Source organism: Carya illinoinensis, chromosome 10, assembly GCF_018687715.1.
Source record: "Carya illinoinensis cultivar Pawnee chromosome 10, C.illinoinensisPawnee_v1, whole genome shotgun sequence".
Classification (NCBI taxonomy): Eukaryota; Viridiplantae; Streptophyta; class Magnoliopsida; order Fagales; family Juglandaceae; genus Carya; species Carya illinoinensis.
The window spans coordinates 27,594,074-27,666,162 of NC_056761.1; the positions used below are offsets into that span (position 1 = coordinate 27,594,074).

The 72,089-nt window shown below is 36.7% G+C and overlaps 2 protein-coding genes and 2 non-coding genes across 5 annotated transcripts in view; all 4 read left to right on the forward strand.

Moving 5' to 3' along the window:
• The first annotated feature begins 3,384 nt into the window (after positions 1 to 3,384).
• Positions 3,385 to 7,954, forward strand: LOC122278879 (beta-glucosidase BoGH3B-like). The gene is made up of 10 exons (XM_043089090.1): positions 3,385 to 3,449; positions 4,280 to 4,559; positions 4,678 to 4,882; positions 5,051 to 5,141; positions 5,231 to 5,376; positions 6,243 to 6,486; positions 6,589 to 6,693; positions 6,797 to 6,979; positions 7,063 to 7,267; positions 7,370 to 7,954. Exons 2-10 carry the CDS (start codon positions 4,316 to 4,318, stop codon positions 7,855 to 7,857), a joined length of 1,911 nt encoding a protein of 636 aa, XP_042945024.1. The 5' UTR covers positions 3,385 to 3,449; positions 4,280 to 4,315; the 3' UTR covers positions 7,858 to 7,954.
• Positions 7,955 to 27,255: 19,301 nt separating this feature from the next.
• LOC122280200 lies at positions 27,256 to 27,362 on the forward strand. The gene has a single exon (XR_006229786.1). It is a non-coding gene; the product is annotated as a small nucleolar RNA R71 (small nucleolar RNA).
• A 24,778-nt stretch (positions 27,363 to 52,140) lies between these two features.
• On the forward strand, positions 52,141 to 52,247 carry LOC122280174. Its single transcript, XR_006229761.1, has one exon. It is a non-coding gene; the product is annotated as a small nucleolar RNA R71 (small nucleolar RNA).
• A 17,848-nt stretch (positions 52,248 to 70,095) lies between these two features.
• Positions 70,096 to 72,089, forward strand: part of LOC122279631 (beta-glucosidase BoGH3B-like) — a 7,715-nt gene continuing 5,721 nt past the window's right edge. For both annotated transcript variants that reach the window (XM_043090378.1, XM_043090379.1), the window contains exon 1: positions 70,096 to 70,224. The gene's annotated coding sequence lies outside the window, so the exon portion shown is untranslated. The remainder of the gene's footprint in view (positions 70,225 to 72,089) is intronic.

The window sequence follows — 72,089 nt, forward strand, 5'->3', positions numbered from 1 at the left end:
TATGTTGTAGTTAGTTAACTTTTTAGTTACCACTGAGGTACTATTCACACCTGGGACAACTTTCCTCCATGCCTCCTTTATGATAGTAGCACAACTCTCCTTTAGTGACCAGGCTGCCTCAAATTTGAAGGGTTTGGAATGGATTCTGTTTTGGTACCTCTAGTCACCTAAGGAGATGTGCAAAGGTGAGTGGTATGATTTCACAGCAAGGGTGACTGAGCAAGAGGCTTCCTTGAATAACTGCAACCAAAGAGGATTGGCTAGAGCTCAATCTAGAAGTTCTTTTGTAAAATTTTGGCCATGTCTATTACTTTCCCAAGTGTATTTAGGTCCAACAGTCATCACTTGGTTTAGAGAGCACCAGTCAAGCGTATTCCTAAAGATCTCCATTTGCTTATAAGGCCTAGGGGGACCGCCCATCTTCTCATCCTGGCATCTTATTTCATTGAAGTCACCACAACAAAGCAATGGGGATGAGTTAACAAGCTTGAGAGATTTTAAAAATTCCCACCTGCTACTCCTCTTAGAAGTCTCAGGGTGCCCATATAATCTATGATTTGAATCTTATATATTCATTGTGTCTTGAAAATCAATTAAAGCATTTATATATAATAAGTTTGTTTATTTTCTATGACAAATATTTATTTAGTTGGCATATCATGTATTTTGTTATCACATATACCTTTGTTGAGATTATAAATTATATGTAGTCTGTAAAGTCATTTAATAACATTATGGTTTAGGCGTGCGACTGCAAGTCGGTCCATCCACTCACTGAGGCCTAGCATTTCATGCTTGGTCGACTAGCTAGTTGCATAATTCGAATAAACACTAAAACAATAAATATTCAAAGAAAATGTCCAAGGAGTAAGTCATCATGTGTTGGAGGGCTATTTTCAAACCAGATTCTTTTGCTGCACAGGTGTTAAAGGAAAAATATTTTCACAGCAGTTCTTTTCTTTCGGCTAAAGTAGACCAAAATAGTTCCTTCCTGTGGCAGAGTTTCATTGCTGCTAAACCTCACTTACATGAGGGTTTGATTTGGAGAGTGGGGGATGGGGAGTCAGCAGAAATATGGAATGATAGGTGGCTACTAATGCAATTGACTTTCAAACCTCAAAGCTCCATTAGATTCATGCATGCTGATACAGAACTCTCATTCCTTATTGATAAAACTGCTAAGAAGTGGTATCTAGACCTGATTGATGCCATTTTTATCAAGGACGAAGCTGTTATAATAAAGGAAATCCCTCTCAGCCCCTACACTAAACTAGACAGGTTGATATGGAGATGTACAACCTTAGGTGAATTAAGTGTCAATAGTGCTTATCACTTGATCACTGAGTTAGACAACCAAAAGTTGGGTCAATCCTTTAAACAACCCAAAATAAAAGACTCCTGGACTCAAATCTGGCAACTGGGGATCCCTAATGCCTCTAAAACTTTCCTCTTTAGAGCATGCCTCAATGCACTACCAACTAGAGCTAATCTTGTGAAAAGAAAGATTGTCGAGGACTGTACTTGTCTAATTTGTAAGCAACAACCAGAAACAACTAAGCAAATTCTTTGGACCTGTCCATCAACTAGGGACATGTGGGGATAGAGCACAAGAAAGCTGCAAAAGGCAAGCCCTCACTTTCACATTTTCAAAGACTTAGCAGAAGGTTTCTTTGAGCTACTGGGACAAGACGACATGCTATCATTTGCAATCACTTCTTGGTTAATTTGGAACAGGAGAAATGACATGGTCTTCAAGGAGTCCTTTCTGCACACTAATGCTATTGCTCAGCACTCAAAACAACTTTTGGAGGAACTACAACATATTCAACAGCAAGGAAAGAGATCTACATACAATGTGTAGCAACATATTGCCTAGGAAGCCCCTCTCGAGGTAGACTAAAACTGAAGACTAAAACTGAATTGGGATGCGGCACTTGACAAAACCAAATGTAAAGTGGGCATTGGTGTGGTTGTTAGGGACTATGAGGGCAAGTTGCTAGCTATTCCAAGGATGCAACACGACCTATTCCCAAATCCCCTCTTCGTAGAAGCTTATGCTACACTACAAGCCTCCATATTTTGCAAGTCTCGTGGCTATGAAGAGGTCATAATGGAGGGGGACTCTCTACAGGTTGTCAAGGGCCTAAATTCAACATCAGATTCCCATACCTATGCGGGTCAACTGATCTCAAACACTAAAACCACTCTCAACTCCTTTACTACATGGTCAGCTAGATACATTGTAAGAGCAAATAACTATGTTGCTCATGCCTTAAGTAAGGATGCTCTTGACATCAGTGGTTATACCACAACTTTTGATATTGTTCCTCTTTGTATCCAAGCTTGATTTTCAAGCAATGATTAATGAAGGTTACGTTTTCTTATAATAATAATAAAAAAAAAAAAAAAAAAAGTCATCATGTATATTTTATAAAGCCACAACCTTTACTTTTTATCTTACTCAAAAGATGAATGAAAGTGTCTCACTTGACTAAAAGTTCATTATATATCCATTAAATAATGTGATCGAGTGTTTGGATAGATGAATTTAGTGGGAGGATTTGGATTTGAGCCTTTAAAATTGAAATCTCTGTTTGGATCCTATATTAGAATTTGGGTTTTGATTTGCACCAATGGCGATCAAGCTTTTAAGCTTTTCAAGATTTTAGATCTGAAATCATGAATAATATGAAATCCAAGTTCAAATGTAAATCTACATTCAGATTATTCTATTCAAATGCAACCTAAGTAAGTCTTAGATTTTAAATCCGGAATCTTATCCTCTGTTTCATTTTCATGATGAAAAACAAATTGATTCCACTTGCTTGAAATACTTTTAACTCAACAACTGGGCTACACAATCACAAATACCATGTAAAATCACCACTTACAAACTCCAAAATCTTAAATTGATAAAAATTAGTAGATTTTATTATTCATATTATCTTAACAAATACAACATGCTACACCCATAATTCATGTCAAGATTGCAGCTAATTTATTTAAAAGAAATAATAGTTGCAGCCGTAAGTGCGCAAATGTCATGCAATCAATTTGAAAAAAATGAATAAATGTTATCTTCTCTGCTCTTTTTACTCTTCCAAAGAGTTGACCGTTCCAAATATTGAATCCATTTGAGAGGACATGAAGCCAGCCTTATTCGCAGAATCGCAATCCAACCAGATATATACATCCGCGATTAGATCATGATTATCTCTAATTTATGTTGTGTAAGATGTTTTCATTCTTTTATTCAATCTGGATTCATTTATTAAAAAGTTGTAATCTCAGATAATTGTTTACTTTTGTCTGGATTCATTTATGACATAAATCCTTTCTATTTTTTGTTTTATAAATACCACATCTATCCTACTCTATGCTTCAAACTACAGCTTCCGGGGCCATCAATTACTAGATCTCTTCCCACTTGAGTTTTCTCTCATTCTTCTGTAAGTTGAAACTCTTGTCTTTCTCTTCCTTCTCCCTCTCTAACATGACCACGATTATGCATGGCTTTAATTCTTTTGTGTGCAAAATGTTTGTGGCTATGTTATTATATATTTTTCTATTTTATTTCTGTTAAATTAATTGAATTTTTATATTCATGGTCCCTACACTACATACTTACTAAGGAAACAAATAAAAATAAAATGAGGTGTGTGGTGTAGTGGTGATGAGTAAAATTTGTCATAATTGAGAGCATGATGGTTCTTACGTTTCATACTTAAGTGTTGGTTTTTACACCTTCCCAACGTTGGGTTTTCATTTCGTATATTTTTTTCCTTTTTTAATGTATTTTGTTGGAACTAGAAACGGAAAGTGCAAGAACACCATATGGGGGAAACTGCTACTGCTATGTGAAGTATGCCTTTTATGGGATTTTCTATTGGACGAAGTACTTTGATTCCTCTCTTCGAAGTAAATCTCAACTGTTTCATTACCGATTGGATACATGCGAATCCTTTTCATTATGGATATTTGTTCTTTCCTTCAACTTTGTTTTTGGACTTTTAAACCAAAACCAAATGTGCATTTAAGTTTTAAGTTTGTAGGAATCTTTTTAGATGTCATCCCCATTTTCTTATCTTGTATATCATACTTTTGTTTTAACTTAGTTTGTGCCTGTTTTTCTTAGCACAATTAAATTCATTAATAACATCGAAATACAGAGATAGTACAAGATATATAGATATCATTTCTCTAATTCTCTCAGGGTTTTTTATTTGATGATTACATCCTCGTGCTTTCGCGATTTATCAAATTGATCCTTCCTTCACAGAGAAGCTCCGCGACGTGTCACTTTCCTTGTTACAATATGAAGGCATTTAGCAAACGAGAAATGGCGGGATCTCCCATTTCCTTTATGGGGCTTCTGCTCTTATGTTTTTGGGCAGCCTTCACAGAAGCAGAATTCATGAAATATAAAGACCCAAAGCAGCCATTGAGTGTTCGAATCAAGGATTTAATGAGCAGGATGACTTTGGAGGAAAAGATTGGCCAAATGGTGCAGATTGACCGCAGTGTTGCATCAGCTGAGGTGACGAAGAAGTACTTCATTGGTAATAATCACGTATCATTTTTATTTTCTGTGTGTGACTTCAAGGGAAGAAAAAGAAAGTTAAAAGTGTCGCAGTTGTAAGTAATGCGCATTTAACAAAAAAATACTTTCTTTGGCAGGGAGTGTCATAAGTGGGGGAGGGAGTTTTCCAGCTAAGGATGCTTCTGCAGAGACTTGGATTAACATGGTGAATGAATTCCAAAAGGGTTGTTTATCGACACGACTTGGAATTCCAATGATTTATGGGACTGATGCTGTTCATGGCAACGGCCTTGTGTACAAGGCAACAATTTTTCCCCACAATGTTGGACTTGGCGCTACCAGGCAAGAACATCCTCAGTACAGTAATATTTTAACTACTGCCTTTTAGTGTGCCTGAGGAATAAAATATCAGAAATCCAAGAAGCTTGAGGATGTATTGATGTTTATCTAATCATTAATCTTATAATTAAAATGTATCACCTGTAACCAAGCTTCTTTCTGATCGACCAGAGACCCTGAACTTGTTAAGAGGATTGGGGCTGCAACTGCACTTGAAAATAGAGCTACAGGCTTCACACATGTTTTTGCACCTTCTGTAGCGGTATATATCAAAGTTTTCTGCCCGCTTGCTATCAGGATGACAGAATCTTCAACCAAAGTTCTGAATCCCTAATACTTCTGCCTATGCAGGTTTGCAGAGATCCTAGATGGGGTCGTTGCTATGAAAGCTTCAGTGAAGATCCCAAGATTGTTCAATCAATGACGGAGATTGTATCGGGGTTACAAGGGGACATACCCACTAAATCTCCCAAGGGTGTTCCATTTGTTGCTGGAAAGTAAGAATCTTGGCAAGAAAGTACCCTTTCACCAGCATCAACTTGTTTAGTTTATTTAATGCAATAGATAATGATGATATTGGATCTCAAATAAGTAGATTTCAACTGCTTTTGTTAAATCCTACACTAGCAAGTAGTATTCCCACGTCATATGCATGAGAATATGTTACTTGTCCATAATCATGCTTTGTTCAATCTTACATCATATAACAATACGAAATCCTTCTCACGTTTTGTCTGCAATAGCATCCACCCTTAGCTCTGTAAGTGCCGATCCACCTAGAGTAGAATCCTCTAATCATGTTCATTAAGAATAGCTAGAACGAAGAAAGATGAGCATTGAAAAATAAATGAAACAAGAAAAAGTTTGAAATAGGACCACTACTGATCTTTCTGTAGTTTGAAATTTGACTCAATAATTTAATATAGTCTGTTTGGTCTTTCAAATTCATAATATAGTTGGTGTTTCAGGATTTGTTTCTTGTCCGGGGGAAAGGGGAAACGGGTTGTGTTGGGTTATTGGGAAGGGGAATACACGAGGAGGATAACCGAGTATTTTTTGGCTTTCGCGAAAAATGGTTTATCATTGATGATGCCTTGTGATTTGAGCCATTTGATTGAATCTGTGTCTTTTTATAGAAAAGGAAGATAATTTCCTTGAAGTAAACCCATATTTCACCTCCTCTCACTTTTGTTAGGGACAAACACACTCAGCGCCCTCCAACTATGACATGTTGTAAATTGTGAACCCCCAAAGTACCAATTAGATTTACTTGCAAGATCATCTCGGATTCCCAGAAAGTCTCTAAACAATTTTTACCTGATTAAGCTGTTACTTCCCCTTGCTCTTGTCTTCTTTTGCACAGATACAAGGTTGCAGCTTGTGCTAAGCACTATGTGGGTGATGGTGGTACAAAAGATGGCGTGAATGGAAATAACACAGAGATAGACAGACATGGATTGCTCAGCATACACATGCCGGGCTATTACAGTTCCATCATCAAGGGTGTTGCGACAATTATGGTCTCATACTCCAGCTGGAATGGGATTAAGATGCATGCTAACAACGATCTTATCGCTGGCTTCCTAAAGAACACTCTCCGTTTCCGGGTAAAAATGAAATTAGTGAATTTACCTTAACTTTGTCAATCGTTTTCGGATTGAAAAGAGCATCTGGGAGCAACGTATAAATATTGTGACGGCCTGTTTCAGGGTTTCGTCCTCTCAGATTGGCAAGCTATCGACAGAATCCCCTCTGAATTTCATGCTAACTACTCACATTCTATCCAAACAGGAATTCAGGCTGGCATTGACATGGTTAGTCATTGAACTATTATGCTTACTGCTTATTCAAACTCGCATAGTCACATTAATGTCTCGTCAGTTCGGTGTTCTAATATTTGTCATGGACATATTGCAGGTCATGGTTCCCTACAACTATACAGAATTCATTGACGGTCTAACCTACCAGGTTAAAAATAAATTAATTCCTATGAGTAGAATTGATGACGCAGTAAAGAGAATTTTGCGTGTCAAGTTTGTGATGGGCCTATTTGAGAACCCATTGGCGGATTTCAGCCTCGTCAACCAGCTTGGAAGTCAGGTTAGTAGCTCATTTATGTTTAATTTGACCCCTCACAAACAACAGAAAGATCCTTACACCATTTATGCCACTGCACTTTAAAGGAGCATAGAGAATTGGCTAGGGAAGCTGTTAGGAGATCACTGGTGTTGTTGAAGAATGGTGAGTCTGCAGACAAGCCATTGCTACCCCTTCCCAAGAAAGCATCAAAAATACTCGTTGCTGGCAGCCATGCTGACAATTTAGGTTACCAATGTGGTGGGTGGACAATAGAGTGGCAAGGACTAAGTGGCAACAACCTTACTAGCGGTACATTGAAACTCAAACTCATCCCTTTTAGATGATCTATAACTAACATGCACCTGGTACATAAAAAGAAAAAAATAAAAAATAACCCTTTTGCATGAGCAGGTACCACAATCCTCAAAGCTATTGAAAATACCATTGATCCAATGACCAAAGTAGTCTACAAGGAGAACCCGGATGTTGAATATGTCAAGTCAAACCAATTCTCCTATGCCATTGTTGTAGTAGGAGAACACCCATATGCGGAGAGTCTTGGCGACAGCTTGGACTTGACAATCCCTGACCCTGGCCCAAGCACCATCACGAACGTCTGCGAGGCTGTGAAGTGTGTTGTTGTCATTATCTCCGGCCGCCCTGTTGTGATCCAGCCATATATTTCCTCAATCGACGCGCTGGTTGCTGCATGGCTTCCAGGATCTGAAGGCCAAGGAGTTGCCGATGTTTTGTTTGGTGACTATGGTTTCACAGGCAAGCTTCCGCGGACATGGTTCAAGACTGTTCATCAGCTTCCAATGAATGTTGGGGATCCACATTATGACCCTCTCTTCCCATTTGGATTTGGTCTCACTACAAAACCTGCTCAAACCAATTAAGATACGATTCCAGGGACTTTCCTGTAATTCCAGGACAGAAATGCAAGTTTTATAGTGACAAGAAAATAAGACGTTTCATTCCATGGAATTTTGATTATCGATTAATCTTACAAAGAGAAACTACTTATAAAATGAGGCTTAAAGACACAAATTTAAAACGACATCTTTTTATTTTAATATAATAAAAATAATAATAATAAATTATTATATACATAAATAATATTCGAGGTTTATTCATAAGTTATTCTTCTAATATGCAAAAGGAGACAATAAAATATTTTCAAACTATTGATAAATTATTTACTACTATTTATAAATTATTATTAATTTTTCGTTATTATTTATAAATTATTTCACTCATTTTAATAAATATTTTAAAATATTTATAATATCCAAACTGGACGTTAACAACTCACTTTAATAACCATGAAGTGTTTTATTGGGAGTGGGATAATAGCCCAATCGGCATATAGAGCCTTAGCATGCTGTTGTGAGGTTTTATTATCTCGTACTTGAATTATTGATGTTCCCAATGGACGTGTTATAGGGTAAATTAGTGAAGGAAATTAACGATATTATGGTATAGGGCCTCGGCTGTTCTTTGAGGGAAACTCGTCTCAATCCCATGCTAATACATTGAAGCAGAAGGTCAGGTACTTGGCATGAATATGCGTCTCGGAATTTGACCCTTTTTAATTTGCTTTATTCTACACGTTTTGTTTAAGCCTGCCGATTAGAAAAAGTTTAATTGATATGACCATTAGAATCGTATTGGTCTGAACCCCCAGGAGTGGCATAGTAGTCATAAAGCAAGTCTTATAAACCAGACATCATAGGTTTGAAGCTCAGTACCATTCCTATTTCCTATTAATCTTGGGGTAATTGGACTGGAAACATTTTTCTTAAATAACAACCCGTGTACTTGCGTGAAATTCCTTGACATAAACCTGTGCACCTTCAAAATTAGTTGGGGAAAAAATATCATTACCAGCATGGAAAGAATGATCAAAGCAATGTCATCTTATACGGTACTGCTTCAAGACCGTTGCAAGCGTAATTGCTTTCATTAAAAAATATCCATGAAGTGTTATAGGAAGTAACCATTGCACAATGATGTATGAATTGTGGCACTTTTGGGTTTTCTGCAAGGTAACAACGCGCATGTTTTTTTTTTTTTTTTTTTTTGATGTAAGATGAATTTCATTCACCATAAACAGGACATTACAACTTTGACAAGACATATAAAGTACAAGCCAACTGCAATCGAAAAAAGCTCACCAATACACAAATTTTTTTGTGACTGATATGGTCTTGTCCATACACTCTTATAGACCAAAAGTCTGAGAGATAGTATCATTTTGTCCAAGGCAGAATGCACATAACATCATACTCTATCTAAGATGGCGTAGAGGACACACTCTATGGATATAATCCAAGAGACAAGTGTTTTTTTTGTTTTCTTTATCATCCTAAACAAACCAAAACAGAAATTATAAACACATGGGGAAAGTTACGAGTTACAACTTAAAAAGCTGTAGATCCACACTTTCAACTAAACAAAGCTGCGAAAGTGGCGCGTGAGGGAGATGCGCCACCCAAGGAGCATGGTAGACAATCAGATTTGAAGAAGATGAAGTCACTGGCCCAAGCTGCCACTCATGGTGTCAGCAAAACCACCATTACAATGGCACGTGGCTATCACACGCTAGCAATGACCCAAGTGTGTGGCACACACGCCGCTCCTTTTGACTCGAACCTTCAACCGTCTGATATATCGGCGCCTTGGGAAGCCTGTTGAGGGGTGCGTGTTTACTACTGGACTACATAATGCAACAGATCAGCTTCTTCCATGCTTGAACCAAAAAACACATAGAGCAAAGCCATGCTTTGATCGGCTTACTCTCCGCAACTGGTACCACCAACAGCAAGAGACCGTCGTAAGCTACATTTGTCGTAGCTCCTCTCGACCAAAGGCACTCTCAACTCAAGCATTAAGGTCAGCAGCACTGCCATCACAGCAGAACGATGGGCTCTCCATCTGCAAATCTCCATGCTTTGACAATACACACAAAAACACAAACACAAGGATAAAGACGAGAAAAAAGAAGAACAATGCAAGAAATAGAGAGGTAGGAGGAAGGGAGGGAGGAGCCGAAGCTCCCACCTCCCTCTAGGGAGGGTTTCTGGCTTAGGTTCCAAGAGAGAGGTGAGAACTTCTCTCTCTAAGAAGAAAAAAATGAGCCGATTGGATTTATAAGTAGACTACCGTAACAATGCACATGTTGAATTAGTTTGGAGGTATCTTTTTTCTATATACATTGTTCCATACATACTTTTCACATAACTCAAGGTTTGAAATACTTGTCTGGCATTTGGTCGTCATATGAGAATACTTTTCTGAAAGTGCCTTTTGTTGTTTGGTGATAGATGTAATATTAATGTGTCAAGTTTTACTTCTACAATAAAATCTTCTATATTAAATAGGGCTAATTACAAATATTAGTCATGTGTATATATAACAACCGCGTCCACTTCCTAGTTAACTTTCTGATTAATCATGACTTTCAAACCCCAAAATACATTGCTTAACAAAAGAAGTATCATATGCAAGAAGCGTCCACAAATATCTACATTGTATCAAAGTCTTTTATATTTACAAAAAGAAAAATTAGAAAAAAAAAATGCAAATGACGTTTACACAAATCAACCCAATTCCCTTCGATTCTAAGCATTTGTCTCTTCCCGCTCTGCGAGCTCATCACTTGCACTACATGGGATACGTAAAATATTTAACACAAAAATGAGTCTAATACTTAATAAATAGTTATATCATACAGTTAAAAATAATAGTTCACATAGTTCTTTTCTCTTTAAAGGCCATGCAATCCTAAAACACACAATTGAACTATACTTATCTAGTTTTCACTTTCATTGACCGATATACACTGTTACGTTCTATGTGATAGACTTAATGGTCTTTTGGAGCTAACTCTACCCATGAACGCAAGATGGGAACCCATTTCTTAGGATGCTGTCATTGGATGCATTATCAATGGTACCGCTCCGACATTGCAATCGTCTCAATCATTTGTACCATATCATTTCATGCAGTCTTTGGTCGTTGCAAACATTCAAATCCATTTTGAGGGCACGTGTGTATAAGATGAGAGTCTTGAGGCACTCACCTCTATGGCTACATGTTTCTTTTAGGTGCTAGCCAATGGTTAGATGGTGGGACATAGACCCCACAGGTTGGGTGTACATTGGAACAACTCACTTGCCAACACCCACCCACATTTGATGGTAGATCTGGAGCAATGGATGTAGAGAATTTGATAGAAAGCTGGAGAAGATTTTTAGTGCAGTTTTCTGCACTAATGAAGAGAAGATGGAGTATGCCACCTACAATCTAAATTATCTAATGGACATAGTTGAACAAATAGAGGAGAGCGACTAGGAGACTACTCTAGCATGCAAGAGTAGGGAGAAGGGGTTCCAACTTCTTGGGAATGTTTCAAGAAAGCCTTCTTGGAGTGCTTCTTCCTTCGAACCCATGAGAGACAAGAGCAAGACAGTTTGCTAACCTTACTCAAGGCACCATGACTATTGATAATTAAGTACATAACAAAATTTCTAAATCTATCCTGTTTTTTCGAATATCTTATTCCCAATGAGGAAAAGAAAGCAGAAACATTTGAGTGAGGACTCAACTCGAGGATGCATAACTATCTTATACCAATTAAGATCCTTAGTTTTTATGGCCTAGTCACAAGAGCTACTGTCGTCGAGGAAGACATTGTAGAGGTTATGAAATGGAGTGAACAAAGGAGGAGTTTCTTGAAGTCTACCAAACAAGGGCAGGTTAAGTGGTTGTTTCAAGTTAGTGAATAGAGGCCACAACATGGTGAGATGAGATGGCATCCTGTTGTGAGAAGTGTGGTAAGGGGCATGGAGGGAAATGTTTGATGGTAATAAATATTTTGATCATTATGTTTATGCCTATATTTATGCACTGATTTCCAGTGTTTTGAATATTTGAATATATTAAATGTTTTCAATACATTACTCTGAATCCCAATATCTCTATGTGAAAATGTCTCTCTCCATATCATAAATCAGTAGTGTGAACCTAGAATCATGGGAACGGATGGAGAATCCCCCGAACCATTCCTATAAGACGTTGCCACATGCTTCACACGAGAAGGAGAAGGCCTTGTGGGGATTAGGGTGGAATGATGTTGTATTTGCCCTTATATGGTATGTCGGAGGATCCTACCTGATAGTCAGGATATAGGATCCTCCAACATATCACGTGTCAGTGCCCTCAAATTGTTTGGCTGGGTAAATGCATCTCTGGTGCAATAAGTATCTCTATATAAGAAGTCTATGTGATGAACATATGTCTGTATGACGAATATCTATGTGATAAGCAGTTGTGTGATGGTTGTATGTTCTCTAGCCCAAACAGGTTGAATATGGGATTTTACAGGTTTTATATATTGGTGATGAATTATTCCTCGCCATGCCTATGTATATGCATGTGTTATCTGAGAGGGTGATTCCTAACCACAATTAAGGATGGGCGTAGCTATAAGGGTGAGGGTGATTCCTCGCCACACAAATAGGAGTTTGTCCAATCTTTTCATGTGTGGTGCCCCCAGCCCCCTCTTGAAATTTGACAGTGACTGAACATGCCGGGATGGATTACACCCTTGTACATGATAATTAAGATACAATGTACCTAATGACCTAGCAGTATGCAATAAAAATTGCAGTGGAAAAAAATTCTTTTTTGACAACTTAAGCATAGTGGCAAAATAATAAACGCATGGTACCAACATAGTGAAAATATCCCAAAAGCGTTTACAAGCAATTGCACTTCCAAGAAGCTAAGTTTTCAAAAGACTCTCAAAATACGAAACCAATTCAAAATATAGTTTTCACAAAAGAACCCATAAGGCACTTCCTTGGTCCAACTTTTTCCTCTTTTCCAAAAAACAGTCCATGTCCCTATTCTTCATTCTCTTCATCTCCTCTACAAGACGTAGGGCCTTGAAAATGAGCCGATCAATGCTCTCTATCATATCCAAAAGTGAGGGCTCAGACGAGCTCTCGCGAGTCGTGGGCACCTCCTCACTGGTTAGGGGTACCTTGGTCCTCTTGCACTTCATCATCTATTCTTATCACGACTTCTACTATTCCAGGAGCAGAATGATAGTAAAAATTAAAACAATGAGATTTCAAGAAATATTAGTAAGTAAATAGTCAACATACCACATATATCACAAGTATATAAAAGCAAACCACAAATGCACGCATGGACATGTACTTTGAGGCAAAACTTTGACATGTGCAACAATGACTCTTTCATTTAATGACTTTTCATCTTTTAAACTCTTAACACATGTTAATATCATAAGAACTCAAGTTCTTGTTCATATCATGCCATCTTTTTATCGTTTCATAACATTTCATATTGAGACCAAGTCTCACCATATCATATCAGATATTCATATCACGGTGCATCACATCACATCATGGCATGTCATAAATATCATGGAGCTCAAATAACTTGCTCATATCACATGATTCACATGTTAAGAAGATATCTCACGGCTCAAATAAGCATCATATGTTCTCCGCTAGTTATTGCATCAACCAACGATCCACTTGATCTAGATGATTACATCATATCATACACATATTCATGTATGGTAGTTTGCATATTTCACCTTCACCGTAATATGCACCCACTAGCTTTAGGTGCGACCTTGCTCTGGTATTCTTTCATTAAAACCTTTCAAGACCCGTCGACTATACTTTGTCAACCAAAGAGTCTCCACTCGACTTTAACCACTCCAGAGTGGACATGGAATTCTACTAGGGCATTTCCCCATCCTAGTAATTGGAGTCATGATAAAACATATATTGACTCTTTCTTTTGAAAACATGGACTCGAATACATGAAATATGAACATATGACATAACACTTCACCATACTCGTGCAACCATGTGCAACCTGAAACATATATGATCCAATTCACAATGTACATCTCGTAATATCGCTTGAAAACATTAGAACATGCATTCATATGATGAATACACATGTAAACACACTTGAATTACACTCATCCAAACCCAAAAGAGATTTGGATTTCCATAATGTGGCCTTGGCTGAAACATCCAAGTCCTCCAAACTTGGATTTTCATCATCACAACTCCTGGACTCATGTTTCTACTCAATCTTACATTCAAACAAACATGCATAGCACATATATAAGGCAAAATTGAAACCCTTATTTAACCTATTCGAATTCCTTTTCCACCAAAGCATCGTAAAACTTGGCATTTCATCATATTTAATCAAAAGCCGATTATATCGTCATGGAATAACAAGATTTAAACAACAAAGTATATGCAAAGGCTTACACATCATATAAATTGAATACATTTCGTGAAATAAGATAGCAATATTTAAGCAAAATAACCAAACAAGAGTTCACACAATATATACAAGTGTTATCAAAAGTAGGTTGGAAGTTTACTTAAAAAAATCCAACATTCAAGTAAAACAAGCAAAATCTGGAAAATATATATATATATATATTTTCCAGATTTTATATATAGTAACGAGGCAATGAGAATCCATTCTTTTAAAACCCTAAGCCATGTGTGAAAGAGTGAGTGCTCTAGGTTATTCTCAAAACAAGAGAAACAAAGATCCTTAAAGCTCTTTCTCCCTTAGGTCCGAAACTCCTAAAAACAAAAGCCCTAGGTTTTCTTTGTAGAATGGACATGACTCTCGTTCTCTCCAAAGTTTCATGTTCATGTGCTTAAAACAAGAAAATACTACGGGTTCCTTCTTCCCCTTGAAGAAAAACCCTAGTTTCCCCAAGTGAGAGTGAGTGCTCATGTGAGAAACCCTAAAACAGAAACTTGGAGGGTGTTGTTTCCTCTCTTGGCTGTGCGTGTAAAGGCAGGGAATAGTGAGGTAGTTCTTACTCTCGTGTGCTTCCTTTCTTTTCGAATGCTATAGGAGAAATCCTTGGTGACTTCGAAATAGGACTTGAGAGGTAATGGTGGTGTTCAGTTGGTGAGAAAATGAAAACTAGAGAGAGAAATGGTAATGGTCGAATGGTGTTAAGAAAAAATTCTGGAAATTAGTCTCAAAAAGGCTCCTCATTTTTTGGCTCCCCCTTCATATTGGTGTCTCCCTCCCTTCTAAAAATACGAAGAGTCGTGCGCATGGATGCCACTTGGCTTCTTGGCCAAATGAGTCCCTTTCTCTTCCCTATAATGAGATTGCATTGGAAAACCAAAGGGTACTTCTTACGAGTGGCATGTAACTTTCCCCAACTGAATCGATCTTTCCTTCTTTACCCTTCTTCTAGTGTCTAGGTTCATTGTATCTTGTGGTGAAAGAGTAATTTTCAAAACCCTAAATCTTCTACCCGTGTGCATGAGTGCCATATGGCAAATGGAGTGTGTGGGTGTCTTATGTTTGCTAAAAACCCTAGATCTTCCCAATGATTTTGGTCTTCCCTAGGTGTAGGTGGAGTGTGTCCCTTGGGTTTCCTTGTCTAAGCCGTTTCCCAACTCTCTTCTTCCCTTACCAAAATCTTCTAGAATCATGACTCTTCCCATTCCCAAGCAAAGATCCCTCTTGGAACTCAAAAAGTCCTTCCCATGCATGACAATTGTTGACCAAGGTGGTTGACTTTTGCATGTGGGGCGTGCAACCCTATGGCTGAATCCTCTCTCTTTGTCTCATCCACTCACCTGCTTCTAGAACCTCTATGCATGTTGGACAAGTGTCATGTATTACTATTTTCCTAGGTTTCAAATGATGAGTTGTTAGGAAAAACAAAATATCCTCTCATGCCATATGGTGCCTCCACCACCTTTTGGGCTCAAATTTGGGCTTCCAAAACCCTAATTCCTCCAAGGCCGAAATCCATGAACATGCTCCTCCTATTTCCCTCTTGTGGGCTAGAGAACCATACACCAAAAGATTCAATTTCTACCAAAAATTAGAAAAGGCCTAGTAAGCTCTTCCAACACTTAGCAAAATTCAAAAGCAAAAATCACCATCCGCACAAAATGCATACAAGGTCCCTTATGAAAAATTAGGGATGTCACATCATGAAAGTGTTCATAGCATCTTTGGTAGCATTCTCTTATTAACAATCTTGTCATAGCCACCTAACCTAACTATGGTTTCATTATGAGGACCATAGATTTTGATGCAGATTCAGATCCTAGCATTACGCCCCAGGAAGAAGAGTCAAACTCACCTGAGTCCTAAGTGTGGAGATGTGATGACCGCTTTTGAGCGTATTTTCGCTGAAATAATTGTTTTTATTTTAATTAATATATCAGTTATTTATTTTAATTTATTTGCATTTTAAAATTGGTTTTTAATTTATTTGATGTTGTGTTTTATTTCTTTAAGTTGTTTTGTGGTTTTTAATCTTTTTGGCGGTTTAGTTTTGTTTTCCCGGAGTGAGGATTGGACCTCATCCTTTCCCTACAGCTCTTTTCCTTTTTCTCTTCTTTTTCCTTTTTCTTTTTCTTTTTCTTTTTCCTTCTTTCTTTTTTTCCTTCCTCTTTCTTTTTTCTTTCTTTTCTTTTTTTTTTTCTCTTCTCTCTCTTCCCGCTCGAGCCCCCCCGGTCTCTCTCTCTCTTCTCTCTCCTCACCCACGCCGGAAACGGTTCCACCCTCGACCCTCCGCCGTCCGGCCGCCGTGGTTGACACCACCCCCACCATCCTCTTCGTCTCCCTCCAGCACACCACCCCTCCGAACCTCAGGCCCATCCGGCCGGCTGTTTGGCCGGAAAACGCCCAACAAAGCCGCACTGTTTTTCCTCCGTTCCGCCGCCGTCGCTCCACCTCCGGCCACCATTTCTTCACCACTTCATCACCGGTCCCTTGCCGTCCTAACCCACCCATTTTCGGCCTCCAACGACCACCGGAACAGCTCCTACGAGCTAGCTTTCCTTTTTGGGAAATCCGGCCTATTTTCGGCGATTTCGCCGCCACCCACAGCCGTTCATCACTTCCAATAGCTTCACAACCATCCCTAGACCATTCCCTATCAATTTCGTGTCCTAGTTTATCCCCGTTCAAAAGTGAGTTTTTTCAAACCCACGGCCACAGTGAATTTTCACTGTGACGTTGCTCTTCTGCCGCCGTTTGCAACGCCGCTTGTTTTCTAAAATTACCGTATAGCGCTGTAAGTATTTTTCAAACCCTACTTTTAGATTTAAATATATATTGCTCATTCAATTTATTTATTGTTGTTGGTTGTTGATTCCGGACTGAGTCCGAGGAGTTTCGGGGGTCGGATGGATGGAGGACGGAGATAGTTGTTTTATTGATTTATGTTGGTTGGTTATCTTATTATGCATTGATATGGCATTACATGGTGCATGCACGTGTGTGTTTGTTTAAGTGTGAAAAGCCTATGTATTGGCGTAAGTGGTCTTACGGGTGCGTGTGTATCACGACCCCAAGCCGGGATGGGGTATTATCCCGGTGGAGCTCCTCTGGTCACTCGGGAACGGAATAAACTGAGTGATGTCCCCTGAGTTGTCACTCGGGAACGGAATAAACTGAGTGATGTCCCCTGAGTTGTCACTCGGGAACGGAATAAACTGAGTGATGTCCCCTGAGTTGTCGCTAGACGACGAGAGCGGGGGCTAGGGGTTGCTCGGCTACGAACGCGCCGGGCGCGGAATCGAGCATCGCTCTATGCACCGACTCCGTGGCCCTTCGCTGGTGAGGGCTAGAGGATGCTTGGCTACGAACGTGCGGGGCACGGAACTGGGCATCGCTCGTTAGGTGTCACATGCGTGGTGGTACTCTGCGGTGTGGCACTGGAGCCAGGGTGTGCGGATGACCCCTAGGGGAGGTCATGGTGCATACGGATAAAAAATGTGATTTTGGCGTGTGTGGAAAACTGTGTCTTTGGGTTTTGTGCATTGGGCATGGTTCATGCATATTGTTTGAGTTCTATATGTGTTTTTATCTGGTAGTGTTTGGGTTTTACTTACCTGCGGTACCATTTTTGGTTCCGTAGCTTTTGGTGCAGAGTTCGAGGAGGAGGAGGAGGAGGCTGAGCCCGAGGATGCGGCTCCGCCGGGTTGCTGATGTCATGCCTTGTATTTGATATTTTATTATATGCGTGTTTTGTAATATTTTATTTATGTATGTTTTAAACAGCTTGTATTACGCTAAGAAAATTCTGGTACTTAGTTATGACTTTCGTTATCTGCTGCGTGTTCTTCCGTGCACATTTGTTGCTTTTGCACCCACTCGGCACCCATCGATAGGATGGTGACCGGGTTGTCACCATCCGGACGTCTCGATTTCCCCGTGTTCGGGCGTGGGGATTTAGGGGCTTCACAGGAGACCAATAGTTGCAGTAGTTAACTTGTACCCACCATTACAATATACAAAGTTTTAAGTCGAGTGACTAGTTGTAATCAATCCACCACCTTATGGAGAATAGCTTTATATACATTTTGGATGATGTAATATCTTGGGATTTAATGAAGGGCAAGAGGCCCCATTTTGTCGTGTAGTTTAGTATTCTAGTACTTAATAGTTAACATTGTCACCGTAATGTATTTTATATCAACTCTCGCCTCAATTTCATAGATAAATATCTTAAACTTGTACTTCCCCTTGGATAATTACATGCATATTTCAATCCCCTCTTTGGACAATGAATCCTAATCCAAGACCTTCAAATAAAATGAGGCACCACAAATTGGTATCAAAGTGTGTGTTTATACGTGACTCTAGGTAGGGGTGTAAAAAAAAACCGAAAAACCGGCCCGGACTGGACCAGTTGTGCCGGTTTTGGACCGGTTCGGTCAGGAACCGGTTTTCATAAATGAAAAACCGGCCGGAACCGGTCCGGTTTCGATTTCGGTTAGTTTTGGACCGGACCGGACCGGTACTATTTATATATTAATATTATATATAATATATTTTATATTATATATAATTTTTAATCACATAAAAAATAATCACATATATACTAATACTAATATTGTAATATAGATTATAGTTATGCTCTTACTAATATAGTTATACTAAATCATCAAAACTAACACTAACATATAGCTATACTAATAGTCTAATATTAATACTATTATATTGTCTAATATATTATATAGCTATAACTAATACTAATATATATATACTAATACTAATCGTTTAATATAGGATTATAGCAGATTTTTTTTTTTATAAACCAGATTTTTGATAGCAGATTTTTTTTTTTATAAACCAGATTTTTGATAGCAGAATTTTTTTACATAGTAGATTTTTTTTTTTTGCAAAGCAGATTTTTGTAAATGGTAAACAGAATTTTTTTTATCAGTTTTTTCTTTTAAACATAATTTTTATAAAAAATTTGTATTTTATTAGAACCGGAAAACCGGACCAAACCGGACCGGAAAACCGATTTAGGAGGAAAATCGATGCGTAATCGGTTTTGAAAAATGCAAAACCGGTGCCTACCGGTTCGGTCCTAGATTTTGTATAAAATCTGACCGAACCGGACCGGTTACATCCCTAACTCTAGGCAACTCTTCAAATAATATGATAGTGCCAAAAAATATGAGTTGATATAGTGCCGTAAGCTGAAATTTAGTATTAGTATTGAGTTGTGCTTATGACTGAGAGATGGGATAGCATATAATAGGCTTGAGTTATGTTGCTAGATTTGAGGATGGTGTGACTAAGAGCCCCGAGAGGAGAGCAAACGCTGAGTTGTCATGAGGAAGGATTTGTAACATCCCGCTCCTTCTTTTTCTTATAGTTACGAAACCTCGTTCTGCATGCCGAGCCTCGATTGCGTGTTTCTAAAGATATCAAATGATTTTTAAAGAAAGCCTAGTGTTTTAAAAATATTTTTAAATGTCCTTAAAATATTTATATGTGATATTTTGAATGTCATTGGACTAAGTTTGTTTTTAAATAAAACAATTATAATATTTTTTAAGAACTCTAAAAATATTATAATTGTAAAAAATCATTTAATTTAAATGATTTCAGTCATTTAAAAATATTATGAGATTTAAATTATGTTGAAAACTCTAATTTATTTAAATAGTTTTATTCTCTTAAAAATAATTAGCAACACTTCAGTTTAATAAACCAAAATTCTCTAAACTAAAATTAAAATTTAGTTTTAAGTTTAGTTTATAAACTAAAATTTAGTTTAATAATATTCTATCTTAGTTCCTCTAAGTGTTTTAAGTTAAATTAATGTTTATAAATTTTTAAATCAGTATTTAAAACTCACCGTTAGATCATTTTGAAGATTCCAAGATGAATGGCCTAGATTAAATATCCAAGCTCCTACCATTTTCCCCTCACTTTTCCTTTCCCTTCTCTCTCCTTCCTCTCCCCTTCAACCCGATGGGCAGCAGCTCTCCCCCTAGCCGATTCTCTCCTTCTGTAGACTGGTGCCACCGCGCGCCACCCAGCCTCACCACCACCATTGGCACCTTCCTCTCACGCCGGCGAGCCCCTCCTCCCACCTATGAGTCCCACGCAGCCCTCTCTCTCCTCCTACGGTAGCCCAACCAAATTGGGTTTCACCCATTTCTTCCCTCCTACACCGTCGTACGCGGCTACCCATGTGACCACTGGCCACCTCCTCTCACCGAAAGCTACCCCCATGGCCTCCCTTCCTGGCAACTCTCTCCCTCTCCGTCGGATCACATCACACACATACACATGAAATCCATGGGTTTCTCAACTTGCACTGTCGTGCACTGCCGCTAAGGCAACCGTACGACCACCACCTCATCGGTGGCCCTATCCTCCACCAAACCCAACCACTCATAATTCTGATCCATCCCTCACATAGCCTCCATCTCTCTCACACGGCTTGCACCTCACGGTTTAGATCCACTTCCCTTCAGCCACCCACCGCCTCCTTGAGCCACCATAGCTCCATTGCACCTCCCTCAAGCCCTCCATGGCCAGCCAACAACTAGCCAAGCTCCCCCCTCCATTTCCGTGCCTTGAGACCCATGGCCCAAACTCCACCATGAGCCGCCATGACTCCACCTTGTACCACCTTGGCACCACCATGAGGCCACCACTCTAGGACCACAACTAAACCCTTCTTCACTCAGATTCATACTTGTAGCCACCTTCAATAGCCCAAATAGTCACCGAACGCAGTTTAATCACCACGTACGACCCTTCCAATGCCTCAGTCGTGCTAGATAGCGAGTAACGCATTAGTTCATCCTGACGATGGTATAACTGTCTCTCCCTCGTTAATTATGCTAGATACTAGTTGATTATTGTGGAGTTCGTTGTGTAGTAAAAGTGTTGGGCGTAGTTGTGTAGTGTGTTGTGAATTGTGGGTGTGAAGTGTGTGTTGTAGTAGTGATGTGGTGTGGTGTAATATGAAGGGAATACACGTGGTGTGCACTCCATGTAGTGCAGCGATGCACCGTGTGGCATGCATCTTAGTGATGCGTGGTGTAATGTGGATGGAAGAGAGTTCACGTGGAGTGTACTCTATGTGCTGTCGTGATGTACCGGATGGCGTGTCATGAAGGTTGGATGGCGTAGTTGAAGAGCGTAGAGCATATAGGTTGTAACCACCATCCTTAGTGACTAACCAGACAAGCCTATCCCTTGCTCCACTCATGCTCACATGAATCTTCTGGATCACTGCAGCATTTGAAGGTCCAAGCAATCTTAGGATCTTTTCCCTGTCCCACTGTTTGGTGTTTTCATTTATAAGTTCAGCTACCATAGCTTCCTCATCATTGATTAGCCCGTGTCCTTGAACCATGAAAGATGAAGGTTGAGGTAACCATCTATCCTTCCATATTTTAGTCTCCTTTCCATTACCAATTCTCCATATTGAACCTTTCTCAATTAGAGCCCTTGAGGAATAAATACTCCTCCAAATAAGAGAAGGTCTGGCCTCCAAATGAAATGTCTTTTCCTTTACGATAGTTTACGAAATGACACAGACAATGTTTTAAGAAAGAATGCTAAGTATAAGTTTTCAAGTATACGCATATAATGACCCTCCTTGGTAGTCCCTTTTTATGCACCCAAAGTATTAAGTGTATATAGCTGAATGGATGTTTTGCGTAGTAAGTATTAAATGTATTTTCACAAAATGAAATGCGAGCTTGATACCTCATGCTTTAAACAATGCTTCAAAGGACATGAAAAAAGTGTTTTAAAATGCCCCTATGAAACATGATATTTTAAACGATGCCATGAATTAATGATTGTGACGCCCCCAACTCCCATGTACGGACACATAGAAATCGAAGCATCGGGATGATGACAACACGGGTCACACATCCTATTGCCAAGTGCCAAGTGTGTGTACATGCAACAAGTGTACAATAAAATCACGCAGTGGATAACAAAAATCTTATAAGTACCAGAATTTTTGTTTAAATTCTGGTACAAGAGTAAGGTACATGACCATGCGTGTGACTTCATAACGAGCAATACTCAGTTCATCGCCCCGATCATACGTAGCCAAGCATCCTCTAGCCCCCGCTAGCAGAAGGCCACAGAGTCGGTACAAGAGCGTTACCATCCCGCCTGCTCCCGTTATCGCCCAGCGATAACTCAGGGGATGTCACTCAGTATATTACACTCCCAAGTGACCAGATGAGCTTCACCGAGATAATGTCCCATCTCGGCTTGGGGTCGTGATACACACGCACCCGAAAATCTATTTACACTTATATGACCAGTTTTTCTCAATTTAATACATGCACATGAATGTACCATGCAATGCATATCTCAAGACACAATTTATCCAACAATTCTCAACATCAACAATAACCAAACAACTCCGTCCTCAATTCATCCAACCACCAACTCCTCAGACTCAGTCCAGAATAACCAACCAGTCAATGAATTTATTGTAAAAGTAATAATATATTTAAATCTAAAATAGAGTATAGAAAATTTTTGAATGATCAAGAGGCTGCAAACGGAGAAAAAAAAGCAACACTGGCCATGGGTTGTAAAATACCCACTTTTGAATGGGGACAAACGAAGACTTGGGATTGATAGGGAATGGCCTAGAAGTATTTATGAAGCTATTGGAAGAGAGAGTTAGCTGTGGGTGGCGGAGGAAATGGCGGTGGAAGTGAAAAGGCAAAAAAAGAAGTTGAGCTCGTGAGGACTACTCCGGCAACGGATCAAAGCTGGAAATAGGTGGTTTAGGACTGCAAGAAGTCGGTGATGATGTGGTGAAGAGGTGGTGGCCGGAGGTGGAACGACGACAGCGAAATGGGAGAAAAATCGTGCGGCTTGGAGGAGCCCACGGCGGCACGGGAGGGGCTGGAATTTGGTGGGGAGGTGCACCGGCCGAAGGGGAAGAAAATTGCCTTAAATTAGCATAGACAATCAAGCATAGTTCAGAACTAGGTTACATCGTTTTCCTAGAATAAATAAAATTTAGCTCATGCTAGAAATGGAATTCAACATAAACGAATTCACCATAATTGTTCTGAGAATATTGGAAAAAAATAAATGCTGAAAAATACTCCTCGCAGCCGCAACTCGTCTTCAAAAACTCAAGGAAATGTTTCAATGCTTTTCTCCCATCTGTGCTAGTGTATAATTCCAAAACAGATGATTTGAATCCTTCTAACTGTGTTTTTTTGTCCCAAAAAATGTTCTCCAGTCCAAAAGGTACGGCCATAAAGTGAAAAATCATTTTTATATAGTGTGACGGCAGAAGATCCTAGATCTGTCAAAATACGATGTTCACTCGAGCGGGGTGTAGAGCGCACATCGAGCGTTCGACTCTGCCTGATTTCGCTCGAGTGGCCAATGTCTCCGCTCGAGCGATCTTTGTTATCCAGCAACCCGCTCGAGCTCACTGTCGAGCGGCAGTCGAGCGTTTGAATCTGCCTAAATTCGCTTGAGCGGCCAAAAGCCTCCACTCGATCGATCTTGTAAAATCTGCAATACGAAATTTTGCAAGTCATCAAATACCCCCAAACTTACAACTTTGTTTGTCCTCAAATAAAAAGAAAAGCAAATGATAGTTTAGGCAATATCAAATCGACCCCAAAGAGAAGTATCATCACTCACCAAGGTTTTATGAATTTTAGATTTCATCACTAGTATCTTACTCTTTTAACATCAAAGATAGCAAGAAAATCAATCAAAAATTTTGCAATTTGTCAAGCAAGAGTTAGGCGTTTACTTCAACCTAAAGCTAAGACCTTGAGTGTGTCTGTGATATAGTCAATTTTACCTCAAACCACCTGTAAACTCAGATAAAAGTAGAACAACTAAAATCAGAAGAATTCTCTCAAAACTTAACCCCATAAGTCCAGTTTTCAGAAATCATCTACACTAATGTAGTCAACACCAAACATCAGAGATCAATAAGTCCTTAATAAGGTTGTAATGATAGGCCACAGGGTGAGGGTTAAGAAAGAACTGGATATAGAAAATCAAAGCAAACTGGGAAAATACGTAGTGAAAAGAACATTAAAAGAGATACCCACATGATTCAAATCATAGCTCTTTCTTGGCAATATGCTCATACTTGTGGCATTATTATTGCTGTAATCACTGATGCAATACCAACAATTCCCTTAACAAAATCTGAGGTAATTCACACTCCGCTTAGCAACTTCTTTTTCTTTTTTTTTTTCTTTTTTTTTTTTTCAGTCACTTCCTTTCTTCTTCTTCTTCTTCTTCTTCTTCTTCTTTGGTCAAACAGAGCAAACATAATACGGTTCATCATGAAACCAATTTTCTCTTCTAAATGTACTCTCCACCAAAGTATTTTCTCAAATTATCAAAGGTAGATTCATTGTTTTTCAGGCTTAGAGCAGGCATGGTTTATGTAGTTCAAAGAATAAATAAAGGCTCAAGGGGGTTGACTATGGAAACACACCATGTAATGATGGCATGATATTTAGGACGGCTGGGAAAGCTTTTTGGTTATGCCAAAGAAAGGCCTAGATCATTTATCTAATATTTGGTCTCAACTAGGATTTCGCCTCAAGGACCCATCAACGGATTCTAGAGCAAAGCAAAATCGAACTTCCCTCTTTCAATTAATTCAACTTCTTCTCTTCATAAGCAAAATGGAATAAGAGAAAAACGACTATGTGCTCAATTATGTTCAAGGTCAAAAATTTAAACCAAAGTACCCACAAAACTCCACTTGACATAAAAGAAATTTTTGAAAATTTTTCTCAAAACCATCTTCAATCACAAATTTCAGAGTCATAGAGAATTCAATCTTACTCCAATGCATGCTTGGTAAGAGAATCAAACAACCAATCAACAACCCAAGACTTAGAAAACAAGAGGATCAAATGACTATAGGAGTTTACACCCCCAAACTTAAACTAAACAATGTCCTCATTGTAATGCAAAAGTAAAAAGGATTGAAGAAATAAAAGGAACTTCCCTGGTTTCATGATGAATCTTTCGTAGTTTAAAATTTTTCAGCTCTTTATTCATGCTAAATAAACCTGCATCAAAAACCAAATTATTAAAACTAAATAAATAAAGATAATAAAATAAATGAAAGAATGAAAAATAGATCTATGGGTTGCCTCCCATAAGCGCTTGTTTTAAAGTCTACAGCCAGACTTTTCAATCTTCATCAATCGGGATCTCCAAGAAGAATAAGTGTACAGTTCCTCTCCACTTCATTGCTAAGTGATGTATCTTGTTGCAAGGCTCGTTCTAGGTGATCGGCTGGCATATCTTCTTGAAAGGCCTCTTCTACACATTGCTTAATGACATCAACCCGGAAGTAAGTACTTGGATCTTCTAGAAATTTCATGGCTTGGTAAATATTGAACATAACTTCTTCCTTATTAACTCTCAATGTTAATTCACTCTTTTGAACATCAATCAAAGCTCTTCCCGTAGCCAAGAATGGTCGGCCAAGAATTAGTGGGACTTTTTCATCTTCTTCCATGTCTAACACCACAAAATCAGCAGGGAAGATAAATTTATCCACCTTTACCAATACGTCTTCTATGATTCCACGTGAATACTTAATGGACCGATCCGCTAGTTGCAAAGAAATTGTTGTATGCTTCATCTCATCAAGTCCTAATTTCCTGCAAATAGAAAGTGGCATAAGATTAATGCTAGCACCAAGATCACATAAAACTCTATCAAAAAAAGAATTTCCAATAATGCAAGGCAAAGTGAAACTCCCCGGATCTTTTAATTTTTTAGGCAATTTCTTTTGAAGAATGGCACTACATTTTTCAGAAAGTTTCACTGTTTCAAACTCTTCCAACCTTCTCTTCTTGGAAATGATGTCCTTCAGAAATTTGACATAATTTGGCATTTGTTCCAAGGCATCTGCAAAAGGAATATTAATGTGAATTTTCTTAAAAATATCCAAAAATTTAGAAAATTGTTTATCTAATTTTTACTTTTGAAAACGTTGAGGGTAAGGAAGTGGAAGAGGGAGAATAGGAGGATTTTCAGGAAATGAAATTGCTGGAAACAAGTTGGTCTCCTCTAGTGTATCATTGACAATCTCTTGTTCTTCTACTTAATCTTTGCTTTGGCCATTGTTCGCAGCGGTAGGGGTGGACTTGCTCTCCTTTAATGGTGACCTTTCTATTTCTTTTCCATTCCTAAGTGTAATGGCCTTGCATTGTTCCTTTGGATTCACTTCAGTGTTGCTAGGAAAAGCTCCTCTTTGTTGGGCATTGCTGGTAGTGGCTAGTTGCCCAATTTGCACTTCAATATTCTTTATAGCAGCTCCCATATTGCTACAATGAGTCTCAATGTTGTCCAACCGTGAATCAGTCTTTTTAAACCTTGCATTGGTCTCCTGAACAAAGGAAACCATGGCATCCTCAAGTTACATCTTCTTCTCGCTTAGTTAGCTATCAAATCCTGGAGGAGGTTGAGGTTGCAACACGTTCTTTGTATTTCCATATGACAAATTCTCATGATTTCTAAGCCTTGGATGATAGTAATTTGGCATAGGATTATCACGATAGTTGTAGTTCCGATTGTTGATGTATTGAACTTGTTCTTGACTCGCTTCATTACTTGGAACTATCATACTTGTAGATGCAACATATTCTGTACTTTGTGGTATCCTTTGTGTTGTCAAGGCTGAAATCTGATGAGATAGAGTAGCTACTTGAGCTGAAAGGGCTGCTATCGGCTCCAAGTCATGAATTCCAGCAACCTTCTTAGCCAAAGTCCTCTCAGTTGGCCATTGATAGTTGTTTGATGTCATTTCTTCCAAAATGGCAGTAGCACCCTCAGCTGTCTTTGACATCAAAGTGCCACCAAAAGCAGCATCAACTATAGTTCGAGTTTGCCCATTTAACCCATTATAGAACATATGAACTTGCAACCAATCTGGCAATCCATGTTGTGGGCAATGCCGAACCAAGTCTTTATACCTCTCCCATGCTTCATAAAGTGACTCAAAATTATTTTGCTTGAACTGACCAATCTCACTCCTGAGTTGGACTATTTTTGCAGGAGGAAAGAATTTAGCAAGAAACCTCTCAGCCATGTCCTGCCAACTAATGATGCTTCCCGATTGTAGAGATTGTAGCCAACCTCTAGCCTTGTCCCTCAAAGAAAAAGGAAACAATCTCAGTCTAATGGTGTCCTCAGTAACACCATTGATCTTCACAATGTCGCAAATCTCCAAGAACATTGCCAAATGAATATTGGGATCATCCAGTGGCGATCCGCTGAATTGAGCCTGCTGCACCATGCTAATCAAAGCTGGTTTGAGAAAGTTGTTGGCATTAATTATCTGGCGCATTATGCTCGAGTAATTTCCATTCACAACTGGTCGTACATAGTCCTTCAAGGTGCGTGGTAGTGCTTCATGTTCTTCTTCAGCCATGACTAGTATATTATTTCTTCTTCGTGATCTAAGAGTTCTTTCAATTTCTGGATCAAAATGAATAATATCACGAGATCTAGCACGGCGCATCCAACGTCAAAAACACACCTGGAGAACAAAGATAAAATAAAATTCTAAATTAAAACCAAGATTACTTTGTATCGATATTGACAAAAAGAATAAGAATAAACCAATCCCCGGCAACGGCGCCAAAAACTTGACCGGTGCAAAACTGCAAGTGCACAGTATCGTAGTTTTATAATAAAGTGATAAGAAGAGAATCGTCCTCAGGGATTGGTACCTTACTTTTGCCAAATACCAAAATTATACTAATCTCGATTTTATCTAGAGGAATCACTAAGATTTTTGTAGTTGCAAATTAAACTAACATCAACTCAAAGAGAAATACGCAAAGGAAATAAAACTGACGTTCGAAGATCAAATTAATGGGAAAGAAAACTTCTAGGAAATCGATTTCACTTAATTCTTCACTATGCTTTTCTCATCCAGCTAATTTAATTTAATTCTTTTTGTTCATTAGCAAATCTCTAATTCATCCAACAGCCTCTTTCGATAGTCAATTGGAAATTATTCTTGTTCATCAATTTACACAAGAATATGCAAATTAATAAAGCTAGAAAGCAATAAGACCAATGATTTAATTACTACATAGGTTCATACAAGTCTTTCGATCCCTATACTTTCCAATGCTGAAATATTCAAGATCTACACTATGATTCCCTCTTTCGATAGCAAATCACAAGATTAAATATCATCTAATCAATGGCCAGTTAATTAGAAGCAATAAACTCAGAATAAATCAGAAAAACAAAGAGAGAATTGCCTTAAATTAGCATAGACAATCAATCATAGTTCGGAACTAGGTTACATCGTTTTCCTAGAATAAATAAAATTTAACTCATTCTAGAAATGGAATTCAACATAAACGAATTTACCATAATTGTTTTGAGAATATTGGAAGAAAATAAACGCTGAAAAATACTCCTTGCAGCCGCAACTCATCTTCAAAAACTCAAGGAAATGTTTCAATGCTTTTCTCCCGTCTGTGCTCGTGTATGATTCCAAAACAGATGATTTGAATCCTTCTAGCTGTGTTTTTCTGTCCCAAAAAATATTCTCCAGTCAAAAAAGTACGGCCATAGAGTGAAAAATCACTTTTATATGGTGTGACGGCAGAAGACCCTAGATCTGTCAAAATACGATGTTCGCTCGAGCGGGGTGTCGAGCGCACATCAAGCGTTCGACTCTGCCTGATTTCGCTCGAGCGTCCTATCGAGCGCATATCGAGCGTTCGACTCTGCCTGATTTTGCTCGAGCGGCCAATGTCTCCGCTCGAGCGATCTTTGTTATCCAGCAACCCACTCGAGCTCACTGTCGAGCGGCAGTCGAGTGTTTGAATCTGCCTGAATTGGCTCAAGCGGCCAAAAGCCTCCTCTCGAGCGATCTTGTAAAATCTGCAATACGAAATTTTGCAAGTCATCACTGCTCCTTGAAGCTGATCATACAAATCATCGATCCGTGGAAGAGGATACTTATTCTTGATGGTTACCTTATTGAGTTCTCGATAATCAATGCACATTATGAGAGTACCATCTTTCTTCTTAACAAACAACACTGGCGCACCCCATGGCGAAGTACTTGGCTGAATAAACCTCTTATCTACCAATTCTTGCAACTGAACCTTCAACTCTTTTAATTCAGCTGGTGCCATATGGTAAGGGGCTTTATGCACAGAAGCCGCTCCAGGTTCCAAGTCAATAGCAAACTCCAACTCACGATCAAGGGGTAACCCAGGCAAATAATCCACAAACACGTCAGGAAATTCTTCCACAACTAAGATATCTATTAAAGACTTCTTCTTATTAGACGGCGTAGACACCATTTGAACTAAAAAGGCATCCACTCCACAAGCAATTTCTCTTTTCGCTTGAAGTGCCGATATAGCTACCGGCCTTTCTTTTAGTTTACTTCCCACAAATTCCAAATAATCATCATCTGGTTGTTGAAAGCTAATTACTCGACTTCTACAATTAATACTCGCAGAATATCAATATAGCCAATCCACTCCAAGGATAATATCAAATCTCAACAGCTTGAATACAACCAAATCTGCATCAAGAAACCTTTCACCAAAATTCAAAGGACAGCCCAATGCAACTTTGGAACACCACACCACTTCACCATTTGAGAGAGTCACTACTAAATATTTTGGCAAGGGTCCCGTAACCAGATTGCATATCCGTGTGAAAGTAGAAGATACAAATGACTGAGATGCACCCGAATCAAACAAAGTGCAAGCATAAAAATCATATAAACGGACTCTTCTTGAACCAATCACATTTACCAATGAAATCCAAAAACAAAAGGAAACCAAATCACACCAAATATCAAATCCAAAATAAAATTAGATTCATACCTGTAATCACTCCAGCATCGTGGGTTGCTGGTGCCTCATCATCAACCTCTTCGGATGTAACAGCATATACCCGAGCCCACACTACTTGCCTCGGATTAGTTCTTCCACCACGTCGACCTTCACGGCTTCCTTGAACTCTAATAGGACACTCGCGAGTGAAATGCCCCTCTTGGCCACAACAGTAACAATGGGTTCCACCGCTTTGCCAACACTCACCCTTATGGGCTCTGTTACACCTTCCACAAACTAACACATGTCCTCCCAAACGTACTCCTGAGGTTGCTTGTGGTCGAGTCCCGGTCTGCTGAACAAACTTCTGAGGTGAACCAGAACTACTTCCTTCGCCAGCAAAACTCTGCCTCTTATGTCCTGCAGGGTAGCCCACGCTCAAATTAATCTCTCTCTCTGCAAGAGTGGCCAGATCAACTAAATCCTGAAAAGTTGTAATCCGGTAGCAGACTACCATTCTGCGTATATCAGGTTGCAGACCGTCCAGGAAACGCTTGGCCTGCACCTCCGTGGCGATGAGATGAGTAGCAAATCGCCCAAGCTCTATAAATCTCCGAGTGTACTGTTCCACAGTCATACTTCCTTGGACCAAGCTTGTAAATTCTCTTGCTTTTTGCCGCCTCACAGAAGCGGGAAAGAAACAATCATTAAATTCTTTCTTGAAGCGCTGCCAGGACACAGTGACAAAGGACCCCAATTTTGACTCTAACATTTCTCTTTTTGTCTCCCACCATTCAGAAGTAGTACCTTGAAACAAATAACTGGCATAAAGCACTTGTTGCGCCTCAGTGCAACCACAGACTTCAAATGTCTTTTCTAAATCTTTAATCTACTTTCCAACCTGAAGTAGATCCTCTTATCCCGTGAAAGATGGGGTTCTATGCGCTAGAAAGCGCTCATAGGTGTATCCAGCTTGCAACGTTCTACTAGGCTCTCCTTACTGTGGCCTAAAATTTTGCTACAGAAATTCAGTCATTTATCTTAACACTTGAGCTATTGCACTTCCATCGCCTCTTGGCAAATCATCCCGAGGCTCTTCAGTAAGCCTTCTTGGTCTTACCATCTTCCTACCATAACACAACCTTTGACCCCATTTAAATATCAGATAAAAAAAACAACATAAAATCAAAACCAAATAACAATAAAATAAAATAAAATAGCATACAATAACATAAGTAAATAAATAAATTACAAACAAGCTAACTCAAATAAATTCAAATTAAATAAAACAAATCAAATAGCAAACTTCAAATAAAATAAATTTCAAATCACGACTTTAAAAACTTTCTGGTACTGGACCTACGGGACATATGGTTTTACCCAGAGCCAAACCACTCTAATACCACATGTGACGCATCCAACTCCCACATATGGACACGTGAAAATCAAGGTGTCGAGATGATGACAACACAGGTCACACATCCTATCGCCAAGTGCCAAGTGTGTATACATGCAACAAATGTACAATAAAATCACTCAACGGATAACAAAAGTCTTATAACTAAGTACCAGAATTTTTGTTTAAATACAAACTCGTTTAAATCACACATAATAAAATATTACAAGTCTCAAATATTGTTTCAAAACCAAAATACAAGACATAAAAACTAGCAGAGATAATTTTTGACATAAACGACTCCAAATCAAAACTCTGGCGGAGCCGCCTCCTCATGCTCAGCCTCCTCCTCCTCCTCAACATCTGCATCAAAGTCTACGGTAGCAAAATGGTGCCGCAGGTAAGTAATAATCCAAACGCCACAAAATAAAAATATATTAAACTCAACAATATAAATGAAAGAATGCCAAATGCACATATCCCATAAATCTACATTTTTGCACGCACCCCAAAAGTCCCATTTGGCCCAAAAACATTTTACTTTCCAACTCACGCAACAGTCTCATTTGGCCTAAAATCCAATTTCAAATCAAGATCCAATTAATTAGAATGCACCATGACCTCCCCTAGGGGTCATCCGCACACCCTGGTTCCCGTTGTCACACCACGGGTAACAACCATGCGTGTGATTTCGTAACGAGCGATGCCCAGTTCCAAGCCCCGCGCGTACGTAGCCAAGCATCCTTTAGCCCCTGCCAGCAAAGGGCCACAGAGTCGATACAACAGCGTTACCATCCCGCCCAGTCCCGTTGTCACCCAGCGACAACCCAGGGAACGTCACTCAGTATATTATGCTCCCAAGTGACCAGAGGAGCTCCATCGAGATAATGCCCCATCTCAGCTTGGGGTCGTGATACACACGCACCTGAAAATCCATTTACACTGATATAACCAGTTTTTCTCAATTTAATACATGCACATGAATGCACCATGCAATGCACATCTCAAGACACAATTTATCCAACAATTCTCAACATTAACAATAACCAAACAACTCCATCCTAAATCCATCCTACCCTCGACTCCTCAGACTCAGTCTGGAATAACCAACCAGTCAATGAATTTATTGCAAAAGCAATAATATATTTAAATCTAAAATAGACTTTGTAAAATACTTACAGCACTATATAACAATTTTTGAAGGATCAAAAGGCTGCAAACGGCGAAGAAAAAGTAACGTAACAGTGTAAAATATACTGTGGTCGTGGGTTGTAAAATAACCACTTTTGAATGGGGATAAACCAAGACTTGGGATTAATAGGGAATGGCCTAGAGGTATTTATGAAGCTAGTGGAAGAGAGAGTTGGCCATAGGTGGCAAAGGAAATGGCAGTAGAAGTGAAAAATGGCAAAAAAGAAGTTGAACTAGTGGGGGCTGCTCCGGCAACGGATCGGAGCTAGAAATATGTGGTTTAGGATGGCAAGAGGTTGGTGATGATGTGGTAAGAGGTGGTGGCCGGAGGTGGAACGATGGCGGCGAAATGGGAGAAAAACCATGCGACTTGGAGGAGCCCATGACGGTTAACGGCGGCACGGGAGGGGCTGAAATTTGGTGGGGAGGTGCACCGGCCGGAGGGGAAGAAAATTGGGTGGGTGGTGCAGGCCATGGCACCGGTAAAAGGCGGTTCTGGGCGGACGACAGAAATGGTGATATGGAGGGGGAGAGAGAAACGAGCGTGGAAAGGGAGAGAACCGAAGGAGAAAAAGAAGAAAAAGAGAAAGAAAAATAAAGGAGAAAAAGAAAAGGAGAAAAAGAAAAGATGGGAAAAAGAAATGAGATCCAATCCTCACCTCTAGAGTCCAGAAACTGATCCAACGAAAACAACTTTAAAAGCTATAAAACGAATAAAATAATTTAAACACCTATCAAGCTAAAATATAATAAATAACTAGTAAATACTAACTACATAATTTTAAATCTAAAAACAAACTAAATTAAATTGCACAACAATTTAAACTCAAAACGATAATTAATATTAAGAAAGCTCTACAAAATAAATTTCACAACTAAGTAAATCCAATTAAATAAGATAATTTAAAATAAAAGAACTAATATTTTAATTAAATTAAAATACTCATTCAGTGAAAATACACGTAAAAAGGGGTATCACAATGATGTTTAAGGATGTCATGGACTGATGTTTTAAACGAAGCTTATGTTATGATTTCAAATACTGCTTTTAAATGTCAAGGTTTAAGCCTATGCTTTTAAATGATGCTTATGAACTAAATGGACTTAAAAGAATAATGAAAAGGATTGAAAGGACTAAATGAATGGGAGGACTGAATGCTTTAATGTATGAAAATACGTAACAACCACATAAATGAATGAATGGGTACAAAATGAATGAATGGGCAGATTGCAATGCTCGGTAAGTAGTACTGGTAGTGTACCCAGAGCTGTACCCTGCCAGAAATAGATTCCTAACCCGTGGCCACAGGCCGAATTAAGGTCTAAAAGACTGTTAACCCTCGCACACGAGGCGTAACAGTGTGCGATGGCTAATGAAAGTGATAAGAAAGAATATATGCATGTTAAGAAAGAATGTATATATGCTCAGACTCTTTAAGAAATGAAGGCATGAGGAAATGTTTTACGAAAGAAAATCATTTTTCAAAAAAAACTTCACCTCAAAATGTTTTAAATGAACGAATGTGTTATACGTGATATATGTGGAGTGATAAATGCATGACTGAAAACCTATGTTATTATATTTTAACCATATGAAGTAATGCTTATGAGTCTTTGACTCATTTTAGTTTTTATGTGTGTCCTCCCAAGTACAAGATGAATGGTATGCATTAGGATGAACACGGCTCAAAAGGAAGAGCACTAAAGCGTATGCACAATATTTTGTGTAAAAGACTTTTAATTATAAATGTTAATGTTTATCATTGTAACTCTCTTTAAATTAATAATCACGTTTTATTTTATAAATATGGAGTCTTTTGTATCTTGGCATGGAAGGAAAAAGTTTTTTTACGAACGATAATTCCCGTTGTTTTTCTTAAAATCATTTTCTAAAGGACCCCCCACAAGGACGGTCATTACAGGATCTTTCGACGAAGGAAGAAACAAGGAACTAGGAAGGCTCTAAATAGGAGATCGGATGTGTTGGAACAACAACATGAGATATACTCTCGTCACATGCAAGCTCAATTCCTAGGATCCCTTAGGGAGGAAGTAAAGGGATGTACATATGAGCGATTCTTGGCTCACCCTATCTAAGATTCTTCAAAAACGAGGACTAATGAGGGCAAAAAGGTGGATATATGACAGTGAAAGGATCTTTGAGTTGTGCAAATGCAGCAAGGACCAAAATGTGTTATATGCAAGCTACCTCTCTAGGGAGAGGCAACTTTATGGTAGGACACCCAAAGGCAACTCCTTACCATTAAACTAGAAGCCACAATAACAATCTAATGGGAGAGGTTCAAGAAAGAACTTGACGACCGATATTTTCCAAAGATTATAAGAAAACATAGGTAAATAAAAATTAAAAATTAAAAATAAAAATAAAAATAAAAAAATAAAATAAAATAAAAACTTCACTAATTTAGTCCAAGGAAGTATAAAGGTACAGCAATATACCACTAAATTTATAGAGTTGGGAAGTGTGACGCCCCCAAACTTTACTTGAGATTTGACGAAACTTGAAGGATTTGGACAAGAACACAAGGTCACAAACCCTCGTTATTGACAGCTGATGTGCTTAATTTCAATATAAGTTTTGTCATACTTTTATTCTTAATTTTATGCTAATTTGTGTTTAATTTTCTTATTTATTAGAGTTTTTATTTATTTTTTTATTTTTATTTAGGAATAAATAAATTGAATGAGTCATCACGAGAATAGGAAACATTCAGTTCTCTAAATTCCTGAAGTACCTTTCGGTAATTGAAGGATAACTTTTTCTAAACAATTCCAATAAGGGTAATTTCGGTGTCTACAAAAAGCCAAGAAAAAATCTTAGAATCCTTGTCCAAAAACGAATATATAGAAGGTAGAAAAGGTGCATCAATTCAAAAGTCGCAAAACTTCCTTCTTATCTCTCCTCTTCTTCTTATTCTTCTTCTTCTTCTTCTTCTTCTTCTCTTGCTTCTTCTTCTTTTTCTCTTTCGTCTTCATCTTCTTCTCCCTCTACTTGGCTCTCAGTCTCAGAGACAGTTGGGGAGGCCTCAAAGGAAATGCCGGCCCTCCTTTCAGACCCTCAAGCTGGGAGAAGGTCCGCAGGGCTTTGCGGGTAATTTCCTCCCTCAAAGCATCTTCAAAAGATGTGAATGGTTCAACCTCACGAGGATTAGGGCACACGAAAGTGCTATAGAAGATAGCCTGGAAGTCGCCCTCATTGTCTTCTTCTTCCAAGAAGGCAAATAGTGCCCCGATGAGTGTGGTATGGGGGACAGCCGAAGAAGAAAGGCCAGCAGTGGTGCACGACCCATTCGGGAATGACATGCTTCCCAAGGTTAGAGGGACTGGGATCTCTGGGTGCACGGGCTTCTCTTCCTCTCACCCACAAGCTTCTTGCGAAGTCTCCCGGTGCAGGTTGTAACTCATGTTCAGCCGCTTTCCCTTACTACCAAAAGAGTTTGAAGCGCACTTCCAGCCCCGAGGTGAGGGGATCTCACCCAAAAAATCCAAGCCAAGCATGTATGAATAGTCGGGCGTACACAGGTAGTCTCGTAAGTTGGCATAAAAAAGGGCCACATTGATGACCAACTCTTTGGGATCTGTCTTCGCCCAGGCAATCACAATGGCTAGGCAATCCTCTTCCCTCCTATTCAACCTGATGTGGATGCACTGGAGGAAGGAAGGAATGCCCAAATGGCCCAAACCAAATATTCTTGGTGGACCTCCTCCCTCATGGGATACTTCCATGTGATACCCCGTTTTTACGTGTATTTTCACTAAAGGGGTTTTTAATTTAATTAATATTAGCTCTTTTATTTTAAATTGTTGTATTTTAATTGGTTTTATTTTATTTGATGTGGTGTTTAATTTATTTTAATCGTTTTATGGTTTTAAAATCGTTTTCGTCGATTCGGCTTTTAGATTCCGGAAGTGAGAATTGGACCTCATTTTCTTTCTCCATCTTTTCTTTTCTCTTTTTCTTTTTTTTCCTTTTTTTATTTTTTCTTTTTCCTTTTCTTTCTTCTTTCTTTCTTTTCTTTTCTTCTTCTTCTCTTTCCTTCCCACGCGCGAGCTGCTTCTCTTTCCTCTTCCCGTCGCTGTCCAGCCTCCTGCCCAGAACCACCACCGTCCAGCTAGCGTGGCTGACACCTCCCACCCAAAAAAACTCCCCTCCGGCCAGTGAACACCCGCACCAAAAATCACCTCTATCCGTGCCACCGATCACCCCCTACAGCCCATCTAAGCCGCATGGCCTTTTGCCGTTTTCGGCGCCGTCGCTCCACCTCTGGCCATCACCTCTTCACAACTTCATCTCCTACCTCTTGCCGTCCCAGCCCACCCAATTCCAGCCTCGATCCGTTGCCAGATCAGCTCCCACGAGCTCAACTCCGTTCAGCCCCTTTTTGCAGTTCCACCGCCATTTCCACCGCCACCCACGGCCAAAGCTCACTTCCATTAGCTTCATAAACATCTCTAGACCATTTCCTATCAATTTTGTGTCTTGGTTTATCCCCGTTCGAAAGTGGGTACTTTACTACCCACGACCACAGTGTAAAATACACTGTTACATTGATTTTCCTCCACCGTTTGCAACGTCGTGAGCTTTCAAAAAATACCTTATAGCGCTGTAAGTATTTTCCAAACTCTACTTTTAGATTTAAATATATTTTGCTCTTACAATAATTATTTGACTGTTGGTTGGTTGATTCTGAACTGAGTCCGAGGAGCTCGGGAGTCGAATGAATTGAGGACGGAGTTGCTTGGTTTGTTGTTTTGTGATTGGTTGGTTATTTGTGCCTTGAGGCGTGCATTACATGGGGCATGCATGTGCATTTTATTTAATTTGAGAAAATCCAGTTTTAATCGTGTAAATGGTAAATGGATTTTCAGGTGCGTGTGTATCACGACCCCAAGTCGGGATGAGGTATTATCTCGGTGGAGCTCCTCTGGTCACTCGGGAGTGGATAATACTGAGTGACATCTCCTGAGTTGTTGCTGGGTGACGACCGGATCCCACGATACGGTAACGCTGTCATGTTGACTCCGTGGTCCCTAGAGTGGCGGGGACTAGAGGATGGCTTGGTCCAGGGACGCGCTGGGCGCGAGTACTGGACATCGCTCGTTAGGTGTCACACACGTAGACGTTACTTGCAGTGTGGCACAGGAGTCAGAGTGTGCGAATGATCCCTAGGGGAGATCATGGTGCACGCAATAATTGGATCGGTTTTATGGTTTTCGGTACGGGCCATTTTCTGAGAAAATGGCGAGATTACGTTGAGGCTTTGTGATCCATTTTCTAGAAAAATGGTGGTTTCTTACTTTGGGCTATTATCTGGGATAATGGCAAGGCTGGTTTTAAAGGTTATGTTTTTGGGCCAAAAATGGGATTTTCCCGTGCGTGAAAAAATGTGATTTTTTTTTATGGAACATGTGCATTTGCATTCTTTTATGTATATTGTTGAGTTTAATATGTTTTTATCTTGTGGTGTTTGGATCTTACTTACCTGCGGCACCATTTTGGTACCGTAGATTTTGATGCAGAGATCAAGGAGGAGGAGGCTAAGCCCGAGGAGACGGCTCTGCCGGAGTATTGAGTTGGAGTTTATGCTTTGAAGTTGGTTTTGAAATAATATTTGTGGTTTGTAATATTTTATTATGTATGTTTTGAACGGCTTTGTATTAAACCAATAAAAAATTATGGTACTTAGTTATATGACTTTGTTTATCCGCTGCGTATTTTCTTTTGCACATTTGTTGCTTATACACACACTTGGCACTTGGCGATAGGGTGGTGACCCGTGTTGTCATCATCCCGATGTCTCGATTTCCCCATGTGCATACGTGAGATTTGGGGGCGTCACATCCCACCCCTAGCCTGATATGAAGAAGAATTTCCAGTTCCACTCCTTGACGCTTGAGTGACGCTGCTCAAGGGTGACGATCTTCTGAGTGAGTGAGCCTGAAGGTGCATATGCTCCCTTCGATGCAGTTCACTCAGTAGTTGTATATGTACTCCAGAGTGATTAGGTCAGGATACCCCTCTGCGATTGAAGTAAGAGTATTTTTGTAGATAATGCAGCTGGATATCAGGAGCCTCCAGGCGTTTGGATTAAGCTATGGAAGGGCCAACCCAGAAAATGAGGGGATAGAGCACCAATAGAGCGCCACTCGAGATGCCACCCCGTCAGCATCCATAGCATGCTGCCCTACCCTGGGGACTTCAATAATCTTGGAGGTGGGAAAATCATACATTGAGCAAATCGCTCAAAGATCTGGGAGTGTAATGGATGACACCCAGTTTTTCCCCACAAATGATGGAAGGGGGGGGTCTCGGAAGAAGTTTTGGGGGCCATAGGAGTGTTTGGAGGTGGTAGAAAAGGGGGAGGCAATGGGCGCTGTCGATGAAGTGGGGAGAGGACAGCAATGAAGAAGAATCGGGTAGCAGATGGAAGAATGAGGCAATATAGCAGGACAGAGCTCAGGGAGGAATTGTTAGAAAGACTGAGGTTCAAAGGAGGGGTGTAGAGGGAGAGATGCATAAATGAGGGAGAAGAAGGAAGGGGGCGGCTTATATAGTCGAGGATAGCTGGGAAAGGCGAGGGAGAAATGAAGCGACACTGACAATGATGACGCCAACAAAACAGCTGGCAAATCCCAACGGATATGAGTAGCAGCAACTGTGTCAGACACGTGGGAAGCACCAGGCAATGCGCCTCCCAAGACGTGGGGAAAGGAACAATCGGCCTGTTCCATCAACTGTCGAAAGGCAGAAGGGCTGTGGGAACCGAGGAGACACGTTTCCCATAAAAGAGACAGGTGGCATGGAGAACCTAGCCGATGAGATAGTTCGGGAAAAGGAAAGACTGAACAAGGGACACATGAAGGTCACGAACCAATCCGCGATGAAAGAGAGGGAAGAGAACCGAGTCGACCCCCAATCATCAAAGGTCCCGAGAAAAGGTCACCCTTTCCCATCTGAAGCATTAGTTGGTGATAGGGCACGTGTTCAGGGGGTGGCACAGGACACGAGATATATTGGCTTCCCACCACATTGCTGTGATAAGAATTTGCAAGGTAATGTAAGGGGTAAAGGGTCCCAGGCTTAGTAGTTCTAGCTCGTAGGAAGCAAGGAGGCCTCTGGCACATCAAGGGGAAAGCAAGGCAGCCCAAGGCAAAGGACCTGTGCCACACCTGTGGTACACCTTCCAGCATGAAGGGGCCCCAGACCCGAGCCCAAGTTAGTTAGAAAGCCCACCACAGGCAATGATTGTCTAGGGTCTCGGTGAGGGACCGAGCCCTACAGAAGATACATGACAGGCAATTGGAGCAAAATGCCGGCGGCAAGGCGTGGCCGCTTCAGGCTAGGAACATGCCACATTTAATGCATGTTAGGAGACCCAAACACACAACGGCGTGCAGCCTGAGACCCCATGGGATGGCACAACCTAGGCCTAACACTTAGCCGCAGAAGCAGGTTGGTGGCAGGTCTAACCCAAGCACAACCTAACACTCCACGATCTCCCTTGGCAGCTGAGTTGAAGCTGGGTATAAATACCCCAATTCCACGGGAGAGGTCTGCTTTTCTTTCTCCTTTATCAATCTCTTAGCTTTCTCCATCACCAGATCTCCCACTAACTTTGGCATCGAAGGGTCCTCGAATCACACCAGAGCTCATTCTCTTCCCCTTACACAAGTTATTTAGGTTGGATCTCCGTGTAAATGCCTAGGCTGCGAAACACGACATTAACAGGACTGTACGCAACACACTTTAATGCACCATCAATCATTCATTTGTTTTAACCCTAATCTTGAGTGAACTCTCTCTCTCTCTCTCTCTCTCCCTTCCGTCTACGTTATATGCCATGATATGCATAATGTTTATTGCACATAATGAAGGAAAAGAGTATTTAGGTAGGGCAAACCGGAATACCCAAGGAAGTGTAGACTTTGCATATCATTTATTGGGAAAAGGGTACAAGGAGAACAGCGAAGGAGAGTCATGGTTATATCAGAATTATCCTTTTCATTATTGGTTTTTTTTAGTTATTTGACAGGGAGGACAATGATATTATGCAGAGTTTCCAAGGAAATATAGCTTGTTATGATGGGATGATTGATGTAATGAGACTTGTGGTATTCGTATGATGTTGTGGTGCCTTTAAAGTTTCTAGTAAAAGATTTTACCAGTCTTACCTTTTCATTGCGAATTTTTGTTTTGTAACATGGTAGGTTGCATACATAATTTTAACATGAGCACCGTTACTATGCCGCTTGCGGTGACTGTACTTAGGCTAAAAGCACTTTTTTATTTTTTTCTAATTTTTTTATTCAAATTTTTTTATCATTTTAAAATATTTTTAAAAAATATAAAAAAAAAATCAATACACTAATAATTACTTCCTTAACTATTAAGTATAAAAAATAAATTTGATAAGTAATGATTTGAAGCGATACACTTAGGCGACATACTGTCATTTCTTTTTTAACATATGTGATTGGAATGTATAATTGAGTGTGCTTTAATAAACTTTTGAAAGTTTTGGTCCTATATGATTTTTCTTACAGTTTTGAAATCGGTTTACACAATTTCTTTTCTTTTCTCTCATTCTTCACAGTTGAAAATTTATTTATTTTTCGAGATTAATGTATATTCATTTTGGGCATATATATGATTTGATTACTTTCCTGTCTTTACACATAGTTTGTCTGGTTTGGATATCATCTAATTTCATTTTATTAGTATAATTTTTTTAAATTTTTATATAAAATATAATAAACAATTCAATTTTTTTAAATCTTAAAATAATAATAATATTAAAAATAATATTTTAATAATATTTTATTGAACTTTAAATTATTATCTCAACTCATCTTATCTAACTCGTTATCCTAACCGAACCTAAGTCGTTGATTATAATAAGTCCTTATGCGGTTTAGTCGTATCTAAGAAACTAGCATACTGATCAGGATCTGAATCGTAGTTGCCAATGGCTTATAATTAAGTTACAGCCTGTATCTAATGATGGTATTGGGAGTTTAACATGTTAACTACGATGTATTCTTGATCATGGAGGCGTAGACTTCTAGTTAATATTATATTCATACATGTGGGTATACTAAATCGTTCCCTTCGAACGTGCCTCCTCTGTCATCCTTCGCCTGCTCTAAGATCTTCGCTTTCTGCGGGGTCAACCCAAATATCAAGTGCAGTTCACTTTGATATATTAAGGTGTGCGATCTTGTATGATCATCCCCTTTATATCTTATGTAACCATATAAAAATATTGAAGGAACATTCATTTAAAATAATAAATGTAAATAACCCTTTTAGGAAAACTAATAAAATTGACGTGATGCGATAGAAAATTAATATGATCAAACTATTTGTTCAAAATAAAATAAATCGTGCTTAAATTATGCCATAATTTTAGCACATTTGCAAATCCAGTCCCTCAATTTCAAATTTTGTAATTAAAAAGGCCGTTAGGATTGACAAACACTCTTATTTTATTTTATCATTATAACTTTTTTAAATTTTCACATAAAATATAATTAACAATTTAATTTTTTCAAATCTCAATCCAACTTTTTCAAAACTCAAAACAATAATAATAAAGTTTCAAAGCGTTAACCGACACCAATAAAATTTTACCACGTCACATATTCCACATAAATTAAAAGAGATGCATCACACTAGAATATGAATTTTGCATAACCAAAACCCATAGGCCCCAGTTGTTCCTAGCATTCCTCAACCTCATCACCTCGGTCTTCTCTTGCCGCCATCGCCCACCGCAGCTCCATCAATCTTCTTTTGTGGGCTTTTTTAATTTTTTTTCTTTCTGTTTTCTCTCCAAGTACTAGGAGATTCTATACTTTTATTGGAGTTGCTTTAAAGACTCAATAATTTCCTGAAGCTAGTTAAAAATGTTTTTTTTTTTTTTTTTGTTTTCCATTTGTAAGTTGTACGAATACCCAGTACTGATTCTTGAACTCGCAACCTCAATGCTCCCCTTTGTGGCGGGGAGAAGGTGTCATTTGAGCTGGCAGTCTTTGGCCGAACCTTGTTGAAGATACGTGATAAATTTTCCTCAAGCTCGACAATTGCATATTTATTGACATAATGGAGTGAAACTTTCTTTGTCCAAAAAAAATATTGTATATGTTTTTCACTGAAAAATGGAGCCCTGGTGGTGGCGGTGGTCTTTGGTTCGTTAGATAGGCAAGGTTATTCTACTTGGTTGAGTTGACAAAAAACGCCACCCGCAGTTGTATTCAACATGCTGATGATCTTTTGCAAGCAAGTGGTGTGGTTGAGTGGTGTGAACGACCAAAGGTTATGCAGTCAATTTCTTGTCTCTTTCACCGTCCAAAGGCAAGAGGTGTGGTTGAGCAAAACCTTGTTTGTCCAAAAAAGTCCTCTCCGTTGTTTGCTAGGTTTATTGATGGCTAACATTAGTGGCTTTAGCACGCTAAGTTGGTTTTAATAAAGAGGAAGGGAGAAGTGTGATACTCCATATAATAAAGATAAGGGTAGGTAATAAATGAAATCTAACAGTGTTTGAGAATGAAAAGTTATTATTTTTTATAAAACTCTAATAGGTTCTAATTATATCATTGACTAGTCCTTTTAAAATATAGTCAATATGGTTTGAACCTAAGACTGTACATTTAAACCGTCGACCCGAACCGACCCAAAAATTCCGACTTTTCATCACCGAATTACCCGACCCGGAATGAAATAATCGGAAGTGGAACTCTTCTGTTTTACTTTCAAAATACTACAGTTAGGATCGGTTAATACCCGTAACCGAAAACTAGTACAGTCCCTGCGCAGAGAGTCTCAGATAAAGCTATTATGTTTCTTCGGCGCCAAGACGTTCCTATTCTAAATATGCACTCCTCAGCCATTGGGGGCAATTCTGGTAAAGAGAACAAGAGAAAATTAGCAAATGTGAAAACATAAACATAAAATAGAGCAACTCAAGGAGTCTTGCTATTTTAGCAAATCGATGCAGAGAACTTCAAATCTTCAAGTCTTCAGCATCCTTTTCAAGGGTTATTCAAAGAAAGATAGCTTTGGAGAGAACGACAATGGCAGAAAGAAATAAAGAGAGAGAGAGAGAGAGAGAGAGAGAGAGAGGTGATAGAGATATGGGGAGGGGATTTGATAAAGTAACCAAGTTAGTGGAGACGTGGCACATTCTTAGTCTAGTATTATCATTATTTCTTTAATCTTCATTTATTGCATCTTTAAATTGGTGGATGATTTAAGCCCCTCTTGATTAATTAATTGAGTAATGTTACATACAGTCATTTTTATGCGCTCTCTGCGCACTCTACTGATATGATTGGCTGAATTAATTTTTTTTTAATATACAACCAATCATATCACTAGAGTGCACAAAGGAGTCCGCGAAAATGACTACATATAGAATTTTCCTAATTATATATAACTACAATGCGGGTCTTGTATAAAATGATAATTAGAATTTTCTAGGATACATATATATATTAAAACTATTTATTTTTATATATATTTATTTTTTTAAAAAAAAGGTCCAATCAGAACACCCGCTTATTTCAAGAAACTTTCCATTCGGCTAATCGGCTAATTGGGTAAGCAACCAATCAGAACGTCCCCTATTTTGAGTCAAGTCGGAATTGTGCTTTTCGAGTCGGGTCGGGTCGGTTGAACAATCCTATTTGAACCTTCTATTGAAGTTACCTCACTACTAGATGCATAATTTGAATTTGAACTAAAAACAAAGTTTCAAGAACATGTCCAAGGAAGACTACAAAGCCATTATTTTTTCATTTACAAGTATGTATGGAAATTCAGATTATATACAAAATTTTCATTTGATTTGATTTCATCTCATTTTATTTTATTCTTAAACATAATTCAAATATAAAATTTTCAAATTAATCATTATAATTTTTTTAAACTAATCGTTACAATTTTTTCAAACTTTTAAATAAAAAAAAAAACATTTATATCTTTTTCAAATTCTTGAACAAAAATAATATTATAATATTATTTTTTAATTTTGTTTCTCTCATTTCTTAAAATTTAAAAAATATTTAATTTAAACGATCTCATTAGTTATTTCTATTAGTAAACTATTTTATTATTATTTAAAAAATGTAAAAAAAATAAACAAAATAATAAAAAGTTACATTTAGCAGGTGGACACTCCGTAGCACGACTATTTTTTAAATCCACAATCGCCAGCCTTATCCTTTTATCCCATTCACCATTCACATGATGAATGAAAGTTGACTAAAGAGTTCATTATCCTTAGCCACTCTTATTCTTTATTCCGTTTTTCATGATGAAGAAAAAGTTTGATTTGACTCCAAAAACTTCATATTCAACCCCGAATGCATGCCACCGTACGTACATTGTTTTCTCAATCGAATAGGCCAGATGTCAAAGCATCCAAATCCACAAGTTATAATTTGTGAGTTGTACTTTATTTATTATTATTTATATAACAGTCTTAAATATTAAATAAATATCTATCGGACTCTATTTGTATTTTTATCTTTCTTCTTTTTTTTCAAGTCTTAGATATATATATATATATATATTAAAATTTATATATAATTATTTTTACGTATTTTTTATATATTTTATTGATGTAATAAGTTACGTTAATTTATTTTTAATATAAAATAATTATTTTAACTAATTATATAAATAAAATATATAAAAAATATATAAAAATAACTATACGTAGTTAGCATGATAAGAACCTTCAAGTTTTTTAATTTTCGCCCATCTTGTTTTCTTTAATGTTATTTTCCTTGTCAATAGATACTGATAAACGTGGGGAAGAAAAAACTAAACACCAGATAAGGGTGTCCAAGATAAGGAGCAAGATACAAGAGAAACAACGATCCAAATTGAAAAGGGTTCGTGGGAGAGAAAATAAAGTGAAGTGTAAATAGGAAGAGTTTTACTATATAAAAGTAAAGTCGCGTACTAATTTACATATTAATACTGATTTCTTTATATTTAAATTTTAAATTAGTACCATTTTTAATAAAATTTACTTTTTGTCCAATCACAATAAATTGATACATATATTAATATATAATTATATTTGTAACTAGATTTTTTCAAAGAGGAAAGTCTTATCAAGTATTGTGAAGAAAACCAAAGCTTTTAGTTTGTTTCATACCGTCGTTTAAAATATATATGGCTTTCAATATATAATGAAAAATTATGCTATCAAATATATATAATAAAATATTTATATATCATAATTTAATTAAAAAATAAATTTTAAAATTTAAATATTATTATATATACCGTTTATTCTTTTTCAATCAATTACTAATATTTACTAAATTCCACATATATATTGTATAATATTTTATTGGGTTCTTTTTCTTTTCCTATTCTTTCTAGCTAGCTAGGTTGGCTGCATTCAACAATTGAATTATTCTTCAACCGATCAAGAAGGAGATCACTCCAATTAATACAGAGAATCTTCATGATATAATTTAGAGGTTGGTCATCTTTACCATCTCACACCTCTATAAATAACACTTAAAAAGGAAATACATTTACATTCATTCATACACTTTACTGGAGATTACTTTTCTAACTTAGGCATCAGAGTTTCACTGGACACTATGTGCCACCCTCTTACTTCATTGCAGGTATCCGTGCAGTTAGTGGTATGAAACACGTCCTTAACAATGGCGTCATCTATGGAATCTTTATAGACTTCAATGTACTTTTCACATGCCAACTGCCATGCGATCGTAGCCAACCCTAGATTAAGATATGAACATGACAGAGATAGAATCGAAGTTGGCGAATATATAAGAGAAGCTGAAGAAGGCAACAGTCATGGTAGAGCAATTGCAAAAAGAGAACAAAGAGTTAAAATAGCAACATGTTGCTATGCTACCAACAATAGCTATGTAAACAGCTTCAAGGAGCTAGCCAAGTAGTTCTTAACACAATTCATGACGAGCAGACGACGACGACGCCCTACAGCCTACCTTCTGACTGTTAAGCAGAGAGAATGAGAGTGCTTAAAAGCCTACTTAACCTGATTTAACAAGGGAGAGATTGTCCACCAACGACCAAGATGAAAAGATCATGCTATCTGCCTTACTTGGAGGGATATGGCCCCAAAGCCCATTCATGACCGAGCTGGCTAGAAAAACCTCCTCAATCTTGAGGGAGTTTATGGATAAGGCCGATGACAATGTTAACGTGGAGGATGCATTGTAGGCTCTGTTGGAGCCAAGGAAGCAGGAAGTGAAGTTCAAATCCAAGAAATCTAGCAACAACAGAAAAGTTAAGTCTAGTCATCAGGGTAGAGGGCACAAGAGGCATTCCACCTAGTGGGACCAAAGACCCTGCCTAGTCCACAACAACTTGAATGTACAAGAGAATTCGACGACCGCAAGGAAAGATGCGCACCCACCCACTAGGGGCTAGCGCTATTATAAGTACCATCAATCAGATACTCACTAGATAGAAGATTGTTCAACTATGAAGAAGAGGGTAGCCGAATTGATGGGAAGGATGTTAGCAGACCATGTGAAGCCAAGGAGAGAAGAAAGTTGTGGGCATTAGCCTAGACAGAGTAGAAGCCCTAAGAGGTAGTGGCATAATGGAGAATGTAAGACACTCCCCACCAAACACGTGACCAAGACCGAGCCCCAAAGGGGGGAGATCCATACCATATCGAGTGGATTTGTCAGAGGAGGGGTAATAGTGTCCAATAGAAAGGCTCACGCTCGTCAAGCTAACTATCATTAGGTGTACTCAGCAGACAAGCCTTCCAAGTATCCCAGGTACAGTTCCTCTCTGGTTATCTCCTTCGGAGATGAAGACTGTGAGGATCTTATACCTTCACGACGACGCCTTAGTGGTCACTTTCTAGCAGCAGGTTTTATAAGAGAAACCTATTATGAAACCTTACACGAAACACTATTATACCGTGAGTTATGTAGTTGAACTTTTTGCTTAAGATATTCTTGATGTTGCATGTGTCAAGGTCAGTGGTAAGATGGTTATGACTTGGAGAACACACACACACTCTGTAGATTGCTATAGGTGATTTGATCTTGATGGGTTATTGGATTTCTTAGATTGTTTTGATATATTAATCTGGAAAGTGTGACTTGATGGCCTTTATATATGATTTTCTTTGCTCTCTTTCGTTGTTTTGACATGAAAATTGCTAGGGACTAGCAATGAGTAAGTTGGGGGGTTTGATGAGTGTGCAAAAGTGCACTCTAAATATCCTAATATTGGACTAAAATGCTAAAATGTGAGTAGAAATCATCGGAATTAATGTGTATTCTTCAATTGAATTTCTATTTACATTGGGATACTCTTAAGTAGTTTTTTTATGTTTAATTTTAGAGTTTATAAAAGAGCAAGTCAAGCCCAGTCAAATTCAAATGAGGACATTCATGGGATTTAAGAGAAATTTGGAAGAAAAGAAAAAGAAAAAAAAAATCACAAAATGAAACCACAAGAAGTTCAAGTCTGAAATTCGCTAGGAGATAGCCTGGATATACTTTAGTCTTTTGATTGTATATTTTTATTCACGTATCTTATTGATGCAATTCTTGATGCATTAAAAAACTATCTTAATGGGTTATAACTTTGTCTCTAATAAGGATTTTCAAATTCGAAATCCTGAAGGGCGTACTTGACTGCCAAGATAAGTCCTAAAATTTAAGCGATTGTTTTATGCGGAAATTAAAAGGACATTAGGGTTTCTTTCCTACCCTATATAAGCATATCATTAGCACGAAATTGAGGGGAGGAGACACAAGAGGCAGATCTGAAGAGAGGAGAAAATCACTTTCATGGCCACCGTTCGCTTCAGTTTTCTCTGGAGATTTTTGTTGTCCAGTATATTTATGCGTAACTAAATTATCAAGTAGGGTTAAGGATGAACTTACACATTAGATGGTATTTCTAATTTAATTTTAATTCATGTATTTAATTTTCAATTGCTAAAACTCTTTTATTTTATCATTCTCAATTCATCGTTGATGTTTTCTTCTCCAAATATTCATAGAATTTATTCTGTTTATGGATTCAGTCATACTTTTTCTATTAAATGGATTAGTTCTTTCATTATGTTTGGATCAATTATATATCTATATTGATTTAGTTTTTTGCTGCAATATCGCTCTCTGAGTATATTGTTGTCATTGGATTTTCTTAATAGGGATAGTAATTTACATATTTTAAAAGTGGTGAATGATTTTTTAAAGGGTTAAATTTGATTTAATTTTAGTTTATAAATCTATACCTTCCGATTGGAAATTTCGTAAATTGAGTTCCTAATTGAGTTATCCAATGAATTAAGAATAATTAAAATACCGGATTGTATAGGTTATACTCCAATGTGGAGAGGCATAGATGATATGGGCATATGAAAAGAAAAAAGCTACATGTGTTTATTGGCTCAAAGTTGGCTACTAAGGGTCTATGATGGAAAGGGATAGATTGAAAGGCTCAAACGTTAATCCTAAGTTGACCTTCGTTATATCCCAAGTATATCCACCATCATACCACAAAACCATGTAATGATATTCTCAAAAGAAGTTCCCAATTCAACAGATCAATGAACGCTTATCACAATTTACTACATTTGTATGCTCTCAATCCTCTCCAAACTCATATGAATACTTAAGCAAAAGAGTTCTCTAGTTACATGTGTCAAACCACCATCTTACCACAAAACTTGGATAAGTACATTAAGGGTTTTGTGAATGCTTTAGCAAAAATCATTATGGTGGGTTTAGTGAATTCACGAAGATGGCTATGAATGAGAATGAGTCCACATGAAAATGATGAAAGTGTTATGCAAATTAAAAAAAAATTTGACACATGAAAATATGCCACAGAGTTCCAACAAGCATTTTAAATACTGAATTTGCACCACCACCCCCAACTTAAATGAAACATTGTCCTCAATGTTTAAAAATCAAAATTGAATGGGGAGTAACTGAAAATGCTAAAATACACCTAATGAGTGACGTGGGTAGCTCGCTAAACACCAAAGATGATAACTTGAAATGAAGAAATGAAACTATCCTGCAATCAAAAACAAAGAAAACAACAGCAAACAAAAAGGAAAAGAAAGAAAATAAGAAAAAAAAAAACAAAACAAAGTAAAACAAAATAAATAAATAAACATACTTGTTGGTGTGGTCAAGGTTGATAGACTGGATCTACAAGTGGAATGTATTCCACTTCTGGAACTTGCCTATCAATTATTACTTTAAGGCATTAACCATTTACTTTAAAGATCCGACCATCCTTAGGATCTTCTATTTCTACCGCCTCATTTACAAAAACATTCCTTACTAAAAAAATGGTCAATCCAACTAGACCGAAGTTTTCCTGGGTGCTTATGGAGTTTAGAATCATATAAAAACACTCGATCATTAGGCTTAAACCTTTTCTTAAGAATATTTTTATAATGAAATATTTTCATTTTAATCTTATAGACTTTAGACTTAGGTAAATGTTTCAATTTAACTCTTAGTGTTTTCATACTTACAGGAATCTGTTTTCCACATTTCTTAGGCAACTCCTCAAGTTTCTGTTACCAATCCTATGTGCCATAATCCTAACTTTCATAAAAAACAACACAAATATTAATAACATCAGATGAATCACTAACAGATGTATCAAACTCAGAATTCACAAGGAAATATTCAAGGGGATCAAAATCATGAGTTGTGTGAACTCCCTTGTCTATGAGTGCGTCAATCATGTACGTTTAGTGGCACTCGTCATCTGTTGGTTGTTTCTCAATATGGAAAATGTTGACCTCGATGGTCATGTTTCCAAAAGATAACTTCATCAACTCATTCATGCAATTTATAAGTGCATTAGCTGTAGTAAGGAAATGTCTATCTAATATGAGAGGAACCTTAGAGTTAGACTCAACAACTGATTGAGTGTCCAAAATTAATAAATCAACAGGACAATAAAACTTGTCAATTTGGATCAAAACATCCTCAACTATCCCTCTCGGTTTCTTGACTAAACGATCAGCCAACTAAAGCATAACAGAAGTAGGCTTAATTTCACCCAAACCAAGCTGCAAATAAATAAAATAAGACATCAAATTAACACTAGTGTCTAAATCTAGCAAGGCTTATCCAAACTCATGATTCCCAATATTACATGCAATTGTTGGATAACTAGGATCCTTGTACTTAGGAGGAATTCGTTGTTCAATTAGAGCACTAATTTGCTCTATCAAAAATGTTGTCTTCTTAATATGGTGCTTCTTCTTAACTGTACATAAATATTTAAGAACTTTTGTATAAATGGGAACTTGTTTAATAACATGCAAAAGAGGAAGGTTAATCTTTACCTGCCTGAGATTCTCCAAGATTTCATTACTAGGATCCAAAGTTCGCATACCAGATTTTAAAACTTGAGGAAATGGTACCTTAACTGGACTCTTGATTACCTCGGCATCATTGGGGAACTCGATACTATCATTTCTTTGTTCCTCATCAACATCCTTTGGTTTATCAGTTATTTGGATGTGTAAGGACTTACCACTTCTTGTCACAATGACATTGACCTCTTTCAAATTTTTTTGTGCCATATGATGACTTTGGGGTGCGGATTAAGTTTGAGAAGGAAACTTGCCACGCTCATTCACACTCAAGGAGCTCATTATCTTGGATATATGACTCTTTATCTCTTTATTTTCTTCAACAATCTGCATAATCAAAGATTCAAACTTTTGATTAGTTTTATTCTATGCCTCAATAAAAGTATGCAAAGTATCCTCTAAAGGACTCCTAGAAGATGAATGTGCATGATATGGTGCAGGATATGATCTAGGGGGTTGTGCAGGCGGCTGGTTTTCAGACTTCCAGCTAAATTGGGGTGATTATGCCACCCCAGATTATAGGTATCAGAGAAAGGTGTAAAAGGCTTCTTGTACATACCTAAGACATTATATTTTTTCTCATACATCCCTCTCATCTCAGCAAATGTAGGACACTCTTGGGCAAGTTGATCTACCCTGCCACACACAAAACATGGTCCAAAAAACTCTACATGATTAGCCACATGTGTTGGCTTTAAGTCCTTAGTTTTCAACACCTCTAGTTCCCTAGTGAGCATCTCAACCTTAGCCTTTAGGTTATCTTCTTCACTAAGATGGTAAATTCCACCACCATTTAGGTTTCTTGCAGGTCGTGACCTATTTGTGCTCTCAGTAGCACTAGGTCTAGTCCAAGTGTAAGCTTTTTTAGCAAGCTCATTGAGGTATTCTATGGCCTCATCAGGATCTTTGTGTAAGAACTCACCATTACACATCATTTCCACAAATTGACACTCTCTAGGTGTAAGTCCCTCATAAAAATAGCTCACTAAATACCAATTCTCATATCCATGGTGAGGACACATACTCAATAGTTCCTTAAATCTCTCCCAAGACTGATACAAAGTCTCACTGTTCTTTTGTACAAAGGTGGAGATTTGCCTTTTAAAGCATTGGTCTTATGTTGAGGAAAGTATTTATTAAAGAAGACCCGAGTCATCTCATTCCATGACCCAATAGATCGTGGTCTCAATAAGTATAGCCAACTCTTAACTCTATCCTTCAAAGAGAAAGGAAAGAACTTAAGTCTCACAATGTCATCAGTTGCATTTTGACTATGAAAAGTCGCAACTACTTCCTCAAACTCCCTAATGTGCACATATGGATTTTCATTTTTCAAGCCATGAAAAGTAGGGAGTAACTATATCATCCCTGTTTTGAAATCCAATTGACGAATATTAGCTGGAAACATGATGCATGATGGTGTGGCTATGCGTGTAGGGTGGAGGTAATCCTAAAGGGTTCTAGTGGATTCATCTTTGTGTTCACTTATTTTCTCATAATTAGAAGAATTATCAAACAAATGATCAAAAAAATTAAACTTCTAACTCTAACACAGGTATACAAGCAAACTGACCCAAGGCGTCTCTATACATGTGCATGCAAGGTAGAGAAAAATGCAACACTAAAAAAAACTATAAAAGAAATAGAAAATAAAATAAAGATACAGTAAGCTAAAAGAGGGAACGAAGTTACCACCTTTACAAACTGTTGAAAAGAAAAACTATCTCACAATTCTTCTACCGTCTCTCCGGCAACAGCGCCAAAATTTGATTACGCCCAAAGAATAACACGATAATTGTAACACAGCTTTGGGGTGTCGATTCCACAGGAAGACAAATTAAAAGAATAACAAGAGGAATAAAGAAACTAAAGAAAAATATTAAATAAGTAATGGAGAACAAAGATTAATTTTAAATGTAAATTAAAATGAAGCAAAGTGATTAAAGGAAAAAGTATTCAAATTTGATGAATAGTAGCACGTCGGGAATCCCTTGCACAAATCTGGTATTTTAATTATTCTTAATTCATTGGATAACTTAATTAAGAACTCAATTTACGAAATTCTCAATCGGAAGGTATAGATTTATAAACCAAAATTAAATCAAATTTAACCCTTTGAAAAATCATTCACCACTTTTAAAATACGTAAATTACTACCCCAATTGAGAAAATCTAATGACGACAATATACTCAGAGAGCGATATTACAGCAAAAAACTAAATCAATATAGATAAATAATTGATCTAAACATAATCAAAGTACTAATCCATTCAATAGAAAAAGCATGACTGAATCCATAAACAGAATAAATTCTATGAATATTTGGAAAAGAAAGCATCAACAATAAATTGAAAATGATAAAACAAAAGAGTTTTAACAATTGAAAATCAAATACATGAATTAAAAATAAATTATAAATACCATCTAATGTCAAATTCATCTCTAACCCTACTTGAGAATTTAGTTACCCATAAATATAATGGACAATAAAAATCTTCAGAGAAAACTGAAACGAACGGTGGCCATGGAAGTGATTTTCTCCTCTCTTCAGATCTGCCTCTTGTGCCTCCTCCCATTCATTTCGTGCTAATGATATGCTTATATAGGGTAGGAAAGAAACCCTAATGTCCTCTTAATTTCTGCATAAAAAAATCGCCTAAATTTTATGACTTATCTTGGAAGCCATGTACATCCTTCAAGAGTTCGAATTTGGAAATCCTTATTAAAAATAAAGTTATAGCCCTTTAAGATAGATTTTTAATGCATCAAGAATCGAATCAATCCGATATGTAAGTAAAATGATACAGGCAAAAGATTAAAGTATGTCCAGATTGTCTCCTAGCGAATTTCAGACTTGGACTTCTCGTGGTTTCATTTTGTGATTTTTTTTTCTTTTCTTCCAAATTGCTCTCAAACCCCATGAATGTCCTCCTCTGAATTTGATTGGGCTTGACTTGCTCTTTTATAAACTCTGAAATTAAACATAAAAAAACTGTTTAGAAGTATCCCTATGTAAATAGAAATTCAATTGAAGAATACACATTAATTTCTATGATTTCTATTCACATTTTAGTATTTTAGTCCAATAATAAGATATTTAGAGTGCACTTTTGCACACTCATCAAAGACCTATTACCCAAAGTGGCTATCCAATGGAGTATTGGTAAAGAAAGCGAAAGGGAAGTGGAGAATGTACATTGATTTCACATACCTAAATAAAGCCTGCCCCAAGGACAATTTTCCATTACTGCGGATATATGTTATTGTAGATGCAACGTCAGGACATCGGGTGCTAAGCTTCGTGGATGCTTATTCGGGATACAACCAAATCTGCATGAGCAAGTCAGATGAAGAGAAAACATTACTGACAAAGGTCTTTATTGTTATCGAGTAATGTCATTCCGGTTGAAAAACACCGAGGCAACTTACCATAGGCTGGTCAATTAGATGTTCAAGCAATAGATTGGAAAGACTATAGAAGTGTACGTTGATGACTTGTTGGTAAAAAAAAAAAAAAGAACCTGCCCAACACTTGCTAACCTACGAGAGTTATTTATTGTGCTTCACAAATAAAAAATGAATTTAAATCTAGCAAAATCTGCTTTTGGCATAGATTTAGGAAAGTTCTTAGGCTTCATAGTCTCTGAAAGGGGTATTGATGCAAGTCCTGAGAAGATCAATGCCATATTGAACATAAAACCGCCCCAGACCATCAATGACACCAAACGACTAGCAGGCAAAATAGCAACCTTAAACAGGTTTGTTTTAAGGTCCACATACAAATTCCTTCCTTTCTTCAGGGTTTTAAGAAGCATCCATCCATGGAACGAAGAATGTGATCTGGCTTTTCTAAAATTGAAGCCATACCTCTCCAACTCACCATTATTGAAGAAGCCTAATCATGGAGATACCATGTACGTATACTTGGCAGTATCTCCACACACAGTTTCCGCAGTTAGAGATGAAGGAGCCACCCAAGCACCAGTATACCATGCGAGCCGTGCACTGAAAGGTGTCAAAGCCAGATATCCAAAAAGGTTACACCCATATTTTCAAGCCCATTCTGTAAAGGTGTTGACTGAACACCTGCTTGGGAGAATATTGGTTGCATGGTATGTGGAACTTAGTGAGTTCGATAAGCTTTGGAAAACTTCGTCACTGGTTCCCAGTTGAAATTCAAGCCACACCGCACCAATAACCCTCACAAGTTTTTGTTGACAAATCAACTTGTCAAACTAGAGGGAGAACAGGGATTTACATTATTGAAAAAAGCAACAAGGAACACTATTAAATGGTGATGCTCACATTCAAAACCACCAATAATGAAGCTGAGTATGAAGCCCTGATAGCGGGACTCTCAATTGCCAAAGCACTGGGTGTAGTAGAGACCGAGGCAAAGGCAAATTTCCAAATTGTGGTAAACCAAGTCATCGAAGCCTATGCTACAAAATGTGAGAAATTGAAGCAATATTTTAACTGAGTATGGGAGATCCTCGACCAACTGACTTACTTCAAACTAGAACAAATCCTCAGAGAGGATAATGCCATAGCAGATAGACTGGCTAAAGCTACCTCGGCAAAGCAATAAGTGAATCTCCTGTGAGAGGTGCGCAAAAGGGTAATAGAGATTCTAGCAATCGGAATAAAAGTGAACCAATTGACACCAGCAAAACCAAAATGGGCCAAGGTAATTTCTGAATATTTAGACTTAGGCAAGCTTCCTAAAGAGAAAGAGGTAGCAATGAAGACCAAAAGAAGCATAGCACAATTCATCAAGATAGATAGAACTCTTTATAAAACAAAAAAAAAAAAAAAAAAGGTGTTTGCCGCCCCTTTGCTAAGGTGTATCTTATCAGAAGAGGCGTCGTACATCCTAGCAGAGATACATGAGAGTGTCTGCAGAAACCATTCATGCGAGAAAGCTTTGGCAAGGAAAGCACTCCAGGCGAGCTATTATTGGCCCAACGCCCTTCAGGATGCCAAGCAATTTGCAAAAAAATGCATAAAGTGTTAGATCTACTTCCCTATCCCTCATTGCCCCTTGGAAAAGTTATTCTCTATTATGGCCCTTGGCCATTTGCCTAGTGGGGAGTTGATTTAATTGGCGCCTTCCTGCCAAGGAAGGGGGGCGTGGAGCACGTCATAGTGGCTATGGACTATTTTACAAAGTAGGCAGAGGCGAAACTCCTAACAACCATAACAACAAAGGCCATTGCCAAGTTTCTGTGGAAGAATATCATCTATCGGTTTGGGATCCCTTACAGTATAATATTTGACAATGGGAAGCAATTAGATTAAGAGCATTATAAGGAATGGTGCAATGAGCTAGTAATCCAAGCCAAATATTCATCACCCGAGCACCCACAAGCCAATGGACTAGCAGAGTTGATGAACATATCCTTGCTGGGGATTTTAAAGAAGAAGCTAACAGAAAGGCATACAGGACAACGGTAAAAATCCCAATAGGAAAAATACCGTTCACATTGGCTTTTGGAAGCAATGCAATCACGCCAGTGGAAATAGGCTTGCCTACACACCAAACCTGCCACTTTAATCAAATAAAGGATGACAAAACTCTCGAGAAGCACCTCGACCTCCTAGAAGAGAAGAGAGAAGACGTTGAGATCCAAAACATCCTCCACAAAAGGCAAATATAGCATTATTTCAATAAGTGAGTCAAGTCCAGATCCTTCAAAATAGGCAACTTGGTCCTCAAGAAAATGTGAGTGACAACACAAGATGAAAAAAAAAAAAACTAGGGTTTTGCTAGGAAGAGCCATATATAGTGATAGCCAACCACCGACCAAGGTCGTATTGCCTCAAAGACAGTCACAGAAAAGAGTTGCAACACCCTTGGAATGCTGACATTTTAAGAAATTCTACACTTGGTTTCTATTTCTTTTTGTTTTTCCTATGTATTCAATAAAGACATATCATTAAAGACAAGTGGTTGTCTAGTTTGCATGCCCACGACTCCCATACTTAGTCACGAAAGTCAAATTAAAGACTAGTGATGCAACTAAAAGAGTGTGGAGGTCAAAAGACCCTACGACTCCCATATTTAGTCACTAAAGTCGAGTCAAAGACTCACAGTGCAGCCAAAAGGGTGTGGGGATCAAAAGACCCCATGACTCCCATACTTAGTCACTAAAGTCAAGTCAAATACTCATGTTGTAGCCAAAAGGGTGCAGAAGTCAAAGGACCCCACACTCCCATACTTAGCCACCAAAGTCAAGTCAAAAAATCGCGATGCAACCAAAATGGGTATGGAGATCAAAAGACCTCACGACTCCCATACTTAGTCATCAAAGTTGAGTCTAAAACTTGCGGTACAGCCAAAAGGGCATGGAGGTCAAAAGACCCCATGACTCCCCTTACTTAGTCACCAAAGTCGAATTAAAGAATCGCGATGAAGCCAAGTAGAGGTGGAGGTCACAAGACCCAACAATTCCTATACTCAGTCACCAAAGTTGAGTCAAAAAGTCATGGTGCAGTCTAAAATAGCATGAAGGTCGGAAAACCTCACGACTTCCCATACTTAGTCACCAAAGTTGAGTCAAAGACTTACAGTGCAACCAAAAGGAAGTGGAAGTTAAAAGACCCCACGACTCCCCTTACTTAGTCACCAAAGTCAAGTTAAAGACTCACGGTGTAGCCAAGAGGGCGTGGAGATCAGAAGACCCAATAATTCCTATACTCGGTCACCAAAATTGAGTCAAGAACTTGCAGTGCAGTCCAAAAGGGCATGCAGGTCAAAAGATCCCACAATTCCCCATACTTAGTCACAAAAGTTGAATCAAAAACTCACAGTGCAACCAAGAGGATGTGGAGGTTAGAAAACCCCACGATTCCTATACTCATTCACCAAAATCGAGTCAAAGACTCCAGGTACAGCTCAAAAGGGTTGTAGGTCAGAAGACCCCATGACTCCTATACTTAACCACAAGAAGGTAGCATACATACAAAGAAAAGATCGAATCAAACATGAAGATTATGCATTCAAAGCAACATATCATCAAAAAAATATTCCAGCGTACCAATGCCAATTTGTCCAACATATTTTCAAAAGATCATTAAAGTCATGGTTACAAAAACTAAAGTTATACAGACCATCGAGGAAATAGATGTTAATTACGAAAACAACAAAATCTTCAAGAATGAGGACCTGGCAAAGGCTTGGAAGGTTTCGAGGGTGACGACAAGTCCAAGAAGGCTTCGGGCATAGTTCGGCATCCCAAGGAATCAACAAATTGGACTAAAGCATTGTTGAACTTAAAGTCCTCAAGGTTCAGACATTTCAAGTCTGTTCGAGGATGGGCCAATAGGCGGGCCATACCAGCCCCATACCCATACCTGAAAGCTTAGTCCCTTAGACTTCTGGTGAAGGCCAAATGTGGATACAAATGAACCACCTTAGCCGCTTCTTATGTTCCCTTACCTTCTTATCCAGATTTATGAGGGTCTGGTTCTATCTATCTTGATTGGCGTCGGCAGTCTCCAAATCTTTCTTATAGGCATCAAACCTCTTGCATAGGTCTTTATAAGACCCCTTCTTTTCGGACAATTGAATGTTTAGCTCCCTTTGAACTGCGTCATGTGACATGTTGACCTATGAAAACTCTAGGGAAAGTTGCTTGCGACTTTCTTTAGAAGTAGCTAACTCTTAAGCATGCTCAGAACAACATTATTAGGCAGTGACCAACTGCTCTGGGAAGATTTCAATTCCTCCCTGATGCCATGTAGTTGGGCGCAAGCTAAGTTGCCTTAGATTCTACCAATCCCAGGGCAAAATTTTGCTTCACATTGTCACTCCCAGCATGAAGTAATTGCCCTCGAAGCTCAAGCGCCTCATTGCGGAGGATATCAAGTTCACCTTCTAGAGAACAAATGTGTCTATTAGCTTGCTCAAGGTAAGATTCCACCTAAGTTTTCTCAACTAGTAGCTGAGAAATCCCTCGTTTAGCATAGAAGGCAAACTTTTGCCACTCATAAACCTCAAACTTCAGATCAACACAGTCATTAAAGATCCAGGCTGCCAAGCTTTCCACGCCCTATAAGGTACAATAAAAAGCTAAGGAACACACACACACACACGAGTAAAAGAGGAAAAATTATAGCGACTTCTTAAGCAAAGTTATATCAGAGTCAAGAAGTCCTTGAGGTGGTGTGACATTTCCATCACTTCCCCATCTTAAGAAGGAACTCAAAGGGGAAGGTCCCTCGGTCCCTTTTTCCTTGGCTTGATGGTCCTCCATTGAACCCTTCCTAGGGGATGTGTCAATGGTATGGAAGAGGTAGCAGTGATCTCTATTTCTAGCGTAGGCAAAGGAATAGTGATTTCTACCTCTAGCATAAACAGAGTGGCAATGGCCTCCACTTTTGGTGTAGGAGTATTATGGACTGGGGTGACATCAAGGTCTTCTTCATCTCCACTTTTGTTGGATCCCCCCTCGACAACCCTTTCCTTTCCTTAGGAGTTGAAAGCTCCATGTGGCTACCAAAAGAGGAGAGGGCGAGAAAAGGAATAGAGACTCATTCATTATCTGTGGATGGGGTCACACCCCCAGAAACTGTTGTAGGCAAAGAGTTGGGGTTGGGAGCTTGGTCAATGCCAGCTATAATAGGCGTTATCTTAAAAGTCACGATCCTAGCCACACCCATAGAGAAGACATTAAATATCTCAAAGGTGTATTCACCACCACTATGCGTAGAAACAAGAAGAGAAGGAAACTCAAAGGGTTGAGTATCCATCGAGTCTGACCCTTTGGCAGGCAGTTCGAAGTCAAAGGCCGTAGCCAAATTAATAAGGACTTGTCCCATAATCACATCAAGATCATCCAGCCTGGGAGATGCAAGCGGCAATGTGGGTGTTGTAGACCCCTCCCTCCGTAAATTGGGCACAATGCCAAATTTAGTGGTCCTATCTAGACCTATGTCAACAGTTGCACCCTTAGCATCTTCATTTGAGTGGCAAGTAGGCACTTCACCCTCTATTTGGCAAGGGTGCTTCATGGGAACTTCAAAAGAAGGTGGAGAAACATGCCCCTTTTTGGAAGAGACCTTATTCACAACCTTTAGTTTATGTCCCTTTACATGGGAGTGGTTGAGAATAACAATGAATCTATCAATATTGTCAGGGGACAACAACTTCTTTGTCCACAAACCTTATTTGCCTTTGCTATCATTTTCTGTAGCCTAGTTAAAGACTGCATCAATGCGTTCCTGCTCGTGACCGATAAGGTCAATCAAGATTTTCTTGTCCTCAATAACCTTTTCCCAACTAGCCCGAATGGGGAAATCCAAAATATCCTTTTCAGAGGCTGCGAATTCCCAGCCATTCCTAACTAGAAAGAAAAATTTCTTTTGCCAAGGCCACCAAGCTTTGGTCGTGAACATGTAAACCGTAAGCGCTACTTAGCAATCGGCTCACAGAGTAGAAGGCGAAGAATTCGTGGGCAGTCAGGTCTAGGTATATTTCCTCCCAGGGTTCTAGAACCATGTGGAACACCACACAGGAACTTGAGAACACATGCCAAGCGTGCGAATGAGGTTGGGTGGGAGATATTTGGAGAAGATTGAGAACGTCGCCAATAGGGCAACAAAATGGGAAGCGCAAGCCATGCGTTAGTGCACAGGTTGTAAGGACAACTCTCCCTGAGAAACCTTCCTCATCCACAGCACCAATGTCCTCAGAGGGAATGGCGAGTTCTACAGAATTGGGAATACGACACGAGGTCCTCAACTTCATCAGCTCTCAGGAAGTGATGGTGGAATGCTAGGTAAATCCCTTAAAGGAATGGGGAGTTTGGCCCTCAGAGGATTCAGCCACAAAAAGGGTGGAAACCCTAGAAGGGTTTTTGTCGAAGATTGATAGGGAGAAGAGCCATGGTGAGCCATTTGGTGATTGGATTGGGGAGAACAAATTCAAAGAGATGAGGGAGTGTGAGTTTTCATAAGATTTAAAAAATGGGGATGCAGGGAATAAAAGGACATGAAAAATGAAAATAATCCAAGGAAATGGAAAAGGCAGCTGAAAGAGGGTAATGATGAGGAATTTTGAGGGACTCTTGGGAACTTGAACGATTACCTGAATGCCATTGGTTATCATTCTTGAAAATAAAGAGTACAAGCGCAGGATTAGTTATAGACGTGTGTCATGTCTAGGGCGTGCAGGGAATTCACTAACTGCACATGAAGCCCATATGTTAGTCAATATAAAACCTCAACGGCTAAGAAAGAAAAATATGAGATATTTAATTTCTCACGTGTTTCCACGAAAAAAATTAGCGGGATAACTGAAAGCCGGCCCAATGACCTAATGGAAATCCAAGAATGTGTCTTATTGATACACATTGAGGATAATGGATAACGCTTTTAACTAATCAGGAAGGAGATCACTCCAATTTATATAGAGAATCTTCATGATATATTTTGAAGGTTGACCATCTTTAACATGTCATGTCTCTATAAATAACACATAAACACAACACATTTAGATTCATTTATATACTTTACTGGAGATTACTTTTCGAACTCAAGCATCGAAGTTCCACTAAGCACCCCGTGCCACCTTCTTACTTTGTTGCAAGTATCTATACAGCTGATAATGTGAAACACGTCCTTAACAAGTGGCATGATTTACGAAATGGTCAATGCAAAGGGCGTTGAGTTATTATTCTTTTAATTGGGACTCACAAGTTCATGTCTCGGATTACTACGGATCATGATCACATGCATTTTTTCGCTAATTTTTAAGGGTCACATGCATTCATACACACATACATGAAATGTGTTTATATTTAAGGGTCACATGTAAACACAGCTAGCTAATGGTCTAATCTGCATGCCATCTTCGTCAATTAAAAAAAAATCAGCATGCCATCATGATCTGGTGAATTAGTTAATTTTCACTGTCATTAATAATTAATGAAATAATATTTAATTTAATAAAAAAATAAATGTTAGGTGTCATCAATAACTCAGCATCGCTTTTATATAATGAGTAAATCAAGAGTCCCCTCGAAATGATCAAAATTTTAACGTCTGAATTTTCGCTGGAATAATATATATTATATATATCGTAATCAATTAGAATATGGCCGCTCCTACTATATATGCCGTATAACGTGTATATAAGTTGAATATGCTTATAGTCATTTCAATTTTTTTTTTTTAAATATCTTTAAATATTTATAAATATATATATATATATATATACGAATTCACTGACAATCACTTCTTTAATTATTAAAATTAAAAATTAAAATAGACAAAGAGTCAAATTGAAGAGGTAGATCCATATATACATCATAGTATCATTTTCCTTAAATATATTTAATTGGTTGGGATTTTGAGTACTAACAAGGAGTTAATTTAATTATAATCATATGACAAGAGATCGAACTCTCCTTTTATACTCGAAATGAATGAAAAATAAAAAATACAAATAAAAACTCAACACTAATTTAGGTCCTCTTTAGTAATGTATAATGGTGGGGGAATTTGAAAACACCGGGCTCGAAATTTGGTTGTAATTTTCCTTTACCTTTTCTCATTCCAAAAAATTTGGCTACCATTAGCTGCTTTTGACGACTTTTGAAATGGGATGATATAAACAACCCTATGAATTTGACCATCATGCATGGTGCGATTTTATGTCTGCACGGAACTGCATGCTGTCTGCATCTAGAGTGCATAATCATGCATGACAACTACAACCAAACTTATACATCAAAAACTAAAGGTACGTGAAGATCGAATACTTTTCTTTTGATTCGAAGACGTGATAGTTAACTGATTTGCAACTTAGAAAGCATGCGCGCAGTGATCTCAAGCAACTTGTTTTTGATGGAATGGTTTTGATTAATTTCTTGGTCAGAAAGGCACCATGCATGCATGCAGCAGCCAGATAATTATAAACAAGCTTGTACGTGGTTATAAATGGACCAGAATTAAAGCAAGCACATGATCTTATTTTACGTGTATTCACATTATTAATTAATTTCTTCAGCTACGTTATTAATATTGTAACTATTTGCTAGTCAATCGGGACGGGTTGACATTTATCTTAATTTTCAGGGTACACATGGTAACACACACACATATATATATATATATATATATATATGATTTAAGAGTAATGTTACATATAATCATGAAACACACACATGCGTGCCATACAGTTACTTTGAAAAGTGTGTAGGCCACTATTAAAACATTAATTTCGTTATTCATGTAAATCATGTATTTATTCACTTTTTTAGTATGGAGCTTACACGTATACAGTTGCTTTGAAAAGTGTGCAGGCCATTATTAAAAAATTAATTTCGTTTTATGTAGATCTCGTATTTATTTAATTATTTAATTATTACACTATGCTTATACACTTACAAGTGTAAGTATTATTTTTTATAAAGATATTAATAAGTAGCTACAGTACTTGGCTCATCATGTACACGTCAAATAAGTCCTATAGGCTGTATCATTAATTCTTGCATCCAAGCTTCCTTTACCTTAAATAGACAATTATAATTAATTATCCAGCTTTTAAAATTATTATCCTTCTATCCAAAAAAGTCTAGAAAACTTTATCGCAGACCTGTCCACATACTACGCATCAAATTAATTAAATGAACCGTTTTCTACGGCAAAGGTTTCTCTCTTTCACATGTCTTTTTTTATTTTTTTGGGGGTTTCAAAGTCACCAAATTATCTAAATTCATGAGAGAGAGAGAGAGAGATATTAAAAAAGTTATAACCGGTTGACTTGCCGCCTAGGAAAAAAATGTGTGAAAAACTATTTTTTGTTTATGCGAGATTGGTGAAGACTGATACCAACTGGATTGAATAGTCTTATTGGTAGATTTTGAGTTATGATCTTTTTGAATTAAATAAGATTGAGATTGACCGAATGTGTATATATATTTAATTATTATATAAATAATATATTATTTTATATAATATTTGTATAAATGAATTATGTAATTTTTATTCAAAAATAAATCCATGATTTGTGCTGATCCAAATTGTTTATTATATACCGGCAACTAGTCTTCACATGTACTAAGCTTTTATAAATTGGAATGGTTAGCCGAACCTTTTCTCTTCTAGAAGAGTGGACTTTTTGAAATATTGAATCCATTCGATTGGATCAAATGGATTCAACAAACCTTGTCGGCAGGATGGCAATTCAAAAGGAACCAGACAAATAGAGCCGGAAGCCAGTGTCCCACTTGTCTCTTTTCACAACCGTTGATGTTGGGATCCAAGACCATCTAGCCGGCCTTGCGGCCAGTCAAGAGTATTCAATAAATAAAGTTAAATTATTTATTTCCAATCCAGTCCAATAATATTTATTCATAAACGGATGTCAGGTACATTATACATAGATAATGTAACAAGATTTAACTTATAAAAAAAAAAATTACAGATTTTAATACTATAAATTAAATTGTGTCACATTATAATATAAATGATATATTTTCTACATCACTTGTTAATAAAATAATTTTGATTATTTATTCCATTTCCTATATAAAGAGAAAATATTTTTCTATATTAATTCATGTGTTGGCTATAGTGAGACGTCATAAAAATTTGAGTAATTTCACAAATAATAATCTTATTCGTTTTTTATCCAATTATGTGAAGATAAATAGGTCTATTTTTTTTTTTTAAATAACTATACGTTTCTATACTTTATGATTGTATATAATATTACTCAACAAAATTCTAAACTAATAGGCTATGACATGTCAATGTAGTGGGATATGAGAGTATTACTATTACATAGGGAAATTTCCAAATTTTAAAACCGAAGTTTCTTTATAATCTTTTTATGTTAATTGATTTGATTTGAGTGGTTATATATCGATAGTGTTTTGTCGTGCATGCAAATAAGAATTTCAATATATAGTATATATTGAATTTCTTATTTTAGTAGTCTCATAAGGGCTAGCCAACTACAAGAAGGCATAACCATATTCGACAATTTGATATTGAGATCAATATTTTTAATACCGTACCGTACCAACAAGTACAACTAGTATATGTTGTATTAGCCAGTAGTTCGGTACATATGTTATCTATATTTTGTACCGTTCTAAATATTAGGTGTATTGGCCGATACAGGCTATACTGGCCAAATACCAGCTTGTACCGGCTGATATTTCAACCTTTAATTTTTTTTTTATTTATTCAAATTATAAAATTATTTTTTTACCTTTAATTCATATTAGGATATTGCTAATTTGTATATATATATATATATATATGTATTTATATATAATTTATTCATATATAGATTATTATTTTAAAATATAATTTATATATATATATTTATATATATAATTTATTTACATATCGATTATTTTAAAATAGTATACAAAACAGTATAGATAGTAAAATATTTCATTTCAAGATTTTGATTAGTAGAATTTTCGTACTATATTCAAAACTTTGATCGAGATGGTTGATAGATTTTTTGTGTTTGTCTTGCATTTGAAGTAAACTTTTCGTGTCAGCAGCTTTGGCATTAGATAATGTCCATTGCAAGTTAGCGGGAAAACCGAAAAGCGTGTGGGGACGAAAGCGTTGCGGTGCTATGTATTTTTTATACATTTGTATATGAAGTAAATGACTGGCAATGGCACCGTAGACTATGTCCTGTTGGCCGGACGTTGAAAATTTTGAGATGAAAATTTTAAATTTTAAAATTAAATATTAAAATATTATATTTTAATATTATTATTATTTTAAAATTTAAAAAAATTAAATTATTTATTATATTTTATATAAAAATTTAAAAAAATTATAATAGTCAGATTTTTTAATACCAAGCCGAACCTTAAACAACTCTTAAATACGTTTTTATAACTTATTCTGTCTTAATCTATATAAATCATTCAGAAATGCCGTTTCATTCCAATTGTCATTTGTTTTTTATTTTTATTAAAAAAATAATATTTGTAGTTATGTAAATTTTGTACAATCACTTTAAAAATAAAGAAATATAAAATTCACGTAAAAAATTATTTTATATTAATAAATCTTAAATTTTTTTCAAATAAATGCATAAAACTTATACAATTTAAGATTGTATTGAAAATTACTCTTTTTTATATGATATTTAATAATGTATAAATAATTAATTTTTTAATTATTTAATAATAAAAATAATGATTAAAATAATGAATATTTCTTAAAAATCATTTAAACACCAAAGTTCAAACCATTCTTTCTGCTTCTAGAAAAGATAAACATTTGTTTCATTCTATATTTATCATCTATGGTGATCATTATAATTAATTTTCTATTTAAGTACAAACTAAAATAAAAGAAGAAATATCTTTCACCAAAATCTTCTTTTCAACTATGTTCTTAATGAGTTCACAATATCAACTATCTATTTGATAACCCTATTAGCATAATGATTATTAGCATTTGAAGAACATGTTGAATCCCTCTTTTAAGGCAGCATTTGGTTATTAGGTTGAGTTCAACTCAATCCAACTCATTTTATCTAATTATTATAATTTTTTCAACTTCTAATACAAAATAAATAAACAATTTAATTTTTTCAAATTTTGAAATAATAATAATATTAAAAAATAATATTCTAATAATATTTTATTCAACTTTCAACTTATCTCAACTCAACTCAACTCATCATCCAAATTAGGTATTATGCCGAGGTGATATTTTTAATAATAATTAAATTTTTCTCTAAAGATAAAATATAATATAAGGATAATAAATATGTCATATTTTATATAATAAACTAAAAATATGTTACGCAACATTACTCTTTTCAATTACTTCTATTAACTTCAAAATTCCAATGTAAAATCGACATCAAAAGTAATATTTGATCAGCCTCAAGAGAGCCCACGGCTGATTTGTTTGATTTGTAACCTTAATCCAAACGTGGTTGGAACTTACACGAGTGCTGCCACGTGCACGCTAGATTTATTTTTAATTTTTTTCTTTTGGTGAAATAAATTAGCTAATTAAGATGAAGTTAAATAAAATACTATCAAAATTTAATTTTTTAATTTAATTTTTATTTTAAAATTATAAAAATAATTATAATATATTATATTTTATATTAAAATTTAGAAAATTTTTAATAATTAAATAAAATAAATTAAAAATTTTCAAGTATCCAAACAGTCGCTTGGATTATGACACCAAAGAAACGTAGGAGTGATGCTAAAGTTTATCTTTGTTTAATATATAGAGGGATCAGGATGTCACTCTCAAAATAAAAGAGGAATAGTCCACACGATGCCGAGACGCGAGAGCAAACCTAATCGCTAGATCCGAAATTGGAGTCGAGTCGCCCCCCCTCTGTCTCTCTCTCTCTCAACAATTTGCTGAAAATAATAAAAACTACCAATAAAATAAGGAAAATATAAGGCTTTAGCGCCATCGGTTTTGCCATTATTTCTCTATCAAACTTTTTGTAGTGTAATAAAAATTATAATTTAATGTTTAGTATATGAAATTATAAATATTTATATAGTTTAAAGTATATAAATACCATACACTCTGTTTAAAAAAATAAAATATAAAATTTACATAAAAAATTACTTTATAATAATAGATTTTATTTTTTCCAAGTGAGTGAGCAGGACTTATAAATTTTATAATTACATGTAGCACTGCTGGTTTTTAATATTTTAAAATAAATCTAGATCTTCTTTTTCTCTTCCTAATATTTTGAAGATGAATATAAGTGTAATTTATCTATTTTTTTTTTTTTAAAATAGCACTACTCCCTAATTTATTAATAGCTCATTTAGATTTAGAGAGTGTTTCATCTTATATCTTCATTATAATTTTTTCAAATTCTTATAAAAAATATATTAAACAATTTATTTTTTTAAAATCTCAAAACAATAATAATATTAAAAAATAATATTCTAACAATATTTTATTTTATTTTCATCTAAAACTATCTTATTTCATTTCTGAATCCAAACAAGTCCTAAGTGTCTTTTCTTGCGGTGAAAAAATAGCATATTATAGAATCTATATATTCAGATTATGCTAGAAGGTGAAGATAAAAACTAGGGATGCAACCGATCTGGTCCGGTTTTGGATAAAATTTATGACTGAATAGGTATGCATCAGTTTTGTATTTTTCAAAACTGATTACGCACATGTTACCCTCCTAAACCAATACTCCGATTTTACCAGTTTCAGGTACGATTCAGTTTGATTTTTCAGTTTTAATGTACTATATTATATATTATATATAGAATATATTATAGCATATAATACTATAATGATAATATATTGCAGTATATTATAATTGTATTATAGACTATAGTGATATAATATTAGTATAAATATTAATATAATAAACAAAATGATATAAGATTTTAAAATTTAAAATTTTATTAATTAGTAATTTATCATATATTACAAAACTATTTTATATATAATTATATATTATATATAAAAATTATATAAAATATAAAAAAGTAAAATATATATATAAACCGGTGATCTTGTCCCGTTTTAGAAAAAAAAAAATCAGAACCGGATCAATTTTGACTGGTTTTAAAAAAAATAAAATCGATACCGAGTCGAACCAAATTCAAGACCGAACCAATCCCACCAGTTTGGTCTAATTTACCAGCTCACTGATTTATTTTTTATTTTTTTTACACTCCTAATAAAAACTCTTCTATTGGTCCTTATGGATTCCCGTAGACCATTTGTATGAAGAATTGTCTCTTGGCCTTTACTGAAATCTAGTTGGAATACAATAGGAAGTCATTTCCAGTATCAATCTTATGGGAAAAAGACCATTTGGTGGAATAAACAATATGTTCGTGGAGGACGGGTAAGAAGAACATATTATAGTCAACAATCTTAATATCTTAGAGTATTAATGGGAACCATATACCAGCTATTGGATCTTAATAATCTCTTTTTTTAAATACCTATATTTTTATTTATTTTTTCAATATCGATTTATTAATTTGTTAAATAAATTACATTCTTAACTTGTAGTTCAACGGGTTCCAACTTCCAACCTCACGAATATATCCTTTTTTATAAAAGAGAAATGATAGGATTACTATTCTTCTACTACCTATTTATTACTCATTTTGTATTTAATTTTTTTTTTTAATTTTTAATTTTACTTAATGGTTAAGGAAGTGGGTATTAATAAAATTAGATTTTTTTTTTTAATTTTTTCTTAATGGTTAAGGATATTAAAAGAAATAGTTAAAAGAAAATGATAAAAAAATAAAAAATTCCTAATACCTAATAAGTAGTAAATGGATAGTGATAGAGTATTATTAAGAAGTCGTGGAATTATAAAAGAAAAATAATTTGTACAAGTCTCAAATAGATAAATCTTATGCAAGTTTTTGTAAAGAAGTAGACGCTATCTTAGAAAGGTATAAAAAATTATTTTTTTATTAATAAAACTTATTTTTTTTTTAAGATTTATATGAAATTTGTCTATTTAAATCTTATAATTAGTATTATTTATTATAAAATTAAAAATAATAGCTGCATTTAAAAACGACTGTAATCATTTAAAAAAAAGAATAAATATAAAATTTTGATAATTAAATTATTTTTATAATAAAAAATTTTATTCTTTTTTAAAATACTTTTATTATATTTATATATTCAACAACGTTGTTCTCGTTGAATAGCATACCTTCCTCCACCGGAAAAAAAATAGTACATCTTCGATTTTTATTTTTATAACAGAAATGATTTGTGCAGTCGGAAAATGCAGTCGACGTGCAGTCAGCTGTAAAAAAAAAATTAATACGGGACCTATATGAAAAAAGATAATTATTTTTATAACTTTTTATAATTCATGTAGGTCTCTCTGAATATAAAATAATTTTTTTATAATTTTTTTTATTCATTCCGTACAGCCGACTGCACGCCGACTGTATTTCCCGACTGCATGTAGCAAAGCCCTTTTTATAAATACCAGCTCAATCCAGCTTTCTTCAAACTTCAGCTTCCCATCAATCTCTCTCTCTCTCTCTCTCTCTGAAGTAGGAAACTCGCAGTGGCTATCCCATTTGAGTTTTCTCTCACACTTCTGTAAGTTATAACTCTTCTCTCTCTTCCTTCTCGATCTCCCTCACACCTACGATTTTAATTCTTCTTCTGTGTGCAAAATCTTTGATGCTCTGTTTGTTTGCTGAGATAAATGTCTGTAAAAGATTTATAGTACTTATCTTGAATTCCTGGGTGCCCAGGAGAGCGGAAAGCATTCATTTGAGTTTTGATGAGTTTGTATCTTAGATGGAAATCAAGATAGCCGAAAAACCAGGGTGATTCGGAGTTCAATTTCTTTTGCTTCCCGTCAAATTTTCGCAGGAACCGCGCACATTCTTATAATTTTGTGCGCATGATGTTGATCGCATTTCAAACTTTAGTGTTGTTTTTTTTACATCTTCCCCTAAATTGATTTTCATTTCGTATCATGTAGTTTTCTACTGGACGAAAGTATACTTTGATTCCTCTCTTTGAAACAACTCTCCAATGTTTCATTTCCGGATTCATGCGATTCATTATTATATTACCGATGTATCTTCCTTCAACCCTGTTTTTGGAGTTTTCGTTGCTCAACGTTTAATTTGAAATTTGTCGGTAGCTGTTTAGATGGCATGAACATTTTTTTTTCTCTCTCTCTGATATATCATTTTTGGTTTCAACTTTGTGCCTTTTTTAATGCACAAGCTCATTAATGATGTCATAATTCAGATAAATATTATTTTTCTAATTTATTGAGTTAATCTCTCATGATTTTTTTTTATCTGTACTGATTACATTGCTTAATAAATAGTCATTTAAAATACGATAGATCAAGTGTAATTTAAAATGATAAAACTTAATTTTTAGAATAATATTTTATTTTATTTTTGAAAAACTATAATTAAATATATTTTTCTTTTTCGTGGACGCGGTGGAGGGAGAGAGAATGAGATCTGCTTTTTTTCCTTCAAATTTAATAGAAAAAAGTTAAGCATCTTACTTTAATCTTTTATATTAATTTTTGGGTATACGACACGCACGTAGGAAAGTCACCAAAAGTTCTGTAAATTTTTTTTAAAAATATTTTTTTAAACTCTTTAAAGATTAAAAAAATTATAAATTCATTAAAAACTACTCACTTATTTGAATTTAGAAATGCGAAGAGATAGTTTTAGATAAAAGTTAAAAATTAAATAAAATATTATTTTAATATTATTATTATTTTAAAATTTAAAAATAATTATAATGATAAAATGAGATAAAATAAATTAAAATATTTTTAAAATTTAAACAAATCCTAAATAAAAAAAATACAATCGATAAATCTTGTGATAACGTTGAATTTTTAGACGTGATGATGCTAGCCTGACAAGAGCACGTGCAGAGAGCATGATGTACATAGAATTTTTGATTTGGAAAATGAGAAGTATAGTTACAAGCACAATTATGTAATAATTTGTACATTAATGTGATGTAATTGATCAAAAAGTAAATTTTATTAAAAATAGTGTTAATTTAAGTTTTAAGTATGAATGAATCAGTATTGATATACAGATTAGTACACGACTGTGTTTATATATAGCAAAACTCTTTAAAAAAACGAGGATGCCTTCAATGTCCAAATTATTTTTTAATTTGATATCGTTACTCGTTGGGATGGCAAGCACCCTTTCATTGAAGTTGAAATTTACACAGTATTTGCGGTATCTTCTGAAATTCAGTGCTGAAGTACTAATTTATTATATTTTTTCAAAAGGGCGCAACTATGGGCTGTCGTTAATGCTCCCTCAATTAGAAAAAAGGAAAAACGTAATTTTTCAAATTTATCTAAGCAACATAGCCTTTAAAAGAAAAAACAGCTAAAGACTCTATACCTTCAAATACGTTAGTTCAAATGTTGACGAGGCTGGTCAATATTTAGAAGACTA

What these genes read in the sequence shown, in the direction of transcription:
- LOC122278879 (XM_043089090.1), top strand. Translation starts at nt 4,316, where the DNA reads ATGAAGGCATTTAGCAAACGAGAAATGGCGGGATCTCCCATTTCCTTT. An exon ending in GACGAAGAAGTACTTCATTG is followed by an intron (nt 4,560 to 4,677) that starts GTAATAATCACG and finishes TTTCTTTGGCAG; the next exon opens with GGAGTGTCATAAGTGGGGGA. An exon ending in TTTTTGCACCTTCTGTAGCG is followed by an intron (nt 5,142 to 5,230) that starts GTATATATCAAA and finishes CTGCCTATGCAG; the next exon opens with GTTTGCAGAGATCCTAGATG.